The sequence below is a fragment of the Pleurodeles waltl genome, chromosome 4_2 (genome assembly GCF_031143425.1).
Source record: "Pleurodeles waltl isolate 20211129_DDA chromosome 4_2, aPleWal1.hap1.20221129, whole genome shotgun sequence".
NCBI classification, from domain to species: domain Eukaryota; kingdom Metazoa; phylum Chordata; class Amphibia; order Caudata; family Salamandridae; genus Pleurodeles; species Pleurodeles waltl.
In genome coordinates this window covers 59958942-60031030 of record NC_090443.1, presented here as the reverse complement: position 1 = coordinate 60031030, position 72089 = coordinate 59958942, and the positions used below count along the sequence as shown (strand labels likewise).

General features: G+C 43.4%; 1 protein-coding gene across 1 annotated transcript; it reads right to left on the bottom strand.

The window, feature by feature from the left end:
• Positions 1-34783: 34783 nt before the first annotated feature.
• Positions 34784-51195, bottom strand: LOC138292205 (keratin, type II cytoskeletal 4-like). The gene is made up of 9 exons (XM_069230651.1): positions 50565-51195; positions 49650-49867; positions 49035-49095; positions 48301-48396; positions 46465-46629; positions 39197-39322; positions 38174-38394; positions 36321-36355; positions 34784-36218 (listed from the first exon to the last, which is right to left on the bottom strand). Exons 1-9 carry the CDS (start codon positions 51084-51086, stop codon positions 35863-35865), a joined length of 1800 nt encoding a protein of 599 aa, XP_069086752.1. The 5' UTR covers positions 51087-51195; the 3' UTR covers positions 34784-35862.
• Between the last annotated feature and the right edge of the window lie 20894 nt (positions 51196-72089).

Genomic DNA, 72089 nt, shown 5'->3' with positions numbered 1-72089 from the left:
AGCTGGGAGTAATTTGTGTTTTAAGGGCCTTGTCTGTAATAGTATTGCAGTAGGCCTGCAAATGTGCAAGGAACTACGTTCTCTAAGGATTACATATATGGTTACAATTAATTACTTTCTGCTATTCTGTTTTCATGTTGTTATGCCCTTTAGGGGCTGACTATATGGTTGCATGACCATGTTTCTTACAAATGTTATTTTTATAGTGGTGCCCTTAAGGGGCTGTTCTGAGCATTACAGTCAAGACACTACAATATCCTCTGCACTTGCCAACTCACACCATAACGTTTTGCCATGCATTCCTTTTTACAAAACATTTTTGCCCATAACTCACTGCACAATGTGCTCTGCCTGTCTTTCTGTCATCTCTGAGTCACCACACTAGGTTGGTGGGAACCCTAAAATAATAAAATCAAAATATATAATAAATAATGGTCAAATTTTCATTTTTGCTGCAGATATAAGAAGAAGGTAAATTGAAGGACTTTAGTTATATGCAGGGCCACTGGAATTATGTGGTGGCAGAGAGGACAAAATTATGCAGCAGGGTTGACCAATTTATGTGGCAAGAAAAGTCCAGTTATGCATTTGCAGCACCAATAGCTCTATCTCAAACAAATGCAAGACCTATTGCATGGCAAATGCTTGTTGTTGTTTGGTATATATTCACTTAATAGATTTTGAGATATTAAAAGAAAAGAAATATAGATATCTAGAGGCGCAAAGGCTTTACGAGCCCTCCTGATCCCGTGCTAACATCTAATTGGGTATCAACACTTCAACTACGAAGTCTTGGCAGCCATCTTGGCACTTGGCTTCAGCCGAGTCCCTGAAAAAAAGGTAAAAAAATAAGAAAAGGGGACTGGGTACGAACATCCTGACCCATTAGCTCAGGTTCTGGGGTCCCAGAGGGAACCCCGAGGACAAAGAAAGCATTTTATAAACATTTTTTATGAAAATTCATTATGGGGATCACAAGTCTGTGGCAAAAATTAAAGAAAAAACAAACGTGGTCTTCTGCGTTTGTTATAATAAAGCCCCAGACTGGGCCAGGTCCAGGGGGCATGTAAAAAAAAAGGAGGGGCACACGACCCCGTGCTTATTGATGTCCTGGGGACCACCACCTCCTGGGGCTTCAGTCCAATGGTATGTGGGGGGGGGCGCGCAGCCCCCGCACTCTGGAGACCACCACCTCCTTGGGACAAAATGGTTTAATTATAAGGGGGTCCTGTGGATTCCCCCATGCCCTGGGGACCACCCCTCCCCAGGGCTATTTTGATTATATACGAGGCGGGCCATAAGCCTGCCCACCTACCGCAGCCGTAAGGACCACCACCTCCCAGGAGCTAACTTTCAATTAATGCGGAGGCATGATGCCTCCTCCCCTGCAGCCCCAGGCCCCGCCACTTCCCCAGGGTAAATACTGAATTGCATGTCCGGGAGCCGCACGACCTGCCTGCAGCCCGGGGGACCAACACCTCCCTGAGGTTGAAATAAAAGAATGAAGGGGGACTGTTGGGGACCTCTGGCCCCAGAGACCACCATCTCCCCGGGTCAAATACAACACTGGAGCGGGGCAGTGCGGCTCCCCTTGAGATGGCCCTGGTTACTGCCACCCTCTAAGGCCAGCTCCTGTTATGTCCCACGGTGCCGACCCCTGGAATATAGCTTTTTGTTCTGACTTGGCGGGAGCTTTGACAGAGCTAACACTCCGCTCCCAGCATGTGAGAGCTGTTGAACAGCTCCCGCTTGCTGGGAGCGGAGGTTTCCTCTGTTTCCCTGCTCGCAGGCATGCAGGCAGGAAAACAGAGGAAACAATTGCTTTTGCAGACAGAGAGCTGCATATTTAGAAGCTCCTGTCTGCAAAAAGCAATGCTAGCTCCCGCATGAGGTGGAGAGCTGGCTGAGACCGCAGGGGCCTTCAGACTCCCCCTACAGACCAATAGTTACCTTAGGTTGCGAGTTATAGCTACTTGAAATAACTGTAACTGCTGAATTTCTCTGGTTTTGTGCGAGTAAACTCAGGACCTAACTATAATGCCCTATTAACCTTTGTTTTTTTTAAAGTGAATATATATATATATCTATTGATATATATATATCTACATGTATATAATATATTTCTTCAACAAAATTTGAACATCACACTCCAGGAAATCCTTTTGTCAGCTTTTTATTTGAAAGAAAAAGTGCTTCCACCCGATGAGTTTCGACCAACAAAGGTCTTGATCACAGGTAGCCATTGGCTCTATCTATCGAATTATGAGTTAACGACAGAAAAAAAGGAAGGTATTAAATAAAGGCCTGTCCTTCTGTCCAGAGATTCATTTTGACTATGCAGAATTTGCGAATTGACATATACAAATTTGTGAGAAAACTGAAATTGAAAAAGTTTTTTGCTAATAAGGATGTGAGAAAAGACCATGAAGGACAAAAGAGAATTAAGGACACGGATTTGAATATTGAACAGATACAGGATCTAAAAACATGCTATGATCTCATACATAATTTAAATGAAGAAGAATTTTCAGAAAGTCAAATTTTGGAAATGTTGGATATCAGAACTGATCAACATCAATATAGCTCTTTCAAAGCAAAATCCAAGTTGTGTCCAATTTTAAATCATGTTAATAAAATTGATATTTTTCATGAATTAGTTGTGAAAGATCTAGACAAACTAAAAAATAAATATCAGGAGGGTAGAAAGGAAAATTTAACATTAGATGAAAGACAAGCCCGGGGACATCTGAAATCGGTCAAAACAATAGAAATAAAAACAGCGGATAAGGGAGGAAATATGGTTATTATGAATACACAAGACTACAAATGTGAGGCATATAGACAATTGAACAATAAGAGTAATTATCAAAGATTAAAAAAGAATCCTATTGATGATCTGATTAAAAAATTGGAATATATGTTAAAACATTGGCGAGATGAGAATTTTATTAATGAAAATGAATATCATTATCTATATAATGAATTTCCAGTTATTCCACCAATCTATTTCTTGCCTAAGATACACAGGACATTAAAAAATCCACCAGATAGACCCATTATTTCATGTTGCGGTGCCCTATATGAGAACATATCATCCTACATTGATTATTTTTTGGCACCCATGGTACCAACATTGAGTTCCTATGTTAAAGACACAGGTGATTTTTTAAGAATACTCACAGATATCACTTGGCAGGATTAATATTTATTGGTAACAGTGGATGTGGTATCTTTGTCTACATCCATTATACATGAAGTGTGTCTGAAGGCTATGGATTATTTTCTGAGACAGCGTAATATTCAAGAACTACAACACTCAAAGATGTTGTTGACTATGATTGAGATGTGTCTCAACAATAATATCTTCATGTTAAGTCATCAGCTATTTTTGCAAACACAAGGTACAGCTATGGGAGTTTCCTTCTCTCCAAGCTATGCCAACCTCACCATGGGTTGGTGGGAGAGGGAAGTGGCTTGGAGTGAGGATAAAAACCAATATATGGAGAAAATACTATTATGGCTAAGAGTTATTGATGATTTGTTCATTATTTGGAAGGTAACAGAGAGTGAATTTCAGGAATATTTTGAGATCTTGAATACTAATGAGATTGGCTTAAAGTTCACATACAAAACAAACAGGAAGGAGACAGCATTTTTGGATATCAAAGTTTATGTTCATAATCAAACTTTACATACAACTATGTATCGAAAACCTACCTCAACAAACAACCTCCTACATGGTACGAGCTTTTATACACAAAGTTTATTGAAAAGTATACCTTATGGTGAATTCTTAAGAGCAAGACGAAAATGCTGAGAAGATATTGTGATGTTAGTACAATGTGAGAACGTAAAAAATCTATTTATGAGAAGAGCAAATAATCAACAACATATCAGAATCGGGAAGGTGAGAGCACAAAAAACATGTATAGAACATACCTTGATGAAGAAAGTACAAAAAAAACTCTCAGATCAAAGAAGATCATGATATAAGAATGATAATGACATACAATAAAGAACATAATGAAATTTCAAAGATTTTGAAAAAACATTGGAATTTAATATGCAATGATTCAGATATTGGATCCTTGGTAGGAACAGGACCAAAGATTACTGATAAGAAAGCACCTTCTATAAAAGATCAACTTGTGAAAAGTCACTTTGTTGAAGAAGTACCTCAAACATGGTTGAATAAAGAAAAGATGTGATTTTTCAAGTGTTTGAAATGTAAGGCCTGTCAAATTGGTGAGAACAGAAAAGTAGTAAAAGATACCATGGGACACACATTGAAGATTAACCAAAAAATAACATGTGAGATAACTTATGTGATACATGTATTGAAATGTGGGAGTGGTTTAAAATATTTAGGAAGTACAATTTGCAAATTGAAAAAACGAATATTAGAGCATATCAGAGCTGTTAACAACAATGATTTGAGTTACGTAATGGTGAAACATCAAAGGCAGTGTCATGAAAAACATTGGCAGGCAATGAGTTATTTTGGAGTAGCTCATGTCCCTGACAATGAAAGAGGGGGCAATAGAATAAGAAAATTGCATCGTTTAAAATCCAGATATCTTAATAAATTAAGGACTAAGATTCCATTTGGTTGTAATGCCGATGAAGAACTTTTTGCACACTTATGAGGAAATGAATGGAGAATAAGTAGAAGGGATAAACAACTGGAAAAACTATTCAGTAATTTCTTCAAGATATATATTAATTGATAGAGAATGAAAAAGAAAAGAGATTTTTTTTTATAGATTGTATATATTGGCGCCTAGGAAAATCACAGTTTTAACAACACTGGGGATATGTGGTAACAATATTGTCGTCCATTCCCATAATTATGTATGTATGTATAGTGTATTTATAAAGCACGTTCCGGCCCGAAGGCATCGAAGCGCTGACTAAGGTGAGACTGTGCAAACTTTGCAGGAAAGAAGAATCAGGGTCTAGACTTATCGTGGAAAAAGCCAAGTCTTGACCCGTTTTCTGAAAGTGAGGTAGTTGTGCTCTCTCCTAAGTTCCAAAGGGAGTAAATTCCAATTCTTTGCAGCTGCGATGGTGAAGGCTTTATCAACCCACTTCACCTTCTTGGTGCAGGGGACTTGAATTTGATGGGTGCTGGCAGAACGCAGCAGTCTTTCGGGTCTGTACCACTGTAATTTGGACGTCAGATACTTAGGTCCGATCCCATGGGTGGCTTTATGGGTGATACAGAGAGTTTTAAAAGTGATCCGTTGGGCTACCGGGAGCCAGTATAAATGTTTAAGGCTAACCTTAGCAGAAGCTGATCCTGGAAGGTTCAGTAGCATTCTGGAAGCTGTGTTCTGCATCAGCTGCAGTTTATTAAGGGATCCTTTGTCCAGATTGAGCAAAAGGGTGTTACTGTAATCCAATCTGGACAGGACAAGGGCCAGGGTAGCTGTGATTCTCCATTGTTTTTGGAAATAGGGAAACATTTTCTTCAGTTTCTTCAAGATCCACGTACAGGTTTTAACGGTCTGGTTGACATGGGGTTTGAAAGATAAATGGCCATTAAAAAGTAGTCCTAAATTCCTTGAGGTCGAACCCGGAGTGGGGGGGTGCCACACACTTTAGGCCACCAGCTCGGAGACCACTGTTCCCTCCTAATACCAAAGCAGAGAATCTAGTTTTTTTCACAGTTCAGTTTTAGCAAGTTGGCCTTCATCCAACTATTTACAGCTAACATACAGGCTTTAAAATGTGACCCAACTTCCTCCACATTTTTATTGATAGGAATGATAAGTTGTGTGTCATCTACGTAGGAGGTAGGGATGAAGCCAAAAGAGCGTATGAATTCAGCCAAAGGGGAAACATAAACATTGAATAGAGTAGGGCTAAGAGACCAGCCCTGCAGGACCCCACATGGCAAAAGATAAGCAGGGGATCTGAAATCTCCACTGCTTACCGTAGACCACCTATTAGTTAGGAAAGATTCAAGAAGCTTAAAGGCTTGATCCCTGACACCAGTATGATATAGTCGTTCTAACAGAATATAGGATGCAATGGTATCAAATGCTGCTGATAAATCCAGCAATACCAAAAAGACACCCTGGCCCTCATCTACCAAGCTACGAATGGTATCTGATAAAGAAATGAGAACGGATTCGGTGCTGTGGGATTTCCGGAATCCATGTTGAGAGACATATAAGCCCCCCGATTCTAGCAAGAAATTGACCAATTCTTTATTATATGGAAATTTGCCTTAGAAAGATTGATTAGAATTGTTTTCAATTAAGAGCAAAGATTAAAAAGGTATTTGCTTTTGTGTATTATTGTGTATTATTCATTGTATATGAGGATATAAAGTGAGTAAGTTAGGGAAAGGTATGTATGTCAACAGGTGGTATCTTGGACATGTAAAATTGGTTTTTGAATTCCCTCTCGCTTTGACGATGAAATAATAATAATAGAAAAGTAGTCCAAAAAGAGATAAAAATACAAGAAAATATAAAGTAAAATGTAAATGAAAATAAAGTGGAAAAATAAGGCATGTAAGCAATATATGGTGAAAGATTTGACATGTTAAGGATTACAAAATGTTAGGAGAATGCTATATAAGGGATGTGATAAGTATTATGAAATGTTATAAGTATTAAGAATTATTAAAATTGGTAAAACATGAAATTAAATGCAGTAAAATAACATTGAAAAACCACATGTCCCAGAATGCAACACCTATGTTAGAAAGAGAAGAATATATAAAGTGTGGTGGATAGAGACAATGGCTACCTGTGATCAAGAGCTTTGTTGGTCGAAACACGTCAGGGTGGAAGCACTTTTTCTTTAAAATAAAAAGCTGACAAAAGTATTTCCTGGAGTGCAACGTTCAAATTTTGTTGAAGAATTCTATGGGAGTTTGGTCGCTAACTCCCACATCAGCACCGGCAGTAAGAGCGCACAGTCTGGTAGGCGGCCATTTGGTGACTATATATATATATATATATATATATAAATATATATATATATATATATATATATATGTATGTTCTTAGAAGCTGCACCGACACAGTTTAGGAATCTATATTCTGGCAGCCCTTTATTGACTTCCTACCATAACAGGTTTCAGCAGTGTTGTTCACACAATGAGCGCCAATTGGTTTGTATTATTTATATTGAGATGTATCAATGTGCTCAACATAGATAAGATAATTGGCTTTCCACAACCAATATTGTGCCACATACGTAATGTACAAAGAAATACTGTGCATAAAAATGATTAGTGCTTTAACATTAAATGAGAATTTAACTAAAAGTCAATCAGTTAATTAACTGATATGTCTTGTAATACTTAAATTCATTCAAACCATGTCTCTAAATTATAGGATACATATCATGGCATATTGAAACATAATTACTGTCCATGCACATTATTACAGAATTACAGAAAAACTACATTTGTTTTCTGCAATTTACATTGTGCCACATACGTAATTGGGCTCTGGAATACTGTGCATACAAGAGATTTGGTACATTCACAGTATATGAGGATTTAAATGAAAACTAATCAGTTCATTAAATGATACATAATGCAACACTGAAATTCATTCACACAATTATAGAATCCACATCATGGCATGATGGAGCATATGTCCATGCACATTATTGCAGGATTAACTGTTGTAATTCAAGATTATGTCCAAGTGGGCATTGTCCATCCTTCATCAATTATCAAATCATAGTGCCATTCATATTCCATAATTATCCTCTTCTCCTTTGTGTCTACAACTTAGTGTTGTAAGACAGTCTTACATTATGAGAACCATATTATCATCATTGCTTTCAAATTCTTCCAATAGGTAGCACCAAAACACAACTCTTTACTCACATCTCCATGTTTGAGCATGAATAAGTGAGATTAAAACCTAAAGTATCACCACACATGTCTCCAAGATATAGGATTCCGGGAGGTTTTTACAGATGAACAAAGAGGACCTCATTATGACTGTGGCAGTCTTTTGCCAAGACTTCCGCAGCCGTGGTCACCGGAAGACCGCCAGTGGATATCTGCACTGCTGGCAGTCATTACGGCGGTCGGCAGCACATAGATGGTTCCACTGCGGGCACCGCCACACCAGAAAAGGCCGCCCACACAATTACAACCAGTAATTCTGTGTGGCAGTCCTCTGTTGGCGTGGCGGTGCCGGCAGTGGGAGCGCTGGGTCCTGTCACCTAGCAGAGGAGCACCTTGTCGGAAAAGGTAAGTGCCGTCCACAAGGGGAGAGGGGTGTGTTGATGGGTGTGTGTGAGTGTGTGTGTGCATGTCATGAATGGGGGAGAGAGGGGAGCGTCTGTGCATGCGTGCAAGTGTGCCTGTGTGGAAATGTGGCGATGGTGATGCGTGTGTGTATGCATGTGGATGGGGTAGGGCAGCATGCGTGGGTAAATGTGTAAGGGGTGTGTGAGTGAGCGCACACAGGTGCATGTAAGTATGTATGTAGTTGAAGGGAGGGGGTGGGGTTTGTGAGTGTATGTGTACATGTTTGAAGTGTATGGGTATGAATGGGTGTCTATGGAGGTGAATGTTGTGAGTGCGTGTGTGAGCAGGGGTTTGTCTGTGTGTGATTGTGTGTGTGTGAGTGTATGCGTGCGTGTGTGCGGAGGTGTTTTGGGGGTTTCCTGGCGACAGGAATGCAAGTTCCTGTCGTCGGGATACCTTACCACCAGCATTTTGTGACAATGAGACCGCCAGGAAAATGCTGGCGGTGTCCCAAGTCGGAATAACCTCAGCAGTTATCCGACTCCTGCTAGGCTGCAGGTTGAATCCTCCTGCCGGCAGGCTGTGGTAAAGTGGCAGGACGGGCGGGGAGGCGGCGGTTTGGCAGTGGCCTAACTGCTGCGGTCATAATATGGCCGTCTGCCCCGCTGGTCCAGCGGCAATGACATCCTCACAGTCAAGAGTCATAATGAGGGCCATAATTCCTGTTCGGTGGGTTTCCGTAAGGAAGTGGTGTCAGACAGAGGTAGCAACTTCATGTCTGCATACCTCAAAGCTATGTGGAAGGAGTGTGGTGTAACTTACAAGTTCACTACTCCTTATCATCCACAAACAAATGGTCTGGTGGAGAGGTTTAATATGATTATGGGACTGTCTGAAAAACACAGAAGGAGATGGGATGTCCTGTTGCCATGCCTCCTTTTTGCTTACAGGGAGGTACCCCAAAAAAGAGTGGGCTTTAGCCCCTTTGAACTCCTCTTTGGGCAACCTGTGAGAGGTCCCCTTGCACTTGTGAAGGAGGGTTGGGAACAACCTTTGAAAGCTCCAAAGCAAGGCATTGTGGACTATGTACTTGTCCTAAGATCCAGAATGGCTGAGTACATGAAAAAGGCTAGTAAAAACCTTCAGGCCAGTCAAGAGCTCCAAAAGCAATGGCATGACTAGAAGGCTGTCCTGACCCAGTACCACCCAGGACAGAAGGTGTGGGTATTGGAGCCTGTGGCCCCAAGAGCACTCCAAGACAAATGGAGTGGACCCCATCTCATTGTTGAGAAAAAGGGTGAGGTTACCTACTTGGTAGACCTGGGCACTGCCAGGAGTCCCCTTAGGGTGCTCCATGTCAACCGCCTAAAACCCTACTATGACAGGGTTGATCTCACCCTGCTCATGGCAACTGATAAGGGACAGGAAGAAGAGAATGACCCTCTCCTTGATCTCTTCTCTACCACAGAAGCTGATGGCTTAGTGAAGGGAGTGGTGCTTGCCGATTGCCTTACTGTTGAGCAGAAGGACAACTGTGTAAATCTCCTAAGCCAATTTTCTGAACTCTTCTCACTGATACCAGGTACTACTACCTGGTGTGAGCATACAATCAATATTGGAGACAGTTTACCTGTCAAAGGTAAGATTTATATGCAGCCTGACCATGTCAGGGATTGCATAAAACAAGAGGTACAGAAAATGCTGGACTTAAGAGTGATTGAGCCTTCAGAAAGCCCATGAGCTAGCCCAGTGGTGCTTGTACCAAAACCTCACAGTAAAGATGATAAAAGAGAAATTAGGTTTTCTGTTGACTACAGAGGTCTCAATCAAGTAACGAAGACTGATGCTCACCCTATACCAAGGGCAGATGAGCTGATAGATACACTGGCTTCTGCCAAGTATCTAAGCACTTTTGATTTAACTGCAGGGTATTGGCAGAATAAACTATCAGAAGATGCAAAACCTAAAACTGCATTTTCCACCATTGGAATGCACTATCAATTCACTGTGATGCCCTTTGGTTTGAAAAATGCGCCTGCCACTTTTCAAAGGTTAGTGAACACAGTCCTGCAAGGTTTGGAAGCTTTTAGTGCAGCATATCTAGATGATATAGCTGTCTTTAGCTCCACCTGGGATGAGCACCTGGTCCACCTATGGAAAGTTTTAGAGGCCCTGCAAAAGGCAGGCCTCACTATCAAGGCTTCAAAGTGCCAGATAGGGCAGGGGAAAGTGGTTCATCTGGGACACCTGGTAGGTGGGGAACAGATTGCACCACCGCAGGGGAAGATCCAGACCATTATGGAATGGGCTCCCCCTACAACTCAAACCCAGGTGAGAGCCTTTCTAGGCCTCACAGGGTACTATAGGAGGTTCATCAAGAATTATGGCTCCATTGCAGCTCCTCTTAATGACCTCACTAGTAAGAAGATGCCTAAAAAGGTATTGTGGACAGCTAGCTGTCAAAAAGCTTTTGATGAGCTCAAACAGGCCATGTGCTCATCACCTGTCCTAAAAAGTCCTTGCTACTCCAAAACGTCCATAGTCCAGACTGATGCTTCTGAATTGGGGGTTGGGGAAGTGCTATCACAGCTTAATGCTGAGGGCCAGGATCAACCTGTTGCTTTCATCAGCAGGAGGTTGACCCCTAGAGAAAAGTGTTTGTCTGCCATAGAAAGGGAAGCCTTTGCTGTGGTCTGGGCACTGAAAAAGTTGAGACCATACCTGTTTGGTACTCACTTTCTTGTTCAGACAGACCACAAACCTCTATTATGGCTTAAACAAATGAAAGGTGAAAACCTTAAATTGTTGAGGTGGTCCATCTCCCTACAGGGAATGGACTATACAGTTGAACATAGACCTGGGAGTACCCACTCCAGTGCAGATGGACTCTCCAGATATTTCCACTAAGACAATGAAGACTCATCTGGGCAAGGTTAGCCTTATTGTCCCTCGTTTTGGGGGGGGGGGGGTGGTGTAGGAAAGTACCATCTTGCCTGGCATGTTACCCCCATTTTTACTTGTGTGTCAGTTTGTTTTTGCCTTTCTCACTGGGATCCTGCTAAACAGGACTCCAGTGCTCATAGTTTGTGGCCTAAATGTGTTCCCTGTGTGTTGCCTAACTGTGTCACTGAGACTCTGCTAACCAGAATCTCAGTGTTTATGCTCTCTCTGCTTTTAAAATTGTCACTGCAGGCTAGTGACCATTTTTACCAATTCTGATTGGTACACTGGAACACCCTTATAATTCCCTAGTATATGGTACCTAGGTACCCAGGGTATTGGGGTTCCAGGAGATCCCTATGTGCTGCAGCATTTTTTTTGCCATCCATAGGGAGCTCAGACAATTCTTACACAGGACTGCCACTGCAGCCTGAGTGAAATAACGTCCACGTTATTTCACAGCTATTTCATACTGCACTTAAGTAACTTATAAGTCACCTATATGTCTAACCATCACTTAGTGAAGGTTAGGTGCAAAGTTACTAAGTGTGAGGGCACCCTGGCCCTAGCCAAGGTGCCCCCACATTGTTCAGGGGAATTTCCCCAGACTTTGTGAGTGCGGGGACACTAATACACGCGTGCACTACATATAGGTCAATACCTATATGTAGCTTCACAATGGTAACTCCGAATATGGCCATGTAACATGTCTAAGATCATGGAATTGACCCCCCATGCCAAATCTGGTATTGGGGTGACAATCCCATGCATCCCCGGGGCTCCAGCATGGACCCCGGATACTGCCTAACTAGCTCTCTGGGGTTTTCACTGCAGCTACCACTGCTGCCAACCCACAGACAGGCTTCTGCCCTCCTGGGGTCTGGGTATCCCAGTCCCAGGAAGGCAGAACAAAGTATTTCCTCTGAGAGAGGGTGTTACACCCTCTCCCTTTGGAAATAGGTGTTAAGGGCTGGGGAGGAGTAGAACCCCCCCAGCCTCTGGAAATGCTTTGAAGGGCACAGATGATACCTCCTTGCATAAGCCAGTCTACACCGGTTCAGGGATCCCCCAGCCCCTGCTCTGGCACGAAACTGGACAAAGGAAAGGGGAGTGACCACTCCCCTGTCCATCACCAACACAGGGGTGGTGCCCAGAGCTCCTCCAGTGTGTCCCAGACCTCTCCCATCTTGAATGCAGAGGTGTGAGGGCACAGTGGATGCCTCTGAGTGGCCAGTGCCAGCAGGTGATGTCAGAGACCCCTCCTGATAGGTGCTTACCTGGTTAGGTGGCCAATCCTCCTCTGAGGGCTAATTAGGGTCTCTCCTGTGGGTTTCTCTTCAGATAACAAATAGAAGAGCTCACCAGAGTTCCTCTGCATCTCTCTCTTCGACTTCTGCCAAAGATCGACCGCTGACTGCTCCAGGACACCTGCAAAACCGCAACAAAGTAGCAAGATGACTACCAGCAACATTGTAGCGTCTAATCCTTTTCGACTGTTTCTGGTGGTGCATGCTCTGAGGGCTGTCTGCCTTCACTGTGCACTGGAAGCCAAGAATAAATCTCCCTTGGGTCGACGGAATCTTCCCCCTGCTAACGCAGGCACTAAACTTCTGCATCACTGGTCCTCTGGGTCCCCTATCATCTTAACGAGCGTGGTCCCTGGAACACAGGAGCTGGATCCAAGTGACCCCGACAGTCCACTGGTCCTACTGTCCAAATTTGGTGGCGGTAAGTCATTGCCTTCTCACGCCAGACAGTAATCCTGTCTACTGTATGATCTGCAGCTGCTAGGGCTTCTGTCCAATTTTGCAAGGAATCCTTTGTGCACAGCATAGCCCAGGTCCCCAGCACTCCATCCTGCATTGCTCAACTCGCTGAGTTGACCACCGGCTTCGTGGGACCCTCCTTTGTAGTGTTGAGAAGATTCTTGAACCCCTGTTCAAGTGCTTCTGCGGGTGCTGTCTGCTTCTGCATGAGCTCTCCGTACTGCTGAGCACCCCCTCTGTATCCTTCTCGGACCCGGCCAGCACCCATTTTCTTTAACTGCAACCTTTGCAGTTAGCAAGGCTTGTGTGGGATCTTTCTGCGTGGAAACAACTCTGTATCCTCCAGCACGCCATGGGACATCTTCTTTGCTGGCGTCTTCCGTTGTTGCAGAATCTTTAGCTTCTTCGCACCTAGAGGCAGCCCTTTTGCACCTTCATCTAGGATTTAGTGGGCTCCTGCAGCCCCTGGACACTTGTGTGACTCTTGGACTTAAGCCCCTTCCTTTTCATGTCCTCAGGTCCAGGAATCCGTCTTCAGTGCTTTGCAGTCAGTTGTTGCCTTCGCAGAATCTCCTATCATTACTTTAGTGTGTTTCTGGGGAAGTAGGGTAACTTTACTCCTACTTTTCAGGGTCTTGGGGTGGGGTATCTTGGACACCCTTAGTGTTTTCTTATACTCCCAGCAACCCTCTACACACTACACTACACTAGGCCTGGGGTCCATTTGTGGTTCGCATTCCACTTTTAGAGTATATGGTTTGTGTTGCCCCTAGGCCTATTGCATCCTATTGTATTCTACAGTGTTTGCACTACTTTTCTAACTGTTTACTTACCTGATTTTGGTTTGTGTGTATATTTTGTGTATTTTACTTACCTCCTAAGGGAGTATATCCTCTGAGATATTTCTGACACATTGTCACTAAAATAAAGTACCTTTATTTTTAGTAACTCTGAGTATTGTGTTTCTTATGATACAGTGCTATATGATATAAGTGGTATGGTAGGAGCTTTGCATGTCTTCTAGTTCAGCCTAAGCTGCTCTGCTATAGCTACCTCTATCAGCCTAAGCTGCTAGAACACTACTAATCTACTAATAAGGGATAACCGGACCCGGCACAAGGTGTAAGTACCATCTGGTACCCACTATAAGCCAGGCCAGCCTCCTACATACGGTTACAACTAAAATATTAGGACTGTGAATTAGGATGACAGAACTTCAGAATGTGGGGACTGATTCCATTCACACCATCAGAAGCTGTTGGCCCAATTGCTGGCTAGCTCACTGTGCCTCACCTTGAATCCCTAACTTTACTGAGGTGGAAAGTTATTATGGCAACCAGAACATGGCACTCTGATCCCCAAGGGAATTATAGAAACAGATCTTACCCTTCCGTTGTCTTACTCATGCATGCCCAGGTAAAACACAAGAGAGATTAAAGATATGTTTTCAATACATTTATTGAAACAATTGTAGTCTTGCATAGAGAGAATGAGATGTGATAATTAGGCTGATGAAACAAAGCAATGTTATAAGTAATATGAACATGGTGAAGAGAATTAACAATCCAACCATCGCAAATGATTTATAGAGTTTTCTACCTATCACTAACCCTATAATGAGAGCATAGTTAGTGTACCTTCTGCATTCGCCCGATCTGGGTGATAGCCTTAGCCCCAGTCCTGGGGAAGTGAATCAGGAATCAGCCTGTAGTGTAGATGGCAATCCCCATTTGGAAGATCAGTACCAGCAGAGCTGCATGTCGAATATATCATGCGTCCCAAGACGGTTGCGGCTGGAGTGTTCCTCTGACCTTTCAGGGTCAGTGCATGGTTTATATAGTCAAAGTCACACTGTGTTAGAGGCACAACTCTGATGCAATGATATGTATAGAAGTTAGGAGCTGTCTTTGATTGGGCAACGCATGCATTAGGATATTTTGTACCATTTTCCTAGCTTTGAACAGAGGTTACAGATTACATGCTGGGAAAAGCTAACGAAAATCAAGCAACATATACAATATATTCTTGGAATAATATTGTGCGAGTCTTACTGAGTAAAATACCACAGCTAAAAGCGATATCAGCTAAACATGTAAAATTATAAATTTGAAACTGAGCTAAAATGACGCTAAATATGGAGAACCTATGTGGGCACAAGAAGTCCTTGCGACAGTACCTACTAGGTAAAGGGCATGTCTTTATAATTGTTGTACTAGCAAACTTAGAAAGGTGGAGATTTTGTCAGCAACTGGTGTGGATCTTTCCTTTCAACATGTATTTGTCTCACTGATGTCAGAAGTTCAGCAATTTGGCCCTCCTAAGTCTTGGTCTCAGACCAATGAGATTGCTTGAGCTGGCAAGCAGAGTGGAGAGACAGACAGGGATCTCAGTGGTCTACGTATGGGCTATTTCATGGGGAAAGGTACGGAGAATGTTCAGACCTGGCAGAGATCCTAGCAGTGTTTTTTTGGTTAGGCTCCAATGTGAACACAATGATTGTCTAACTAAAAAAAATCGTTATCATATACTACTATAGTGAATAGAAAATGGCAAGCAATTGTTGAGACAATAATGAGAGCTTCCACAAAGCCAGAACATTTGCAACTAAATGTAAAAAGACATAGAAAGACAGTCTGATAAAATCAGTCACGACTGGGTGGATTGGGTGTGGCATCTGAGGGCTAGGGAGGTGAGGAGGTGGAGGGAGGAGTTGGGGTACATTTCAATAATAATAATTAAAAAAAGAAATACTTACCTGAATCGCTGACCCTTGCCCTCTTCTTTCTATCGTCGCTTCAGGCACAGGCTCCCAGCCTGCCCTGCGACCAATCCTGACGCTGCTCAAAGGATTGGCCTAAGTGTACTGGTCTGACACTCACTCAGGCACAGGGAGCCTGTGCCATTTCTCCAGCCTGGCTGTGCAACAGAGCCATATTGGAGAAATGTAAGTGCGCATGTCTGTTTGGCTGACCTGAGACCGCTTGTCTTGTCTTAAGACGTGGGTCCTGTGCTTACTATACCACCAGAATCAAGCCAGCCTATCTGATGAAAGGTGATTCCCTGAAACCGGTCCCAGGATGCTTGTTCCTGGTCCAGGGAACACCTGGCCTGGCAGTTTGGGCTGGACTGTTCCGATGGGAAATAGGGCCAAGACTGATTTGCATATGGATGGGCCCAAACTGGAATGGCATGGCAGGCAAAACAACTGATGGGTTAAACTCAGATCTGTAACTGGGGGTGAATGTTTGATTTGTTCTCTATTCCATACATCATCTGTTGTTTTTGTATTTGTCACCCTAAGTGGGAAGGGAATGCCCAGACGTGGGTCCCATACATACAATGCCACCAGATTCAAGCTAGCCTGGCTGATGAAGGATAGTATTCTAAAACTGGTCTGAGGAAGCTTGTTTCTGGTTCAGGGAAGACCTGGCCTGGCGGTTAAGGCTGGACTAGTCACATGAAAATAGTGTCAAGACTGATTTGCCTATGGCTGGGTTCAAACTGGAGTGGTACGGCAGGCAAAAAAACGGATGGATTAAACCTGGGTCTGTGACTGGGTGTGAATGTTAGATTTTTTTTCTATTCTATCCATCATCTGTTGTTTTTGTATTTGCCACCCTAAGTGGGAAAGTTATGCCCAGATGTGGGTCCCATGCTTACTATGCCAATAGATCCAAGCCAGCCTGGCTGATGAAGGGTGATACCCTGACACCAGTCCCAGGATGCTTGTTTCTGGTCCAGGGAAGGCCTGGCCTGATATTTTGGGCTGGACTGTTCCCATGGGATATTGGGTCAAGACTGATTTGCATATGGCTGGGTCCAATATGGAATGGCATGGCAGGCAAGATAACTAATGGAATAAACCCAGATCTGTGTCTCGAGGTGAATGTTTGATTTGGTCTCTATTCTGTCCATCATCTGTTGTTTTTGTATTTGTTGCCCTAAGTAGGAAGGGTATGCCCAGACGTTGGTCCTGTCCTTACTATGCCACCAGATTTAAGCCAGCTTGGTGGATGTAGGCTGATATCCTGAAACCAGTCCCAGGATTATTGTTTCTGTTTGAGGGAAGATCTGGCCTGCTAGTTTGGGCTGGTCTGTTCCCATGGGAAACAGGGTCAAGACTGATTTCCGTATGGCTGGGTCCAAACTGGCATGGCATGGCATGGCATGGCATAGTATACAAAAAAAACTGATGGATTAAACCTTGACCTGTGACTTAAGGTGAATGTTTGATTTGTTCTCCATTCTGTACATCATCTGTTGTTTTTATAATTGTTGTTCTAAGTGGAAAAGGCATGCCGAGGTGTGGGTCCTGTGCTTACCATGCCACTGGGTTCAAGCCAGCCTGGCTCATGAAGGGTGATACCCTCATACCGGTCCCAGGATGCTTGTGTCTGGTCCAGGGAAGACCTGGTTTGGTAGCTTGGACTGGACTGTTACCATGGGAAACAGGGTCAAGACTGATTTGCATATGGCTGGGCCCAAACCGGGAATGGCATGGCAGACAAAAAAACTGATGGATTAAACCTAGATCTGTGACTGGGGGTGAATGTTTGATTTGTTCTCCATTCTGTCCATCATCTGTTGTTTTTGTACTGCCACACAATTGGGAGCTTGTGTCTCAATGGGCCATCTCTGACTGGAGGGGAGGGAGGAGCTGCACACAGCTTTACTTATACCTGAATGGGATGTGTCCTGTCCACACACAAAGAGCTGCATAATCCACTGTAGTGATTCTGGAGCTGGGGCAGGAAGGGTAGGACATCTGTGCAGTTCAATGTTATGCCTTTGAAGTGTCCCCTACTTCAAAGGCCCAACTGGGTACACGTACTGAGCCTCTGACACTACGACTTCAGTACACTTTTGGACCTGTGAACACTCTGCTAGGAAGAATAACTACTGGGCTGCTGAAGGACTGATATTTTGCTGAACTACTTCTGTGTTGTGTTGCCCTGCTGCCTGCTGCTTTCTTGCCTGGAAGAAAAGGACTGGGCCTGCCTCACTTGGACCCAGAGTGACTCCAAGCTGGCGGGCCTCAAGATCAGAAGTCTAAGGGACATAAAAAACCTCCAACCATGCTGCACCTGGACTATGCCACCTGTGAGTCTTCCCTGCCAATTGGTGCCATCCCAGCCCTGGACCCTCGGAAGTGGGCTTGAGGTATTTCTCCAGTGGAACAAATGCATCCTCGGCTGAGCAACACATCTCAGAGCTGAACATATGCATCTCCTTGGCTGAGTGGCACAACTTCGAGCAGAACCAACGATCGCTGACGCTGTGTGGAGTGGACTTGTCACAAAAGACTTGTATTACCGCAGCATCCCACATCTTGGGACCGATTCATTGCCTTTGGAACCACTACTGTGTAATAATTGTTTCAGAGAAAACTCCTGTTGACTGTAGACTTGACAATGACAACAACATTACGCATTGCAGCTTCACCATTTTTCTGAACCGACACATTGCCTTGACTGCACAACGCATCCTGGACACCAGCCCTCGCATCACAAGCCCGGCAACATGATCTTCAACATTGACACAACAGAACCTCGCACCACAGCCTTGCTGTATCTCGAAACCAATGTGTTGCCCTTGCTGCATGATGGATCTTCAATGTGGATCCAACGCTCCCCAGCCTTGGAATAAAGTACCTTTATTCATCTGGTATAATCGGGTCCCTGGAGCCAGCCTGACTTCATCGCAGTTAGTTTGAAATCTTGACGTTGTCCTGGTTCGGCATGACCAGATATTTACAGTTAGCGCCTCATGCTTCGCAGCCCTATTTTTTTTACCTAAAAACTTTCAAATTCAGTATCTCAAGTTCTACTTATTGGATTTTTGTCATTTTGGTTATGTTCTGTTTATTAAAGTCAATTCTATGTTTCTAACTTGGTGTGGTATCTTATTGTGTGGTGCTTTCACAGATTTACTTTTTGAAGTGTTGCACAAATACTTTGCAGACAGCCTCTAAGTGAAGCCTGACTGCTTTGTACCAAGCTACCAGAGGGTGAGCAAAGATTAATTTAGGGTTTACCGTACCCTGATTAGGATTGTGGTTGCTGCTTGACTAAGGTTTACACTCCAGTCAACTAACCACTCACCCGCTCTGTCTATTTTACTTTGAAAACACTGATCCGGGATTGTGGCATTCATTCTATGCAGCCTATGTGGTATGTGTTAGAAATAGGGTCTTTGGTTGGCAGTCAGGTTACCCCCTGTCCAAGCAAGGACCCTCACTCTAGTCAGGGTAAAGGAGAATCACACTCAGTTAACCCCCGCTCATCCCCTTCGTAGTTTGGCACAAGCAAGCAGGCTTAACTTCAGAAGCAATGTGTAAAGTATTTGTACCAACACACACAGTATCTCAGTGAAACCACTACAAAATGACACAACACAGGTTTAGACAAATATGTAATATTTATCTAAACAAAACAAGACCAAAACAACAAAAATCCAGCATACACAATTCAGGCTATGAAGTTTTAAAGATTAAGCTAAAAAATAGTGCTTAGAAACATAAAATGTGAGGCAATAACATGGCATTGTGACGGAGTCATTCCCAACACTCCGAAGCCAATGGCTCCGGGTGCAGAGTCATGCAGACCCCCAGGTACAGTACCTTAGAGAAAGGTGAAAACAAGCTGGTGCGCGAAGTCGGGGATCGAGGCATCACTGGATCCGAGGTGGCGTCGGTTCCAGTGCTACGGGGCGAAGGAGCGGAAGCATCACGAAAAAGCACTGAGTCTTTGCTGCAGAGTGGTGGGGTTAAGGCGGCGGAGGTGCAAAGCGCTGGATCCGCGCACTTCAGACAGAGTTGATAACCGGCAGTCATGACGAGGTGCGGCGACTTCTATGGAGTCGCGGACTTTGGTGGGGCTGCAGCAGTGTCGTGCCTGCGAGGGTCGTCGCACTTCAGCAAGGACCACGGCTTCAGTTGCAGGTGGCGTCACGGGATTCGGCAGCGGCATCGGTCCTGAGTAGTCCAAAGTCGTTTTTCTTGGATTTTCACTAGCTTCTCCTTTCAAGGGTCCAGGGACTGGATAGGGCACCACTTGGCAGTGCAGGAGTCTCAGCAGAGAGTCCAGGTGCTGGTAGAAGAAGTCTTTGATAGACCTGAGACTTCAGAACAGGGGGCAAGCTCAGTCCAAGCCCTTGGAGATTCTTCTCAAGCAGGAATATACCACAAAGTCCAGTTTTTGTCCCCTTTCATGGGCAGAAGCAGCAACTGCAAGATAGCCCAACAAAGCACAGTCACAAGCAGGGGCAGCACTTATCCTTAGCCCTTCAGCTCTTCTCCTTGGCAGAGGTTCCTCTTGATTCCATAAGTGATCTGATTTTAAGGGGTTTTGGGTGCTCTTCTTATACCCCTTCCTGCCTTTGAAGTAGGTCTACTTCAAAGAGAATTCTCTGTTGCTTTCAAGATCCTGCTTTGCCCAGGCCAGGAACCAGATACACACCAGGGGGTTGGAAACTGCATTGTGTGAGGGCAAGCACAGCCCTTTCAGGTGTAAGTGACCACTTCTCCCCTCCGCCCAGATGGCCCATCAGGATATGCAGGCCACACCCCAGCTCCCTTTGTGTCACTGTCTAGAGGAGAGGTGCAAACAGCTCAACTCTCAAACTGACCAAGACAAGGAATCCACAAACAAGCAGAGTCACCGAATGGTTTAACCAAGAAAATGCCAACTTTCTAAAAGTGGCATTTTCAAACACACAACCTAAAAGCCAATTTCACTAAAAGATGTATTTTTAAATTGTGAGTTCATAGACCCTAAACTCCACATGTCTATCTACTCCGAAAGGGAATCTGCGCTTTAATAATATTTAAAGGCAGCACCCATTTGAACCTATAAGAGAGATAGGCGTTGCAACAGTAAAAACTGAATTTGGCTGTATTTCACTGTCAAGACATGTAAAACACATATGTACATGTCCCACCTTTAACATATACTGCACCCTACCCATGGGCCTACATAGGGCCTACCTTAGGGGTGACTTACATGTATAAAAAGGGAAGGTATAGGTTTTTCAAGTGGGTTCACTTGCCAAGTCGAATTTGCAGTTTACAAATGCACACACAGACACTGCAGTGGCAGATCTGAGCCATGTTTACAGGGCTACTAATGTAGGTGGCACAACCAGGGCTGCAGGTCCACTAGTAGCATTTGATTTATAGGCCCTAGGCACCTTTAGTGCACTTTACTAGGGACTTACTACTAAATCAAATATGCCAATCACGGAAATCCAATCAACAATACAATTTACACAAAGAGCATATGAACTTTAGCACTGTTTAGCAGTGGTAAAGTGCCCAGAGTCCTAAAGGCAAAAAAACAGCTCTGAAAAAATAGGAGGGAGGAGGTGAAAAGATTGGGGATGCCCTGCAAAAAGGGTCAAGTACAACAGTATGTAATAGGCCAATCATTTTTAAAACATCCCCATTCTTCTAAAATTGTCAGCCCGCAGGGTTTTATGCCCCAGTACTGAAATATATTTCCATTCTGACTTGATGATCGAACAGCCCATATTTCAGCTGAATTTAATCAATTGTTACTCCACCAAATTATTTGGATTATTTAGCCTTATAGCTCGATACCAATTACCCATACCGATGAGATTGCTTTTATATAATAAACGTAAGAAAGTATGTTTTTCGGAGCTTGCAGTCATGTATAAGGCCGTCAGAAAGCTGAGAATCTGTAGGCCACTAAAGGTCAAATATCATAGGATCTCATTCTTGTCAGTGTGTAACTGCAAAACATTATTTGATATCCCTTGTTGCTTTGATTCTAGACATTGATAGAGGCGACCGGCAGCATTGGTGGTGTACTAGTCAGGCCTTAGATCAATTGAGTGTCATTCATGCATGATAAGACAAGGTCCTGATCCATGCAAACAAAGGCGTCAGAGAAACATTGAAAAGAATGGAATAGAGGAAGAAGTCTTATGATATTCCACAGAAATCAATACGTAAAGGACATTGATAAACTAGCAAGGTCAGAGGCTGGGTTCACACCAACAAGAAAGGCAGGTATTGCTTGCAAAAACAATGGAGGTAATGCCGCGAGGAGGCCTACTCGTAGTGTCCATACACAGACCCTAAAGGCTTACATAATTCACATCTCACCCAACACCTGTACCAGACAACCCCGGTCCTCTTCCTAGTGTCAAAACATGTCTGAGACCTCTCTGGAAAACCAAATGCTTCCAGCCTATCAGAAAGCCGTCTTATTAACCACAACCCTATTAAATATTTTGATAGCTGGTACAAGGATGATGGGTTTGTAGTTTCCTTTGTTATAACAGTGTAATCGCACCACTAAGTAGCTGGAAACATAGCCAGATATGAACAAGGTAAGTACAGAGCTGGTAACTACTGTCACTGTGGCAGCCTCTGAAACCACTATCAATGGAACAGAAGGTGGATCTTGAGCTGGGCCGGATATAAACCACAAGTGTATGCGACTGACATGTACTTCCAATGTAATGAGACGGGACATGACTGTGGGCACAGATGTTAGAAGGCCAGGATAGGCATGAATAGGATCATAAACGTGAGAAAATGCTGCTCACGAAATGAGACTCCAAGCCATTGGATATCAAACCCTGGTATGAGAGTATCAGTGTCTGGGTGCTAGTAGATGGCATACAATCCATTGCAACTGAAAAATATTCCTAGGTTGAGCTAGAGGAAGAACTCATTTAAGCGCATGTTAAGTGATAAACTTGTCGTGGAATAAACATGACTTATAACGCTTTAGGGCAGTCATGTGAGTGGCTTTTGCCTCGACTTCGAAGGTGAACTGATGATTACATATTTTGAATTTCTTACCACACAGCTTAGTTAAAGTGGGGTTTCATAATAGTATTCAGCAAGATGGCAGTTAGGTTTATTTGAAAGAATAGCTGAATATACCAAGAGGCAATGAGATCATTGATCGCATGCAAATCATCAAGAACGATACCTAAGATGACCTTATACTAACTCACACAAGCTCCAGTGGGGTCAGAAAGAAACTGCAGAATGATTTACTGAGAAATGGATTTGGATGTTGATGACCAGAGGACTGATACAATGTGTATATTTGTAATACTCTTGGTAGAAGCTAAAATCAAGTCAAGTAAGTGACCTTCTGTACGTGCTGCCTCACTGATGCACTGAGAGGCGTATATTACATATTGTGACAATGGTGTGGGCCAGTGGGATACATGCCTAGGCCAGGGCGATTTTGAGGTGTGTACCAACAAAAGATATTTAAATTCTGCTGGGCTATAGCGCACTTTAAAGTAAAGAACGTCCACTATTTGTATTCTGCTTTCTGTATGACATTCAAAGCTTAAGCGACCTATGATTTCAGTAGGATGGACTTCAATTCTGCAACATTACACCTTCAAAGGTGTGTTTTTCTGTGATGTTTGAGGGCATGGCACTATGTATGTTTTACTTAGTGGAAAAGTTATAATAATAACATCTGCTTGAGATAAATCAATTAGTCAGTGGCAAATATGTAAATAGTAATTCGAGAGAGGGTACAAACTGATTCACCTTCCATGGACTTTGGGTCAGGAGCATTCAGAATATAGTTTCTGATTTTTCTATATACATGCCTTTAAAATTTATGACACTGAGGCCCTGATTTATACTTTTTGGTGCAAAACTGCACTAACGCAGTTTTGCACCAAAAGGTTTAGCGCCGGCTTGCACCATTTCTGTGCATCAGCCGGGACCCCATATTTATGGAATGGTGCAAGCTGGTGCAAAGGGTAGGCTAGCAGAAAAAAAATGACGTTAGTGGGGTGGGGCTGGCGGTATGGAAGAAGGGGATTTTGCACTGCAAAATGACCTTAGGCAGGTCAGTGTAAAACAAAATTACTCTAACCTTCCTAGAGTCATTTCTGATGCAAAAGCATCCATTCGACATGACTCCTGTCTTAGGAAAGACAGGAGTCATGCCCACCACCCCAATGGCCAGCACAGGGGACGAGGGTCCCCTGGGCATGGCCATTGCGCCCAGTGCCATGTAGAGGGGCCCATTTCAAGGCCCCCAATGGCACTTAAAAAAAATACTTACCTGTACTTACCTATATGTACCTGGGATGGGGTCCCCCATCCTCTGCTGTCCTCTGTGGGTGGGGGTGTCGAGGTGGCCTGGGGAGGGCACGTGTGGGCTTATTCCATGGTGGAACACCATGGAAATAGGCTCACAAGTCCCCTAACGCCTGCCCTGACCCAGGCGTTAAACAATGGTGCAAAGCAAGCTTTGCGCTATTTTTTGACCCCTCCTTCCCACCGTGCGTGATTTTTGCGTGGAAGGATAAATAAGGCGCTAGGGTCTTAGAGTCATTTTTGCACGGGAACACCTACTTTGCATCTCATTGACACAAAGTAGGTTTCCACGTCCAAAAAATGACTTTAACTCCATAAATTTGGCCCTAGACAGGTCTAGCTCCAAAGTATAAATACTTAGTTTTGCACCAAATTTGCATTTAAAAAAATGACGCAAATTCGGCGCAAAACAAGTATAAATATGCCCCTAATTCTGGGAAATGTGTCTGCTCTAATATTTTAGGGACTGAAATCATGTTTTATTCCCTTTCATATTTTGTGCTCTGGGTCCAAACTGACAACAGGATTGTATGTGTGTGTAAGAAACCGTGAGTGGCTCATTTTCTTTATTTCACACAACCCGAGTCACTTTATTTTTCTCTTATTTCTCAGTGTGAATATTTATTTGTAGCTTCTTTGGTCCAACTCTACAAAATAAGCAATGCCCTACACACTGAGTAAGCCTCTAAACACGTTTCCTATATGCTGTCTGTTGAGACACGTGTATTATTTTTTTACTCGGTCAATTTGACCATATCATACAAAAGCTAAAATCAACCATATGAAGAACTTACAAAGCAGCAAAAAAGACAAGGGATAACAGAAGGTTGGTGAGAATCCAATTGCGTTAGGTCTGGACGTACCAGAGAAGAGTGAACACGTCCAGTGAAAACATTTACATTTTGTAACATTAGGATTTAGCTAGTTTGTTTTATATGAATTTCATTAGAGTCTTTCTGTAGTTTCAACACTTAGGGTATTGGAAACATTCTTAGGGGATGTGCAGGGTTGAGATGTGCAGAAAGGGAAAGTCAAGAGTGTGGTATATAGACGAGCTTCAATCATCTTCTTTAAACGATTTTTTATTTGATACTCTGAGTCTCTGAACAAATTATATTTTGGCTTCCATCCTAGCTGCAACTGTGCCCTAGATTTGTTCGTCTGACTTTTACTACTTTTCGAGTCAAATGAGGGTATTAATGTGGCGAGAATATCTCCTTGAATTATTTGTGTAGTGATACCTTCTTTTTTCCCAATACACCCTGTGTCTGCTTCTTAAACTGAAATCTACAGTATGTTTTGTCCTACTACAAAATGTGCTACTATATTTACGTTTTGCTTATGCTTGTGTGTGTGAAGTTCTCCGCCTGGACTACGGAGTCTCCTCCACATGTAAGTGTGGATTTTAGTAGTATTTGTGGGATGGGCACAGGAGAGGTGGGAAGAGAGGCACACTTACTCCTAAGGGGAATGGGATGGGGGAGTAAGAATCATTTAGGGAAGGTGAGGGAGCAGTTTAGAAAGGGACATCAGTCACACAAGAGCAAGCCAATTGCTTTACTCTGTGGGTGGAGGCATGTATCAGACACTTTTGTTGTGGGAATAGTGAAAGTAGTAAACCTTCTACAAAGTGTATTCGTACTCAAGAACGTAATTTACCTTAATGAATCAGGCCCTCAATGTCTATGCTTCTTTGGAGAAGGAATATTTTTGATTCCTGTATCCAGTGTATACTTTATGGCTTTCTCGGTTTTTCGAACCCTAGATGTATTTAATTACTTATTTATCATATTTATAGAAATGGGCACTTGGGGTACTTAAGAGCATAACTATGTGTAATGCTTCATCTAGAACCTCTTACGTCCAACTTTCTCTCATCCTTCTTGATATTACTACTTTGGAAGAATACACCACTTTTTATTTCTTCCCTAAAGCAGTATTTTAAGATCTAATTAATCACTTTGTATTTTTTGTTTACTTTATAATCGCCTTTATATAGCTTTTAAAGACACCAATCAATGTTTTACTGGAAGCTAATTGTAGCTGTGTAGAAACACATCTTCACCAGTCCATAAAGAGGATTTACCTGTTTAGAATGGATTTTAAATTTATGGGGTTATTATACTTACTAAGGGTCTGATTTAGAGTTTGATGGACAGTTACTCCATCACAAATGTGAAAGATAGTCTGCCAGCCTTAATACAAGTACAGTATGGACTATGGCTCTTGTACTAAGGTCAGGATATTGTCACATTTGTGACAGAGTAATCTAATTGCCATGCTCTACATCAGGCCATAAGTCACTCCTTCAGCGATCTACTAGATTGTGTTCCAACCCAATATAGTGAAATGGATGAAAGCTTGAATATGAGCTACAGCTAATTGTCTTGTGTATTTTTTGATTGTTCACATGTACATTCAACAGCATCTTGGTGTTAAGAGTACCTAAAAAGATGCTATATAAATAACAATGTTATGAGATCTTTCTTGAAAAGGCAGACAGGTGGTGAAGGAAGACAGTAAGTGCATTTCACTGCTGTGTTTTTAGGATTCTAATGGATTAATTTTTTAATTATTACTGTGATCGTTTATTTTAGATATCATTCTGTCGAACCGCAAGCAATGCACTTTTAAGGTACCAGTGCTTTAAAGCCGTCCGATGGCTATGCACCTGTACTTTCGTGGAAGCATATTACCTATAGTGTTTTAGAAGAAAGACAGCTTTTGTCCTTTTTAGGAAAGTCGATGTTTTGCAACTATTATGTAATTAAATAATAAATTATGTTTAATCTGTATTGTATATTGTATGGCCTGTCTGGGAGGTTGACACAATAAATAAATAAATATAGTAACATTGAATGCCCTGTAAAATTGAAGGCTCTGACCCAATCTTCTCCTTTATCAATCAGAAGAGCAGGCAGTGGTCCAGAAAACCATTGCATGCTACCCCATATCTTCATAAATGATAAATATTATTTTTAAAAGCAGTACCTTTAATGGTCAAAGGCTACTTTTCGATAGTGGACATTTTGTTGTCCTAACCATGTGGTGCCTTAAGCCTGTATCCTGGGTCACATAACTAGGTGTAGCCAGTAGTTGGTTTTTGTGTATTGCTCCCAGGCAGTGTGACAAAGGGCAAATAAGTGTTGGCAGGATGGGTCATCTCTGACTTGATAGGGAGGCAGAGCCATCACCTACCACATTTGCACATCACAAAGACTCTGCTCTAGCACATTCACAAAGGGTTTGACACTAGCCTTTTGTGCCCCAGACAAGCTGGGGCCAGGGGAGCGAGGCAAAAACATCCAAGCACCTCTGAGGGTGTAAACCTCCAGAACCTTCTCCTACCTCAAAGCTGGCACCAGGTTTACATATTGGACTTTCAGACCCTTTTTGCAGTACACCCCTCAACCTGTGTAAGACACAGAAGGACTGCTGCTCTTCTCTGCTGTAAGAAGGACTGTAATCAGCCAGGTGGCGCTGAGCTTAGCACCACCCTGGCTAAGAACAACTCCGACCGCCGTCACCATGTTGGGAACCATGTTCCCGGCAGAGACGGTGGTTCCTTGGGGGTCTGCCCACCAGGGTTGTAATTGGGCAGTCAAATTGCCCGGAGTGCGGCAGTCCGACAGTCAACACAAGTATGGCCATCCTCGGACCGCCACACTCATAATGAGGCCCAGACTCTCTATGGGTATCACAGAAGTTATTTAATGTGGAAGAGGTTGTGATTAAGTCAAGGAAATATGTTTACCAGACAACTACACTTTCTGTCCTAGATTTGTACCAATCCCAACTCCTTCTACAATATATCATTGATTCTGTTCTACTATTTAAACTTTATATAACACATACACACTGACAGGCGAGAGCTTATGTGACCAGACCTTGCCTTCTGGCTGTGTTTGCTTACCTTCATCTTGGTTGTGGTCTCTCTACTTTTTATGGATTTGTTGTGCTTCTTTGTTCTTCTATACTCTATTCTATTTAGGAGTTGGATAGGCACTACCAGTTGTTGCCTCCTGACCAGGCACAGAATGTCACTACTTATATTATTTCATGCAAACTCCTTGACAAACCTATTAAAAAGAAAGGCCTTAAGTAAAATGATATCTAGGAAATAAGTCTAAATCTTCATCATCAGGCATGGCAGCTGTTTCCTAAAACGGTAAGCTCTACGTCACGTCTTCTATCTCGACCTGTCTGTTTTTCAGTCTCTAGAACATAATATGATTTTGATGAGGGATAATATTTTCTCCAAAATTTGGCTGAAGAGTTATATTATATGCTTTATGTGAATATGGACTTTCTGAGTATAATTGTTCACCCTTATGACCAAGGTATGACTGGTTTAGGGCGTTACTTATATTAGGAAATCGCTGTGATGTCAGATTTCAACCTTTGATAGGAACATCTTGTTTCAACCTTTGATAGGAACATCTTGTTTCAAAGTTAGCAACTGGCAACATTTAATTCGCTTTTTTTCTAGGAAACGTGAATTTCATCCTCTGCCACTAAAGACTGCTCCATGAAGTTAAATTCACGCCTGCAAGGGAATGCCTTTTCTATCTGTAGAAGCTTATATTTTTTTGGGTGGTTGGTTACCGCACTTCTTTTATCAGTAAACTCGTATCTAAGGTTTTTTGAGTTGTGAGCATTTAAAATAATGTTACTTATCGTTGCATCGATTTCACCTATGCTAACCTCCTCAATTAAGTAAACATGAGAACCGCTTGAAGGAGTTCAGAGATTTCTTCTGTTGGAAGCCACCAACTGGTCCGAAGAAATATAGGGGTTCTTGGTTTCATATTCCGATGTTTTATGAAACTGAATCAAAACTTGTGCATTATGACTTATCCTAACGCTTAAGGATCTAACCAGTTTCTGTTCATAGTGCCATTTGCTGTATTCAGTAACTAAATGAAGCACACAAACTGATTCTCTTCAGGGAATATCATTTGAAATATCTCAGCTTTTTAGTGGGAGGTCAGCATTTCATTTTGATACATTGCTCCTTCAACATAATTTCATCATCCATTCATCCTACAAAAATACATTTCAGTGGTAGCAGCTGATCCGCGCATTGAGGGAGGTCATCTATTGAATGACTATTAGCTCAGGGCTCCTTTAAACCCTCAAACCATTTGCAGTGTTCTGTTGGTTGGGAAATATTTGCCTAATTATATGCTCCCCATATATACTAAGTTCTACCTGCCGCTCTAAAAAAAGATTATCTTTTATTGGCGAGTGCTCAGTCCCTTCCAGAGCATGATCTGCTGCTGTACAGAGAGAAAACGGGCTTGGAAAGGCTAAGAATGACAATGCATCCTAATCAAGAGCCAAAACAACTGTATGATAAGAAAATATTGTTTAGGCTCAGAATTTAGACATGATCCTTAGTTCTTGCTTTTTTCCTTTTGGATCCTGTGAGTATTCCTGCCAGCTACTAATTGAACAGGAAACTGCTTCTCATATACATAAAAAATATACAGCACTTCCCCTGTGCTGTGTGTAAACATAGCCTCACAACCTTCATTCCTTTCTGCCCAGTGGTGTCATGTGTAACGTTCTTCGGTTATGCTAAGCAAGTTCCTGTAGATAAGCCTAGGTCATATCCTTGAATGCCTAGTATTTGTGCGTAGTATAGAGAAATATGATGCATGCTGCACTTAGAATTACGGTCAGTACTAGATCCCCGATGAGGTTTGTTTCTTGCATGCAGAGTAAAGATGCACCTATTCCTAAGGGTGTGCCGAGTTTTATTACCAGGAAGAGAATCAGGGGGTTAATATATGACTTTGGTCCCTGGGCACAGTATTGAGCATTCTTCCTGGCAGTGAGGTAGTCTTTCAGCCCCTTCCAGGTAGTCTCCCCAGTGGCACAACAGCACCAATGCCATCATAATCAGGTATTCAACAACTCTTGCACAACTTTGACCATAATTCCTCTTTGCTCTGAGGCTATGTCTCTGTACCAAAGTGCATTCAAATAACTTCACAATCATGTACACAGGCTTTTTTTAAGCGCAATCAGGCTGGGTTAACTTGCCCAGGAAGGGGACAGCGACACTACTTCTGACACATTCTCGGAAGAAAAAAATGGGAGAAAGTCTTTGTTCCATATTAATTCGTTAAACTAAAAACTGATTCCTTCCCTGACTTTAGCTTATGTATTGGCAGATATCTACTGCTTTGCTCCTTGGATATTCTGTATGCCTATTTCCAAGACTCCTACTGAATAAACATAGGAACTGTTTCTAATTTCTAAAGGGAAACCGGTGGCAAACGTTTAAGATGAGGCCTGCGAGGTCATTGCCAAGATCTTGAGCCTGGTGGCAGACTTCCTGTGATAACAGATAATCCAGTGCAATGCATACCTGGATGACTGTCTCATCGGGGTACCATCGAAGGAGTATGCACAGTGTGATATAGACCCTCAAACTTGAGATCCTCTAAGAGTTTTGCTTATCAGTCGTTCAAACAAAGAGGATTTAATACACTAGACTGCCAAGTATTTTCTATCTGCAGGTAAAGATAACACCATCAGTCAAGTAGTGGGTCACTTAATGACCAATGATATCAGTAAAGCCTAGTGATTCCAGAGGCTTTTGAAAATATAGGCATCCTATTTAGAAGTAGCACTCCAGTCAAATTCCCCATGCGGTCCAACCATGTCTGGCCGAACGCTGGGACCAGCTGCAGAAGCTGCTCATTTTGGTGTTTCTTTGGTCTAGACTTTGGAATAGTGAGCACATGATTTCATTCTCTTTGTGGGACCTCACTCCCTCCCATCCCATCTGCAGCTGTTAGCTAACCAAGACCTTTCAGAGTAAGAGTGGGGAGCATATTGCAATGAATTCAACAACGCTGCATTTTGGCACTTCAGGTCCATAACTGTACATAACTGCTGACAAAAGGGTTGTAATGGTCCCAGGTGAAAAGGCGGGTGGAATGCTCCACCTGTAGGCTTTGATTGTTGAAAGCAAAAAGAAAGAAGACATATTGAAAAGCACTGGGCGCACACTGTACAATATGAGACCTCATTACTGCAAAATGTAGCTGCTAGGTCTCCTTAACAGGACCCATCTTAAGAAAAAGGAAACAGTCCTTCTTCATACAAAAGCCAACTCCTCCACACAGAGCAGCCCACCTGCCTTTTCACTGACAACTCACCACTAGGATCTCCTTTGGGAAGATACCTTTTAAACCCTGGCCCATGAATACTCCTATATATGTGTTCTGCACAAGAGTTTGTAAAGCCCGAGGAAGACCTTCACTAATTAACTATCAGGGCCACAAAGAAGGTCGAAACATGTCGGCATAATAAAGTGTTTTCTGAGGAGACGCACACCCACACAGGCCAATAATAGCCAAAAGACAGAAACTGAGAAGATTCATACCTCTCAGACAACTGAATAAGGGTGAAACATTGTGCCTAAATCACGCAGGGCCTCATTTTATACTTGCAACCGCACACTAGGAGAACAATAATGTATACTCGTGTTAAAAAGTATTTATTTTGAACACTTATCTCTGCTGAAAAAAAGCACTATGTTAATATGCATGTGGGATACTTATCTTTGTTGTCATAGATATAAAAGCACTATGGGCCAGATGTATGAAAGCATTTTACATCCGCAAACGGTGCGAATAGCCGTTTGCGAATGCAAAATGCCATTTCAGAATGTATGAAATACATTCTGAATGCAATTTTAAGGAATCGCTAAAATAGCAATTCCTTAAAATTGCGACCTTGTTTAGAGAGTCGCAAATTGCGACTTGTGTGCACCTTACATGTCCCCCCAAAAAAAGTTGGGGTGCAGCAGAGAGGGCCTTAGGCCCCCAACACCCTGGAGTTTTGCATTACCAAAATTGAGATTTCTTGTTCGATTCGATTTTTAAGAAATTGCTATTACCGATTCGCAAATGTGATACATGGCACTTTGCGAGTCGGAAAAAGCGATTTCTTAAAAATCGCTATTTCCGAATTGCAAAAGGCCGTGATGATACATCTGGCCCTATGTGAATGTGTAATTGCATTTGATGGACAGTCATTTCATTCATTTGATTGTCTAGTCAGAGTGCCAGTGGTGTCATTACGTTTTGTGTATCAATGTGAATACATGTTGTGGACAGACCACATGTACACAAGAAAGAACGCTTCTTGTTTACAATACTTATGTGTGTCGATCAGGTTATCATTTACCAATATGTCTTGATTTAAATGTATGAAGTGTTAGTTTGCAGGTATAGATATGTGAGGACACATAAAACGAATTTTGAAAATAATAACTAACACTAGTTAGAGCAGGCGTGGAATAATCACACAGCCTATATAACTCTTTCACAAATCTAGGGTGCAAGGGGTCTCACTTTGTATATTGGCTCTTTACAGCCCCCGCCCCTACCTCCTCAACAGGATCACTCCCCATCAAAATAGACACATTCTAAAAGTAAGCATTAGGATGACACCATCAAACAGGTGGATACATTAAAACAGATATTCAGGGAGGCAACGCACATTATCCATCTCACATATTGAAAAGGGTAAGAGTCTTGGAGTCACTCTAGGCTCACTCCTGTTGAATGAAAATCACATGAACGCCCAAATGTCTGCAGGCGTTTCCCTCTGAAATGCATCTGTAAGGTGAAACTCTTTCTTTTCAGTACCAACATTACAGCCGTAACTCGAACTCTTGCCTACAACTAGACAATTGTAGCAGCATATTAAGAGGTTTCAGCATCGCCCTTAACGTGGAAATGCGAGTGCCAGAGTGATTTCTGATCTCCGTCCACAAAGCTGTCCGCAAAAAGAGAGTCCTAAATACTTATCTGACCTGACGGCCTTCTACTCCACCCATACATCATTTCGTTCTTCCAAAAATACTTTTATCACTTTGCTTATTTGACAGCATAGGATTTATCATCTGTGGGACAAAATTATGGAACTCTCTCCCTCAACACTTACCAGAGTGCCAAGAACTGCTGCCTTTTCTCTACAAATTTGAGAACCTAGCTATGTTAACAATTCTATTTCTAACATCATCTCTTTTGTTTGTTCTTCTTCCTGTTCTGACAAGGTAACTTGAGGGTGTTTTGATTCAAAAGATTTGCCTTCAAAATAAATAACATATTGCATAAATTTTGTAATCATTTCCATATTATGAGCTAGACCTCCTTTTGTAGAAGGCTGTCTTTCATGTTGCCAAAACATCTGCTATGTGGGTCACTGCTCGTCCAGGCTTGTCTGGCAGTGAACTATGCAGTGCATTTTAATTGGCACAACGCACTTCATGGAGTACTTTTTTTTTCCAATTTCTCTTTGCGGATTTTAGCTCAACCAGATATGTCTTTCAAATTTTTAACCAAGACCTCAAGGTTACCTTACTGTGGAGGCCTCACCTAAGTGCGTTAGGGCCTGATTTAAGGAGAGTGGTACTGCACCAACTGCTGCGCCATTTTCCTTGCACCCCCTTAGCACCTCCCTAACGCCACCATGTGTGTGCCCTATCTAAGCTACGTTGCAGCATGGCAGTAGTTAGGGAACTAGTGTCAAAAGTTTTGAACCTCTTTCGGAGCATTGCAGGATTAGCATAAAATGTTTTTACGCTAATCCTGCAAACCCCATTGAGGCCCATTGTCAACAATTGTGCACCTCCTTTTAACACCTGCTCTGAGAAGGCATTAAAAGTGCTGGAAAAATGTCACAAAGAGATCTCTTAGATTTCTTTGCACTATTTTTTCGGCCCCCTAATTTGAGAATGTCCCCTTTACAGACATTTGGCTGGCACAGGCACGATGTAGCGCAAAGGTTTATAAAGTGGCGCAATGCATGATTTAAACCACTTTGTAAATTTGGCGTGGTGATTGTGGCCTCACTGGGCCACATTACTGTGAAAAGAATGACGCTAGTGTGGTGCAAGGAGGTGCTAGCGGATCTTAAATCTGCCCCTTAATTCTGTGGCTGGGCATCACCAAATTAGTTAGGAGCTTTGTTCATCATGTAAGGAATGGGACACTTCGAGGAAAAGATCTGCTGATGCTCCTCCTTTCACGCAACTGGGTCCTAGATTATGCATCACATTTTACAAGACCTAACACTTATGTCCATTAACCAGGGTACAAAGTGTCAATAAACAAAATGGTTCAGTGGAAATCTTTTCTGATGCAATCAATGTAACTTTCTCTCTTGGTACAAGAAACATTTTACTCCATTTGTTCTCCAAAATAGGTGTAGTTCATCACATACAAAAAGTAAAATTAGGTGCAGATGGCATAGTGCTAAAAGGTGCAGGAGTGTGCAAAATTTACAATGATAGATATGTACAGGCGGGATGTCTTCAAAACTTCATAAACACAAAAAAGTCTGAAATGTATTTAATAGTTCCTATTTACACTTTAAGACTAGTCGATGTTAGTAGGTATCTGAATCAACACTAGAATGAATCGATCAATCAAACTGAGGATTCAGACATATGGGTACTAATGCCTGCATCCCATATCTAACATAAACCTCCATGTAGGGAAGGTCAATGCGTAACTATGTGACCAACTAAATGTTATGTTATACTGTAACGGTCCACATGCTGCAATAACTGATACCCTTAATCAAGCCCATAGTATTTCAGTCCCTATTTCTTCATGACATAAACTTTCAGTTGAATCCCTTTAATCCATTCGAATAATCAGTTTTGTGTAATATACAACATAAGACTTTAGAAAACAACTTGACAACACAAGTGGATTTTGTGACATATATAGTTTAATAGCTGTATGCCAGGTAGAGAAAACGACCCAAGAAAGAATGCAAACCACAGGCAGGAGTTTAGCGTACGTAACAGTTATAATAATACAAGAATGTCGAGTAGGTGGTAGTGTACAGTCCAGGTGATAAAATGGCTTTGGTATACACTCAGCACAGGTTACACAATCTACTCAAAAGATTACTGCTTGTAGCGCCTGATAAGAAGTGCAGCATATGCATGATAGTTAACATACACGAGGCCCCAACATTGTTGAAGATAAGTCTCCGTGGAAAATACTGCTACACACAGTTACTAGAAGTACATTGGCCAACAACAGAGCTATGATTTCAGAGAGGGACTAGTTTCTGTGGTATGGTGGGTCAAGAAAATATTGTCACCCATTGCATATGTTTTCTTTTCTATATAAAAGAGGTTCTTGTCTGTACTAAGGCTATGATTGTCTCCGATGTGAATGGAAGGATCTCAACCTAAGACCATGCAAAAGGGTGGGATTTTGTTTTGCTTTCTCTAATCAGTTTGCATCTGATTTGTAACTGTGGTTCATTTGTGCATAGCTAATACTGTGTCGAAGTTGGGCCTATCATTTCACCTTACTCCAACCTGCAGAGCTTTCACAAAAAGCTGTCATGGTAACTGACCGTAAAACACCCTGGGTAACAAGATATTGTACAGAAAGAGTGAAGATTACCGTCCTAAAGCCGACACCTATAGTGACCCGGGAAAGAGATTCAGTGAAGGAGACCAAGACTTAGCAACAAAACAGCATGTGTGTAAAAAATTGTTTGTTTCCAGGAGCTGAGTTCCTTTCCTCTCCCAAGTGGGATTTCATGGGTGGAATTTACAATTATCAATAGTACCATTCAATCTTATAAGCATGGCTTGAGGATCTAAACAATTTATCACTTTTCTGGTGAAGCTGGTGTAAAATATGACTCCAGAGGCATATTTTGTGAGTTTTCAGTAGGGAGAGACAGACAAAAAGGATTGCATGTGTTGACGTCATAAGACAGTGAGCTTATTGTTAACAGTTGGTGAGAAACCATTCAGCACTCTACATTTAATACATCTTTTGCCTTGAAGAACTATGCGAGGTTGTTTGGACTATTGCCACCCCAGAGCTGCCTCTGCCTCCTCCGCCTGATCCACCAATACTTCCCCCACCCCCAGAGCCATATCCTCCACCACTCACAGAGCCATATCCTCCACCACTCACAGAGCCATATCCACTGCCACCACCAACGCTGAATCCACCACTGCTGCCTCCCACACCATATCCGCTGCCACCACCAGCGCTGAATCCACCACTGCCGCCTCCCACACCAATTCCGCTGCCACCACTAAATCCACTGCCTCCAGCGCCATATCCTCCGCCTCCTCCTCCAGAGCTGTAACTTCCACCACTGCTGACCACAGCTGCAAGAATAAGCACATCAGAATTACACTTGAGCTTTTCTGGAAACCTACAACAGAATGTACAAAACGCAGCATTGCTCCAGAAACAATTGAGATACTTACAGATGCTCACTGCATTTTGAATCTCTCCAGACATTCTGTAGGAGAAAGAAAATGAACATTGGTGAGAACAAGAGGATGAGCACACAGACCTTTGAGGATCATCTTTTTGGTTGTGTGTTTTTTGTTATATAATATCCCAGAGGTCACATCATAACAGCTATCCACACTGTACTAAAAACACAGTAAAATGATAATAATTCGGATGAAGTGTCATTAAATTATTGGTTTGGTACAGGGATTATCATAGAGTTCAGAGAGATATGGTGCATAGGGCGCAGCTACATATGAACTAGAGATTCATGACAGCGTCAATATACAAGGTGCATTGTTTAGCCTTTAAGTACACCGAGTTGTATGAGGTGTATGTTATTGAAAGTAAATTTACTAATTTAGATCCAAACTTCATTCAGAGTCCTTTGTGCAACTCCCTTACACATTGGTTCTTCATACTCTTTCAAATTTGATAAAGGATGGATATTTAATTTCATTGACCCAGAAATTGTTTCCTCTGAAAGTTCAGCCACTCCCTTTTAAAAGGGTCGAGCATAGCATTGCGTAAGCGCTGCTTTTCAACCTGTTTTAATCTATTCTGTGGGCTTTAACCACCCGGCCTGTCTTTCAAAAATCCCTTGATGTCGTTGAAAAACCTTTTATGTGTGTCCCGTCTTGAGGCTGTTTTGTTTCACCTGCAGACTGACCCTGTTGCATGTATTATTGCACGATCACCCATAAACTTTTGTGTGTGCTCACCTCTTTTTTCTTTCTCTCTCCCCTTCGCGCTCCATGGCGGCCAATGCCGCTTTGAAGTTCTAACAAGTGGTTTATGTCCTTGCCGCTTTTAAAGCGCCAATGACAATGTTAAGATGTGTCATGTTTAATAATTTCTTAAAACTCTTCATATAAGTATAGAATGTGTTTTGTTTCTCCTAAAGACTGGAATGTATCTTTTCCAAAACATTTAAAAGCGTTACCTCTGAATGAAATAAATAGTGGATCAACTAATATATTTACATGTTTGTTACATTTGAAGTATTCATGACTGGACTAGAATATTATCAGGCTAATGAAAACATAGTTTGATTAGAGGGATTTTTTTAGTGTATAAGTACTTCCAGTATCGTCTAACCTCTTCTGAGTCCTCTGCAAGCACTAAAACGGACCCTCTTTCCTCAAGTGATGCTCAGCTGTCTGCTAAAGCACAGCACCAAGCTTGCTGCCCTCCTCTCCGTTTATAGCCCCACCTAGACTAAGCTCCCAAGATACGACCTTTTATAGTCTAGAGTCAGAATATATTAAATAATGGCAATATTTTCATTTTTTGCTGCAGATAGAGGAAGAAGGTAAAGGGAAATGTTTTAGTTATATGCAGGGCTACTGGAATTATGTGGCAGAGAGGATCACATTATGTTGCAGGGGTGACCAATTTATGTGGCAAGAAATGTCCAGTTATGCATTTACAACACCAATAACTCTAACTCAAGCAAATGTGAGTCCTATTGCATTGCAAATGCTTGTTTCTTTTGTAGTTATCAGACGTTTGCTTGAAGTTTACCAGTAGGAGGAATCCTTTCACCTCTTATTCAGGAAGTAATAGTGACTTATCTACATGGATGTTCATGTATTCTTCTTGATGATACCTTGCTATTAATCATGTGCTAGCTTGAAAAACTCAGGTCAAATTACTATTAATAACATTTTAAATGAACGCTACTACCAGCACAAGGCCGTTCTGGGGCACATGTGTGGTCTTCTAATGTCACCTGACTTTTAACATAATTTTCAGAAGCAGACCACAAGGAAAATCTTAAAATACAATTTAATTGATCACTTCCACGTTGTCACAGTTCACTCACCTGTGTTCTTCTCCCTCCAGCAGGGTCTTATAAGTTGCAATTTCAATGTCCAGGGCTAGCTTAGCGCTCATTAGCGCCTGGTGATCCTTCTGCTGGCGAGCCATCTCCTCCTTGGCCTTCTGTAGTGCTTTTTCCAGCTCCGCCAACTTTGCCCTGGCATCCTTCAGGGCAAGTTCACCGCGCTCCTCAGCCTCAGCAATACTAGTCTGCAGTTTGGCAATCTGGACAAAAGTAGAACACATCAGTTAGAGTGTTTCTGCTTTTAACGTTATCAGGTTGCTACCACCTTTACAACTAATATCTGGTAGGTGTAATTCCTGAATACGTAAGTTTCATAGTACAATGTAGCCAATGTCTTATCTGGAGACTTCCTCTCACTGTTATGAGTTCCATGTATGATCGGCTAGGGTTGCACAAGCCTGATATCCTCATCCTTCTGCCGCTGGGTGAAGTTTAGTGAATCATAGTTCTAAACACGTGCCCAAGGATGGACAGTATTACTGTGATTCCCTTTTTATCAGAGGTAGAGGTAACTAGAAAGGCCTGCACTTGCTATTGACATCTTGGTGCATCTTTATTACCCCCAGTCAGGGGCGCTTCCTATAAATGATCAATATTAACTTTTTTCTAGTTGCTTATTGAGCTCCATCATTTGACTGTTTCTTCTTCTGTTGGCATTCCAAGGGTGTGAATAAACCGTTAATCTAGAACTAGTAGGAAGTTTTATCCTAAAGAAATGGACCTTTAGATCTCTGAAGACGTGCAGCCACTTGACAAGGCTTTTAAGGACGGAGTTAGACTGCCCCAGCGTATTCTTTAAAGTTATTTCCACCGGAGTCTACGTATGCATTTGAGGAGAGCACCTTTCTCTGCCTGAGCAGTGATTTAATTAGTGCACAGGAAAAAACTCACATACTTGAACATGTAGCATAATATGTGCAGAGTGAAGTCTTCTTCATCAAAGACTGTAAAGACTGCTATGAAAATGGTGCATGTGATAATAGCTAGGCAAGACATATATACCTGTTTTTTCACGCTGTCAATTTCTGCTTTCAGTCTTTGGATTGCCCGGTTCAGCTCAGAAATCTCAGTTTTACTGCTCTTCAGATGGTCCCCGTGCTGACCAGCGGCTGCCTGAAGCTGCTGAAACTGTGGAACACAACAACAGACAAGCATTGGCATGCTAATAGCTCTGGCTCCAAAGAAATGTTGAATGGTCATGTGAAACATTACAAGTAAATGGGATGTGGAAGAAATTTGAATTTGTGTGTAATGAAAGAACTGTAGAATACATATTGGTGTAGGTTAAAAGGGCAGGTGAGAGTTGCTCTGTCAAGCCAGACCTAAACATCCATATATGTTAATGACTGTCCTGCTCCTATCTATGCTGCTGCCAGAGAAAAACACCATACAATATCTAGTCACCTAAGACACTTTAATGGCATAACAGTGTTGAATGTGTGCCACTGGAAGTTTGAATTCAGGCAGCTGAATAAATAAACAAAATTATCACAGCTGTGTGGAGAGCAGGCACATTTTTGTGTGGAGGACAAGTACATTTTTGTAGAAGCATCCAACTTCTGCCCAATCAAAACAAGTACTTGTGCCTTCCAATATGTGGGTGGAGTCAAAGGCTATCTCTAGTGATGCTCACATAATTGTCTGGCGATAGTTGCACTGCCGTACCATACCACAAAAAAATGAATAGAACAAAAGCTTATACTTACAACTTTCAAACAAAGATGAAAAGAACAAACGTTTATATTTAGCATGGGCATTCACTTTTATCCATCACCATCTTCACGACTATGATTTGCTCCAACTTACAACTTATTCTGTAGCCTTGGTGTGCTTATGAAATAATATGTGGTTCCAAAATACCCCTGATGCTCCTCAGGGCTGAAAATCTGGCATTTGCTGTCATCCTGAACTTTGTGACTCAAATGCATGGGAAGAGTTTCCGGGGTGTCGATGTTGTGTTGTTCAAAGGTATTTTTCTAATGAAGCCATCAAATGATTTGGAAACATATAAAAATTAATTTAATGGCTGACACAGGTGTATTTCATAAATGATGCAGGCTTATCTATCAACCAAGAAGGCAACGCTTTGAAATATGCATGGCAATTTTGATTTGTCAGGCATGGCATTGCACTGGAGTTAGCAATTCAGGGTGGGATAAGCAGGGTTTGTAGGGTTAATTATTGATCCCCCTGCATAAGCATCATAGTGCAGGACTAGCTTTTTAGAGCAGTATCCATCTGCACAATAAATGCCCTGTGTGTTTAGGGGGTCAATAAATGTATGATGTTAATTTGCAGTTTCAAAGTCAGTAGGTTCCCAGAAAAAAGGTTTGAAATGCACGTATTTCTGAATAAAAGGTGGCAGGAGGGCAGATGACCTTTGAAGCACTTTATGTCTGATTGAAAAGATCTGTGGTGATCAAGGTAAGTGGATAGCCGATAAAAAGATGTGCAGTGTTTTCTGGGGTAATATGAGTATGATCAGAGACCTAGGTTAAAGAGTGATCATTTTAAATATTCTACACATCCGAGGTCCCATGTTGTTATGGACTTTGAAGGTTATAACCATATTTGTGAAAGTCCCTCTGTGGTAGGTTCAGAAGATGATCTAGGACACCCTCCACTGGAGATAGTATCCTCCGAACTCATGAGCAAGCACTCTATTATTCTCTAATACAGACTACTGTTTTTGCAAAAAAATGAGATCTTCTACCTTCACGTTCCTGGACCAAAACTCCATTTTGTGCTATTTACTGAAAACAATTGTGTGCTACTTTATCAAGCATGCTCACCACTCAGCATGCTCAATCCATCCCTATGCCCCACATTATTTGGGTAGTTCCCTTCATTCACTTGGATGTGGACTGGAAACTGTAATATGTCAGAAAATGGACAATGAAAATATCATCAGACATAAATAATTTTCCCAAATACCTAGTACAAAAATATCACTCCTTTGTCTGTAGATTGTCTGTTATTAACTTTGTAAGGTAATATTTTTGTGAGCAATATTTATGACACAATAGATAGGTCTCTACAATCTGGTACCATTCCCTGTGCCTGAACCTTTCACTAGCGGGCACCTCCTTGCCTCACGTAGGGCCTCATTTACAACAAAATGATGCAGCCTGGTGCTGCAAACCAGCGCCACACTGAGCTATTAAGAAAGTGCAGGGATGCGCTCTATTTACAACAATATGATGCGTCCTTGTACTTTCCTTAGTACTGTAGCACAATTGGCAGCCTAGCGCCAACGCATGCACCCTTGCAGCATGGTGCAAGAGTGCCTGCATTGCAGGAATGTTTGTTTATGTGCAGGAGGCGGCTCCTTCCTGCACATAAACAATCATTAATGGAGTTTTCCTCTATGTGTGCTGCAGAATGCAGCACACATAGAAAGAGGAAAACAATGAGAGAAATAATATTATTTCTCCCCGTTGCACCATTTTTACCTTGCCCCTGAAGAGCCATAGGAATTTGACACATTCCTGGACTTGTAAATCTGGGAATGCATTAGATTCCTCCCAGTTCTATGAGTGTTGTGTGGGACAGCAACACCCATGGAACATCCCTTTCATGCAGTGTTATGCTTGAAAGTGGTCCCCATTTACAAGGCAATGAAAAGCCACACAAGGTGGCTTTGTGTGGCATTGTAAATATGGCTGGTACACTGCGCCACCGGAGCATAAACAAATGACGCTCTGGTAGCGCTGTATGCCACTAGGTCCTTGTAAATGAGGCCTGAGGCTGGAGTTCTTTCTGGTTTTCAAATGTAGAGGTTCTTAGTTTACATACCTGGGACATGTACTTGGTACACTGTTTCAGTGTATAAATAGCTTACAGGAGGTGATGATTGTTATCTGATCTTCATTTGGCCTGCACCACATGCCTAGGTGTCCAGTGCGCCATATATTTCCTAAAGATGTGCAACAGTACTCTGTTGCATACACTTTTATAGAATGTCCAATAAACCTGTGAGTGAGCCTTCAGCTACATCGTGTTGCTGTCCACCTTGCCTGCACAGAAAACGTCCAAACATCCTCAACACAAATGTGCAATTACTCATATCAGTCTGTTTGCTACCATAGTCAACTTCATCTGTCATCTGGTCACTTCCTGAAATTGCAATCTCGGAAATCCCAGTGGATTCTTTCCTGGACAGTTCGTTTACAAACACCTTTTCCTGTTATCTTTCCAGTGATTTACACACCCATTTACCCAATTTAAAAGGGAATGCATCGTTTAAGTCAAATACGCATGTAGTGCCTTTAAAAATGAAAATCCCATTGAATTTTGCGATTTAGCGGATAGAAAACAAAACATACATTTTTGATATTTGCCTTCCTGCAATTGGAAAGTTATTCAGAAGTTTCATAGTGGTTATTTAAATTTAAAAGCCCGAATTGGACATGAATGCTTTGGTGTTTTCAACCTTTGGATCTCATGGAGACAGGGATCTTTGATTTCTCACTGTAATAAGATCTATTGTCACAACAACGAAGAATCTAACTCCTAAATTTTCTCCCTCTCTGAGCTTCATATTTTGTTTTTTAAAAAATAGATTTTCCCTGTCTACACTCTTTGCAGTTGAGCTTGGACGTTATTTGTGCCGGCACTGAGAATCCTGCCAGAGTCACATATAAGCAGAAGTGTCTCATGTTATGGATATGGGTTTTGGAGAACAGCAATGACACTATTTACATTTTTGGTTAACAGTATTCTGTCAATTTTTCTGTATTGTGTGAAAGCTAGTATTCACCTATACCTCTACAAGCAAAGCCTGCTTCAAAGAACTACCCGGACAAGTTTTTTTGTTCAATTAGAGCTAAAATACTACTTTTATAGACTTTTATACATATTCCCTCCTGTCAGGGAACTTTCCCAACAGTGGCATTTTAAATTCCTTTTAACTGCAATGATCAATAAAGCCTTCCCGTTAATTGCTATTCGTTAATTTAAACGCACCCCTTAAAAAGTGGCCTTGTATGTGGTCATAGCATCAGATTGGAGTGGCAGTGAAAGCCAAGTTTTTTTTTTTTCAATCAAAGTCACATCCTTTCTTTCACGAGATGGACCTGTGCATAAACCCTTCATTTATTCCATATGTGCACTTGGAGTTCCACCAGAATCAAGAATGTATAATATATGTGTCATTAGGTGTGTCATTTAATGAAAACTAAGGGCCAAATGTACGCAGGGACAGGTTTTTGATTACCAAATACCACATTTTTGCAATTTTCTGTTTGGTAATCGCAAATGCCCATGTTCTAATGTGTGTTTCCCACACTGTACGAGTCCCAGTGGGTCGCAAATAGACCTACATAATTAATATTCATGAAGTAGGTCTCGCTTTGCAACTCATTAGAAATCACTAAAATCACAGGGATGATGGCCTACTGGGGTCAGCCGACCACAATGTTTGTGACTGCTTTTAAATAGACCAATCTTTTTTTTTTTATAAGGAGCCCATTTTCCTTAAAGGGAAATGGGATCTGTTTCAAAAAGAAATATGAAAGGTTTTCTTTACAAACTACATTTCAGTCACAAAACCTTCACACATACCACTGCAATTTGGTATTAGGAAGGGATGCCGAAAACACACCGCTTCCTAATACTGAATCTCAAACCCACTTTGCGAGTCGGTAATAGATTACTGAATCACAAATAGAGCCTGGAACATAAAAAAAAAATGTTTGCAGTCGCAAACGGCCCAATTATGAAAACGCTTTGTACATCTGGCCCTAAATCCAGTAGAGCAGAGCAATCCACATACCCAAACAAATAAAATGAACATCTTTCTGCATTGCTTCCCTGTGGATTTTCTAACATCTGACTGACATATTTAGTAGTTTGGAAATAGGGAGCCATTCACCAACCAATGAAGCCACCAACCGAGGAAATAAAATTCTGAAATCCAAGAAGCAAATCGATCATAAAGTAATTGAACTGACCCATCTAAGCTATTGCAGAGTGATAAAGTCCGAAATGAACTAGGTTCATTATGTATGTCTAATAACAATATGTTCTGACCCTTACAAGTTTTAACAATTATGTTAAAAGACAGCTGCTGACCAGGTAAATTATACATTTCTAATGATGGCCACTTCAGAGTAAGTGACAGTGCTGAGATATGAGCTTCCATAAATTTGAAAACACACACGTTTCTGAAATCAGTTTCCTGGGACTTTGTTTTAAAGAATATCTCATTTTAGATAGTAAGATAAAAACGGTAACATACAGCGCTCAAACCATTTGTAACAAAAGACTAAACTGAGTTGTAAGGTAAACTATCATTGCCTGGGTGATAGGTCCCCCTTTTTGCACAGGGCTATTAGATCTGAGAAAAACAATTTTAAGTAAAAATGAGATATTGCCCTTCGAAGTAGTTTAGCTATGAAATGTTCACATAAACACTGAAGAAACCGGCTATGCTGTGACCCCCTGCCTGGCTCTAGGATGCCCAGCCATGCCCTGCAAGCCCCCATCATGCCCTACATAATATCGAGGTTCTGCAGTCTGACAGCTATAGTGCACATATACCCAACCGCTTCCTGCCACAGTCTACAAACCCCTGGTCATGCACAGCCTTCCTACGGCCACGCTGTGCACCTCCCTAACTACTCCCTGCGACCCCCTGCAAGAACCTGTCAAACTTAACATAATACCAGCCACTTTCTGCACACTCACAGCAATGCTTTACATAACCCCATCCAGGCTCACCCTTGCATCTAGTGGCTAGAAGAGAGGACCTTTTCTGCCCGAGGCATTAGGAAACCTGCAGTGGGAGGAGAGCTGTGCCCATACGACAAGGCTGGATGTTGTGGGTGGGGCGGTGGAGGGTGTGTGGGGGGGGAGGTTACAGTAGTGGAGGGGGGGTGGAATGAGTTTAGGGATGCTGTACTACTGTTCATTTTGAGCCCGGTCATTATTACAATAAGTGTAAGATTAATGCAGCTGGACTTTGTTTAGTTTATGGCATCATTATCACCTCAGCTAGTTTGTTTCTGGCATAAAGGTGTCTACATCTGTGCAGTTGCAAGTTTGTCAGGATGGCTTGGTGAGTTATAGGCTTGATGTTGACATATATTATGATATGCAGGTCACCCCAGCAGGTCTGACTTAGTCTTCTATTCTTTCATGGCCAGTAAATGGAATGCTACTGCATTTGGTAATAGTAACATCTGAATGTACCATCCTACCATCCTTATAAACAAGTTGCTGTGCACACTTACATGTATGAGTTTAAAAATGTTTAACGTATTCATACTCAAACTAGTGATCGCGTTAATTATTTTACCTCATCTTTTGGGGCTCTGGTTCCCATTTCACCATCTACATACATACATATGTAATTGTTGTAGCTGATTGTTCTGTGAGGAACACAATGTTGTTTACACTTTAAGTAAAGTACTTAAAGTCTGACTTAGACCCAGCCAGATGTACACTGTTTAGCCACTGCAGAAGAGGGATGACATCTGCTCCCCTACTGGGCCAGAGCCTGCCATATTCAGAAGTCACCTCCTACCTGTTGGAGAACCCTGGGCTTATAGAGGAGCTGCTGCTATGGCACCTGCTCTGAAGGCACTGAAATACTTCGCCTTGCTGGTGCAATGATCAGTAAGCCTACACAGCAAAGATTTTTGTTTTACAAACAAACTCTGTCAAAGTGGAAGTGTGTTTTAAAAAAAACATATATAAAGGAAACGTCTTTGGGACACTGGGAGTTTTCTCCCAGCATGTATGGTCATTTCCGTGTTTTCCTGTCAGGCTTTACTTTTCTGTCTCAAACAAGAAAAAATTATGTCAGAAGGTCTTCCCTAAATAGGGTGGGTTTTCTGAGGCATTTAGGCTGACAGCATGTTGTATGTTGACTGTCTGTGAAAGTTTCCCTGACACTAAATAGAGCGGGCAAACCAAGAGTTTAGCAAAAAGGGTACTCTGCCACGTTTGTAGCAAAATACTGTCTACACCAAATTCAAAATCTTACCCTAGGTTCTAGGGTAACAAACATATTTATCTTCAGCCCCCATTCTAAAGAATATCTCATGTTGCTGATTGTTTTACAATTGTGAATTCTGAAATATCTCATTCTTGCTTTTAACAAAAATGAAATAAGTTAGTATTGCCTTGGTATGTGTGATATGTTGGTTGCCAATGAAGCAAATGATGGCATTTAAATTATGTTATCATGTGCCAAGCAGAAGATGATATCTTTCTCTAGTTTCATTGATGCACCTTATCCCGCTAGTGCCAGATCACGTGTCACATACCTTGCTTGCATAGGCAGCCTCGGCTTCAGCTTGACTCCTCCTGGCGATTTCTTCATACTGAGCTTTGGCACCAGCGATGAGACTTTCCAGATTCAGGACTCGGTTATTGTCCATGGAGAGAATGACAGAGGTGTCCGACATCTGTCCTTGGATTTCTGCAAGTTCCTGCAGTAAAAGTAGCACAACATTGAGCAAATGTTACGCTAAACCTTGGTTCTCCCCCATTTTGCTGTCCTTGCTGCTGTTCATCATGTGCTCTCTATTTTTCTTCTGTCAAAAGCACAGATACTGCACCTTTTATGTTGTTTCATTTTTGGACTTCACAGTGGTTCATTGCATGGACCCCTCATATTGTACAGGCATTATTGCCCGTTAGTTTTATGGATTCTGGATTTTAGTCAGGCACTTTGGGTGATATTACACGTATACATAGACTTGATACATTACAAACTTTAGGGCTACAAAGCGGCACCTGAACGAAAAGGCGACGTGCCACGGCTTGTTTAAATATATAGGTACCCAAGGATTCAACAGTGGGCAATGCAATTGTGCTGAAGATTATATGACCGATTATATGACCATGTCTCTTTCATGGATCACCACTGGTAGGTGGATCCATCTGCCCGCTTTAATTAGGGACGATCCGTTCTATGGGTACGGGAAATCCCTCTGCTATTTATGCTTATTGAGTATAACTTCTATAGGTGTTAAATGTTGCCCTGCCTTCTTTCATTAGGGGTTCTCAGCTCTTCGGAAGCTGGAGGTTCCTCTATACTCAATAATAATGTGTGATCCGTTCTTTAACAGGTGGAAAAACCTTTGCCCTTGATAATCAAGGTGATAAACAGAAAACAATGGCTCACTGTAGCATTATTCATAAAACATTGTTTAAATGGTCACAGTCGTACCTGCCTTGTATTCTAACGTGGCCAAGCGTCCCAGTAGTCTAATGCAAAACAAGCCATTTGAACTCTACAAATGAATTTACTGTTTAAAGTGGTTGTTATTGGTTCTATTGGGTCTGTCTTGTTTTCCTTTTTATGTGCACATTTATCTCATATTCGCTTATACGGCACACTAGCCACAATTCTTGCTTATATATTACATTGTTGTCCACAATTAAACACATTTATGTGTGCTTTATTCCCTGCCCTCTGTTTATTCAGATATTAATTTTTTCAGAAGAGCTGACTTATCAGTGACACGAAGGATGGCTCACCATGATTGTATGCCTATGAATAATGCACGGGTAATACTCCACTGAACAATTGTTGCCTATTCCCGTAGATTATATAGTATAGGTCCTGTTGGGATAAGGGATCCTCAGTTCTGAATTAGAGGTGCCTCTGCCGTCTTTGATTCTGAGTTCTCCGTTTTAACAAAACATACGTTCTCATCATATCTGGTTAAAAGCCCCTACTTATATAGAAAATAAAGTTTCCCTATCCTTCTTGAATTGAGGGTAATCAGTTCTGTAGGAGGTGGTTGCTTTTCTGAACACTTTCTAGATGGGTTTTCTGTTCTGAAGCAGCTGTCACTTTGCTCATTGGATAGGCATGCCACCCTTTTGAATCCAGAAGTGCCTCTAACGCGATTGATCAGGTTTCTCTCATTTCTATCAGAACTGCAAGTTCATAGTCCCTCTTGGGCTAGGGGCTCTCAGTTGCTGAACAACAGGATGCTGCCCTGCCCTTTGTCATTTGGGGTTCTTAGTACTAGAAGAGGTGCATACCTTCTCCCTGTGTACCTGTGCTTCACAGCATCATAGGAGCTGGATGCTGCCCTAACTTCTTTGGTGAAGAGTGCTCAATATGAGTGGAACTACAGGTTACTCACCAGGTCAAATAGTCTCTTGAGGAACGCAATCTCATCAGTTAGACTATCCACTTTAGCCTCCAGTTCCACTTTCTTCATGTAGGCGGCGTCAACATCCTGAGAAAGAATCACAATACGTTATTAGTGCATTGGATGATAGATCTAATTAGATTGCTCCTTGGTGGCCTTTTCAGGGCAACTAAACACTGGCTCCTACTTCAGAAACATCGAGAGGATTTCCCCTTTATGGACTTGCAGGAAATCAGGTCGAACCTCCCTGCTCACATGCATTATAATATGTTCAACATACTCAGGTGCTGTCTCATGCAATGGTGCTGACCACGTTGTCCCCCGGCATGACACCTGCTGTCATATTTCTCTATCACTGCAGTCATTCGTAGGCTTAACCTTCCTCTTTCTGTGAATTTGCACATCTGTTTTTGATCCCTGAGCCCCAGCTGTTGCATGTTGAGGGCTTCCATTGTCCTGAGCACTGTTTTTCCCTTCTCTGGTACCTATTCTCCTCTCTACTGTTCTTCATCCTGGACACTGCCAAGATACTGTCCTCACAGGAGGATAGGGGCACAGAGCACTCCTAGTCAGAAGACTCAGACTCATGGACACGGTGCAAGAAGACCTAACATTCCAGATAAGGAGAGCAGACCTTGTGCCCCTTTGGACCCCTGAACATCACAACACAGCCTCGGGGCATGCACACAGCGTCCCCTGTCGCTATTGCCTCTCAGACCACTGACCTTCTTCAGCACCACAAACTCGTTCTCTGCGGCTGTGCGCTTGTTGATCTCATCTTCGTATCTGTTGGAGTAAGATACAGATTGGGGGGGTTAAGTCATGACAGATTCGCACCACGAGCTTTTTTTGTAATGTAGGTATCAGCCAAAACGCAAGACATCCTTGTGTTCGCCTTTAGTGCAGCACTTCATTGTCAAGACCCCGATTCTGTGCACGATCCCAAACCTGACACATGCACTGAACACAATTACCCTTCCATATTTACTGTATGAATCTGATAGCAAATCAACTACACCCTGTCTGCATTACACGGAACACTTTACTTCTTTGTTACAATATAAAATATGCCATTAAAATTCCAACCCATTTGAGCACCTGATTCTGAATAAGAAAAGGGTCAAACTGTACAATCCATTTCCTGTTTGCTATCTTTCCAGTTCACACCGACCAGAACCTCTTTTGTGTGCATTTCTGCTGTCAGCGCTGCACTTGCTGCTTGACAATGAATTGAGCTAGCGGCCTGTCCTGATTTCCAAGGAGAGTTCCCCATCTCCACACTCGGCCTATCGCGCAGGCGCGCAGCACCCCCGCCCCCCTCCAGACAGCCCCTCACATACTTCTTCTTGTAGTCCTCGACAAGATCCTGCATGCCCCGCAGCTCGTTATCCAGGCGGGACCTCTCATTAACCGTCCGATCTAGGTGCCTTCTCAGGTTACTAATGTACGTCTCGAAGAGGGGCTCAAGGTTGCTCCTTTTGGTCCCTTTTTGGCCATGTTCCTGCAAAAAATTCCACTTGGTCTCGAGCACCTGGTTCTGCTGTTCCAGGAATCGGACCTAAAATTCACAGGAGAAACGCTAGCTAAGTCTCTGTGCAATAGATGCTTCACTTGACCACGACGATCTCTCATTTCATCACTTTCGCTACCTGTTTCCATTTACAGTGGGAGCACTTGGGATGGGGAGAGTTTCTATCACACTAACCACAAACATTTGCTTGTTCATGTGTGACTTTTTCACCTAGCGACATATATCAGCCATGAAGACCTTTCAACATCTTCGAACAACATAATGGAGCCAGCTGCCTTCCCAGTTCGGGCAGGGTCTGTGAGTTTATGAGTGACAAAGTTTCAGGAACTACTGTGAGTGAGCACAGTTTATTAAAACCTTCATTGCATACACACATACAAATTAGGACATTTATGAAGAACTTACATCCCAGAATCGAGGCACAAGAACATGTTCACTAAGCAACAACCATCAGCATCTTTTCAAACTGAAGTATTTACAAATCTAAGAAGAGTTTTCAAAATCAACAGTTCCTACTGTTTAAACCTGTTGTATTGCTGATAGTAATGTCAGTCCTTTTGACTGCTAATGCATTTGTATTTTCAACGTTATAAGTAAAAAATACATCTTTGAAAAAACAGACTCTACCAACTAAAAAGAGCCTATTTCATTACTTAACATTATAGTGAACCACAAATTAAAAGATGTGTCTATAAGAACTAAAGAAATTAGGTTCTTGGCTTACCTTGTCTATAAATGAAGCAAATTTGTTGTTGAGCGTCTTGATTTGCTCCCTTTCCTCGCTTCGCAACTTGGAGAGGGCAGGGTCAATGTCCACATTGATTGGTGTCAGGAGGCTCGGGTTAATGGTCACTTGTTGGATTCCACCAGGAGGACAAACTGGGAAGGCAGGAGCAACACCTCCAAAACCTCCTCCGCTGCCGAAACCTCCACCACCAAGACTACCACCTCCACTGCCATAGCCCCCTGCTCCTCCACCTAAACCACCCCCACCCCGAACACTGCCTATGCCGAAGGAAATTCGTTTAGTTCCCCCTAAGCTAACGAGGCTTCTGCTGCCAAAACCACTTGCACCACCAGCTCCACCGCCGCCACCAACACTGGTACGCCCATAACCACCACCGCCTCCACCGTGAGACACAGAAGTGGAGCTAAAGCTGACTCTTCCACCTCCTCCCAGAGAGGCAGCGCTGAAACCCTTGCCTCTTCTTTCAGACTGAGAGTATGAATGTTGAGAGTAACTCATGGTGAGCTCCTGAAAGAGTAGCCGAAGCAAGGAATGTTCAGTAAAGGTAAGGTGCACAAAGGAGCCGAAAGGAAAGGAGACAGTTCCCCTTTGATTATTAAAGCAGGCATCTGCTTTTATATGTTTTGGCAGGTAGGCTGGGTCACAGGCAGCTAACCAAGCCAATTTACTCATCAACAGGGGCTTGGCACATTTGGCGGGCCTGGGAGGAACCATTCCTTCACAACCTGTTTAATGGAGTGCTAAAGGAACACGCCTATCGCAGAGTACACGAATTAATAAAAAGCATTTGATTGCAGGTTTCGGCATTATGAAATACTTTCATGCACTATTCCCGCAGGGAGCAGGGTTCAGTTAAGGTATGCAGGAAAATGTAGGTCTCTGTGCGACTCTTTATCTTATCGTTTTTGTCTGCTGTGTCTCACACAAGATGCATCTCCTACACCTGTGGGGGCAGTTTTGTCGTGTTTTATTTTGTAACAACATGGATATTGAGATCTGTCTGCTTCAGAGATTCACACTCGGCATCTGTTTCACCAGGGGTTAGTAAGTAGCTGGCAAAGATGCCCTTGACTGATGTTTCAGAGAAATCGCCAGGAACGACAAGCATCAATTTTCAAATCAGCAGAATGATTGGCAAAGGACCATGACTTTCTCATAATGTGGTGTGGGAATGACATTGTTCTCCTTCAGGCTAAGTTCCTAATTCGATGAGGATGGGCTGTCACTGTACACCGATCAGGTTCTTTTATTACCTGTTTTGCTATTACTGCTGTGTACCTGAGAAGAAGCTACCTTGGGATCTGAATGACTTGTACCTGAGGAATGTGACTCCTTGGATAGGCTCTTGATTGTTCTAAAAATCCCTGCATCTCTAGAAAGAGTGCTTTGGGAGCTTAAAAAGCTGTTCTTTTAAGTATTTGTACAATCAATCAATCAATTGATCAGTGATTTGTACAGCGCAACTGACTACCCATAGGGTCTCAATGCGCTGTTTGTGGGCATGCTGCTCAGTCGAAGAGCCAGGTCTTGAGGTCCTTCCGGAACTGTAAAGTTCTTGACATTGAGGCGTGGCTCTCTTAATCCATAATATGCAACATGTATTTCAAGCATCTGCGCTGTGTTTGACTTACGAAGAGCAGGAGAATTTGGGTACTGTCTGGAAGTATACCTGAGTGCAACACATTCATTGATGTCCTGGTTTCATTGCCTTTAACCAGATCCTAATATAGAGACCTTCTCTTTTTTTTTCATTGGGTGCACAAACATTGCTATGTAAATAATGGAGGTGCTAGCTGTTGCGCAGATCCTTGTGCATCAAGCCTAGATAGCTTCTATGGTCTCACTTTAAGACTCCTGTTTTAAACAAAGCAATTTACACATTCTCTCAAATTCCAGTGGAAGTATCATGTCGAATGGCTTATGATTAAGAAGCACGCCCGAAACCTAGGGCTTTTAAGCCATCACCCTCCTTTTGACATATTGGCCCTCATTACAACCCTGGCGGTCGGTATTAAAGCGGCGTTAATACCGCCAACAGGCCGGCGGTAAAAAAAATGGGATTATGTCCCTGGCGGTAACCACCATCCAATACTGCCACTTTAACACACCGACCACCAGGGTGGTAACGGCCGCTGGGCTAGAGACTTTGGTCTCCAGCCCGGCGGCCCTCACAACCCCACCCTCTGGATTACGACACGGCATACCGCCATGGTTTTCGTGCCAAACTTACCGCCACGAAAACCATGGCGGTAGGCACTATCAGTGCCAGGGAATCCCTTCCCTGGCTCTGGTAGGGGCCTCCCTCACCCCCCTCCCCCTCCTCAGAGTGCTCCCCCACCCTCCCCCTCCCTCTCCTGCCCCCGCACATATACACACCTGCACGTGCACCTATATACACACATGCACACACGCATACCCACCACCACCCACGCATGCACACACCCATACCCACACACCGCAACACACACCAACATACCTTGTCGCACACATGCATTCACAACACACATCACTCACAATGACTCATTCACGCATGCATCCAACGTGACTCACACCTGCATGCACGCATTCCAAAACATACACACACCCCCCCCACATACACACAACAACCCCCACCCCCCCTCTCCGGTTAGAGAACCCGATTTACCTGCTTGCAGGGGGTCCTTCGGCTGGAGACTGTCTGCAGCGCTGCTGCCAGCAGCAGCGTCCACTAGCAAAACACGCCAGGCCATATCATTGGACATGATACGGTCAGTGGTGTTTTGCTGCCGCCTTATCACCGTCCGCCGCTATGACCGTCTGCAGTGTTCCACCAGCATTCTGGCGGTATACCGTTGGCGGTCATGATACGCCTAGACGGCTGGTAGCCACGGCAGCTGTATGTTGGTGGCCATCGCTGTGGCGGTAGTTACCGCCAATGTTGTAATGAGGGCCACTGTGTATGCCTAAGATTGCTTGTTTGCAGCTTCACCCAGGCTCCACTCCAGAAGTAGGGATAAACACTTAGGCCCATAGTTACACTTTTTTAGCACAGCATTTGGCCGCTTTTTGACACAAAAACGACGCAAACTTACAAAATACAATTGTATTTTTCAAGTTTGCGCCGGTTTTGCATAAAAAAATTACGCAAATGGCGAGCAAAAAAAGTATAAATATGGGCCTTACTTGGTAAATATTTGGGAAGACTGATACAGTGGCAGGCAGTAATTCCAGCAGGGGGAAAGGGGGGTAGTCACACACGCACACTCACTCACACCCATGCATTCATACGTGTGCACACTTACATCCACCATTCACAAGCACATAACACACACACATGCACATTCACAGCACACACTCACAAAAACACATACATTCACACATACAAACATGCACGCACCAAAATATTTTTTTAAAAATACAGCAACGATTTTGGGGATTAGGAAGGGCTGAACCTTGAGGGCTTCTGACTATTGGGATTGTTGCCTCCTCGCACAGGCTGCCTTGTTTTGGGTCAGTCGGTGAGCAGAGATGGCAGTCCCTTACTGGCCACAGAGTAGGATGGAGTTAATGAGACTGCTGACCCCAACCTCACTGTGACGAGCGTCAGTGATGGACACTTGGCCCTGGGAAGTTCAGGGCTTAAAACTGAAGCACCCAAGTCTGAGGCTAGCAGTTACACTCCTCCTCTAAGTGCTTTGTTGGGCTGAGCAAGTCATGCCCACAAGGCTGTATCATCTTCAGCCCACCAAAATTCAGCTCTGCCAGCCAGGCCCCTGCACATTTAACACAAGTACAATACTTGACTGCCTGGCCTAAATATGAAGAGCATCTGTCAAAGTGACCTTTGCTCAACCTGACAGACATCTTTCACCTTTCCATCCTTCATGATGGGCCACAGCTAGTTTGTAATTTCACTGTAGACATAGAAGTCATGGAAATAACAATGTAGACTGTGACAGTACATGATCCTTGACCACACAGGCAGCCACTTTATGTTTTGTTAAACAATCTTTATTGTAATCTTAAGCCTAATTGATAACAGACATGCACAACTTGCTAATACATCTGCAAATAACTGGAGCACATTTATTTTTAATGATCAGGGGCTTGATGCACAAAAGAGGTGTGTCCTATTACTATACAGCCGAGTGTGGAATGTTTCTAGTGCTATCCTAGTGCTGTATGTAGGGATAAATACACAAATCTTTCACTGACCAACAGAAATGTGCTCAACAAGGCACTGCAATGTATCAGAGGTGATGTTTCAAAGAGAAGGAGGTCTTCCGGGGCCAGCTGTTTTCTGTGCCTGCTTTCAGTAACATAATGCACTAGCTCTGCCCCTGCTGTGTCAGAAAGCTACTGTAAAAGGGGCACTGGGGAGGCTGCTGTGGGAGTTGTCAAGAATTTAAGATGGCGGCCGGCTGTTCCAGCTGATTCGCCTCAGCCCTCCAGCCTAGCCAGTGTGAGCGCAATGGTTACGGCGGCTCTCCCATCTCTGCCGTGTATGCCGTGCGCCCGGGCTGCGGACAGTCTCTGCCGAGCTGCCGCATTCCTGGGGCGGTGTGCTGCGCGATCCACAGCCTCTGGACGAGTGGCAGACTGCGCCGCTCGAAGAACGGGGCGCCGCACTGCTTGGCTCGGAGCAGCACGAATATTCCGGGGGTGGCTACTCCCCTGCTTTGTGTTTGCGGACGCCTCCAACTGCCTTGGAGGCGCAGCTCTAGGCGCCTGAGTTTTACCAATGGGGCCGAAAGCCACAAAGACGCCCTGGACATTGTGAGGGAAACTCAACCTTGACCCCATCGGGGGAAGGAGGGAAAAGAAGCAACTGGTGCCCTGCTGAAGAGAACAAGCAAGCGCTCGCGGCAGAGGAGGACAGAAAAGTGCGCTTGGGATGGAAAAACCAGCGAGGAATGCTGTCCCCGTCCCGGCAATGTTTACCAATGCGATTAAATTTAAACAGATAACTCCGCAGAAGGAAGCTTTGGATGCACAATCCTGCACCACGGGAGCCGATGGAGAGCAGGCATCTGTGGTATCTGTGGCAAGAGCCGGGCCAGAGGAGCAGTCAGTCCTGAGACAGCAGGTACATTTAAAAAAAAAAGTGAAAAAGAGGGGGGCTCCCCTCGTTCCGAGGGCAAAATGACTTATGAGCAAAGGTCAATTGTGGGGCCCAATGAAGTGAATCAGGGAGAAACTAACTGCAATGTAGACCCCTGCAGCTTAACTTAGGACATTGGCTCACAGGAAACTGAGGACATGGTTAAGTCTCTGTCAATATCTGAAGTTAAAAACCTGAGTCTAAGTCTGAGGGAGAAGAAGGAGAAGCCAACAGGGATCAAAGGTGATCACGGACTGTTAGATACGGTAGAAAGTTTTTTTTCCCTGTCCGATCAATCTAAGGGCTCAGACTCAGATGAAGAAATCTCACTAACAGACTCTGATTTAGAATGTAGCTCCTCAGCTAGCATCTGGGCATCAAATCATTTGACATGCTGAAGGAAATCTTTGGAGCAGCCCAGCTCTAGGGCAACTTGGGGACAAAGTTTAGGTGGGAGCCACCTAATGCTCAAGATGAAGTTTGTGAGTTGCAGTGGGACTATACTGCCACCCAGCAGGCTTTCTTGAAGGTAGATAGGACTAACAACATTTCAATGGGCGCCGGTGTGGAAGGTCCGGCTGAGACCCCTTCGCTGGAACTTATCTACTGTACTATGGTACACAATCACGAGCAGGCTCAGAAGGAAAGCAGGAAGGCGAAAGTGGCAAATAGACAACTTCAATTATCTATCAAAAAGGAGGTTAAATCTAGCCAGTACATAGGCACATGCATTGCTTCAATGGAGACTCACACTGAGGAGTTGGAGACAGAAGTTAAAGCTGCAGCCGCGCAGACGGTGACACAGGGGCAACAGATTTTGGACATCCAATAGAAACTTAAGGATGCAGAAAACTGCCAGCGGCGGAACAATTTGCAGATCTTGGGCATCGCAGAGGGCCTCGAGGGGCAGGATACCAGGGCCTAAATAGTATCACTCTTTAGGAAAGCCTTCCCAGACCTTCTTGAGTGGAACTGGGAAACAGAGATTCAGAGAGCACATTGATTTCCGCTGATGAGAAAGAAACAAGCGTTGGACGCCAGTAAAGAACAGAGCTATCCAAGGGCCATTATTATCTACTTTGGCAACTTTTTATTGCAGCAGGCGGTGTTTGAGGAGACTCATCCCAATTCAAAAATAACTGTGGAGGGGGTGTCTTTTTTACCAGACCAGACTTTGCTCATGCTACAGTAGAGAGACAGTGGCGACTCAGGCAGTTGATTGCACCGTTTCAGGAGTTGGGGGCAGAAGCATACCTGTTGAGCCCTGCACGTATGAAAGTCATTTATAAATCAACTATGCAATTTTTAAAATCAGAAATCAAAGCAGGGTAAAATGTGCAGCAATTGAAAAATAGTAAAACTTAGAAATGGTGCTGTGAGGCTGGGGGACATGGTCGATTAGGGGGTTTGCAGGTGTCTCGCCCCTCTGAATGAGGTTTCTTTTATTCCCCTAACTTGCAGTGCTGGCCTGGTAGTTGGTGGGGGTATTGTCCCTTTTTCAATATTGATAAGGCAGGGGCGGGGTGGGAGCGGCCATGAGGCTATGAGTATGTTTGAGTGGGCGTTTTTTTCTGTTAATCCATGGACGGGCTGATGGGGTGGACGAACTCCATCTTACAGGCTTAGCGGCCTGGCAATTCCATTTGCAGGGTTGTGGGTAGAAGGGTGGGTTAGGGAAGGGAGGGTTGGCCCCAAGGGGAGGGGATGGGGGGTCTCCAGGGGTGGTGGTGGTAAAGGGTGTAAAAGGACACACAGCAGGAAGATTGGTGATGCTTGTAATCAGCTGCAGGGCGTCTTGAATGTGGAATCAAGAAGATTGATTGGTCCCAGGGAAGCCATGAGGGTTGAAACGCAACATAATGGGCCAGGAATGTGAACTACGCATAGCTACAGTAAATGTCTGTGGACTTAATAATGGTAAAAAAAGTCAGCTGGCAGGGGAAGTTTTTAAGTCTTGGAAGGCGGATATTATTTGTATGCAGGAGACGCACATTGCAGGTACACAGAAGCATTTGATCGAATTTTATGAATGGAAGCTAGTGGCATACACACGTCAGAATACCACTACTAGAGGGGTGGCTATACTTAGGTCTCTGGTTGTCCACAAGCAATTTACGGACAAGTCAGGTAGGCTGATTTTGCTGGAATGTTCTGTTAGAGGGTCAAAGTTCACTATATGCTCAATCTATGGATCGAATGTAGACGATCCGGAAATCTTGGAGTTACTTAATCTGGAACTTGCATCATGGGCAACCCCGATCATAATATGTGGAGACTTGAACATACATCTGGATAACGTAAATCCCATCCAGGAACAGACGATTTATCAGGGTAGAAAAAACAAAGTTTTCATGGCACTTCAGACATTAGTTGTTAATCATGGTTTGATCGATGCTTGGCAGAGGTGCTTGCCGCAGGATCCAGGGTTTACCTTCTTTTCCTTCCCACACAACAAGTTAGTTAGGCTAGACTATTTTTTTGTATCAGCATCTTTGCAAAAGGGAATACGGGTTGATAGATACCCCAGAATTATATCAGATCATAATCCACTGGTCTTGGCAATGGAGGTAGGGAAAGAGGGGCTTCAAGTTAGGTCCTGGACGTTTGACAGGGCATTATTAGCGGACCCAGTCTATGTACAAAAAATTAAAGAGTGGAAACCGGAATTCTTTGAGATAAATCAAGGTTCAGCCCCCCCGGCATGTAGTATGGGATACCTTCAAAGCAGCTGCTAGAGGAGAAACATTGAGGTATGCAGTAAGGAAAGAGAAAATACGAATGGATCAATTAAAATGAATACAGACAAAACTGAGTATTGTCGAGCAACAACTAGGGGAGGTGATCCGGTGTAAAGCGGAGACCTCACACATTTTGTGTGAATTAAATGTTATCAAAGCGGAGGCCGTTAAGATTTTTATGGAAAAGGTGGCTGCAAAATTTTTGGTACATCGGCAGGAATGCTTTGAATATAGCGGGAAAGTTGGGCAACAACTAGCCTTAAAAATAAGACAGAAGCAGGCCTATGGTAGTATTAACAGCTTGGAAAATGATGAGGGGCAGATAGTCCATAGCGGTCCAGAGATTATAGAAATATTCAGACGATTTTTATCAAAAACTATATATGCACGAAGGGCAATCTCAGGAGGAGGAAGGGTTCTGTATTATGGGCAACGTGCCACTAGGTCAATTACAGGAAGAAGATAAGGAGGCACTGGAAACTCCTTTGACACTTAAAGAACTGGGCACATCAATCCATGCTTTGGCAAGCGGTAAGGCGACTGGGGGAGATCAAATTCCACTGGAGTTCTATAAGGTTTTCTTCTTGGAACTACATAAGGAGCTATTTAGCTTATTTAGTGAAATACAGTCAGGGTCCCCCCAACCGACCTCTTGAGAAGAGGCCAAGATTATAGTTTTCTTAAAAAAGGACAAGGAACCACATCTTCCTGGCTCATATCACCCGATCTCGCTGATCAATAGTGATGCCAAAATGCTAAAATATTGGCCAGTCGATTAAGTTTAGTGATTTCTAGTTTAGTATCTCCATGGCAGCATTGTTTTATCCCAGGGAAAAGTACGTCTGATCACATAAGACGGGCCATTACATTGCTCGATCCTAGACCCGTGAGTAAGCTTCCAATGGCAATCATACTGCTTGATGCAGAAAAAGCGTTTGATTGGGTCCATTGGCCCTTTTTATGGACAGTTTTGCATAAGAACAATATTGGCCCTGGGTTCGTTAAGGCGATTCAGCAGCTCTATCATAAGCCGGTTGCCACGTTGCAAATAGCTGGGCTAAAATCAGCTCCAATTATTATACAGAGAGGTGCACGGCAGGGCTGTCCGTGTTCACCATTGTTGTTTGCCCTATATATTGATTCTTTGATAAGGAAATTGATTAACAATAACCAGATTAGCCCAGTGATATTGAGAGGGGGCAGCACAAAGATTCTAGCATATGCAGACAATATTGCTGTGGTTACAACTGATCCCATGACTGCTGTACCTGAAATAGAGCAGGAGGCTGTGCAGTTCGGGAAAATGTCTGGCTATCTATTGCTTAAAACTAAATGTCAAATATTAGTTAATGACTGGGCAGTCTTTAAGGACGAGCATATAAAGACCCAGGTTCAGTATCTAGGAGTTAAGTTGACGGCAAACCTCGATGAGTTAGTAGAAATAAATCTGGCCTAGAAAAGACCTCTACCGTATTAATAATTTGCATTTATCGCTCCTGGGATGGAGCAATGTGATCAAAATGACCTTTTTACCTAAGCTGCTTTATTTTTTTAAACTATAGCATTAGAAATCGGACAGGAATGGTTTAAATTAATGGAAGGGCTGACTAGCAGTTTTATGTGTTCCTACACGAAACCACGTTGGGCCTTTCGTTTTATGACGCTTCCAAGAGAGAAAGAGAAAGGGGGGTGGGCACTCCCCAATTTCAAGCTATATTTTCTGGCAGCGGTATTGCATTATGCACAGACACTTTATGCCATGGATAGACTTACACAAGACACCCTCCCCTCAATCTACACATGAATCTTGGGTAAAGAGGCAGATGCAATTTTTTTACAGATCTTGGAACCAAGCTATTACAAAAAGGTCAAACTCAAAATGATCAACTCCGCCTTTAAGGTTTGGATGCAGGTCAAGCGCAAGATAGGGATGGGGCGGGTTTGCTATTATACACCTCTTTGGAATACCCCAATGTTTCCTTCAATATTTAAAGATCATTATTGTATGAGATGGGTCAGCCGCGGTATTCAGAAAGTTGGGGATCTTTTCCCTCCCGGCGGTTACCTTAAGTCATTTGAAGATTTAAGTGCAGAATTTGCTCTAGATAAAAGAGATTTTTTCAAATTTTTACAGATTAGGAATTCTTTATCAACTTTTCTGAAACAAGGCTCTTGTGTTGGCAACATTAAGCTGATGGAGGTTGGCGGTCAACCTACCAGCTGTGGTATTAAGAACATGTACCCGCTTCTTTTAAATTCAGTACAGGACAACATGGCTTTGCTTGTTAAGAAATGGGAAGTGCGGGTAGGCGGTAAAGAGCTTGAAGTCTGTGACTCTATAGAAATGGTGCAGAATGTTTTATTGTCGGATGGCCCACAAGCTCAGCATTACATGGTTTTGTATAATTTATACTACACACCGGCTAAGATTGCAAGTTGGGGGAAGACTCTTGGTACCACCTGCCTGCGATGTGGAAGCTTGAAGGCAGACCTTTGCCATATGTTTTTTGATTGTGTGAAATTATCAAGATTGACCTATGAAATATCCGAATTTTTGAAGAAAATTATGAAACAGGCTGTCAACTTAACACCTCAATTGGTTTTGCTGGGGGTTGACCACTCAGTTTGTAAGAATCGAGGCAGATACTTTTTGTCTGTTGCAATGTCTGTATTACGCGGATGTGTACCATCTGACTGGCGGGAATCAGATCCCCCATTGTACAATCAATGGCTTTCGCGGCTCTTATCGATATACCATTTGGAATACAGCTTATATGAATTAAAAGGTGCTGCAGCGAGGAAAAAAGGCTTTAAAATCTGGGCACATCTGGCCCTATGGCTTCAGGGCTCCGAGAATGACCCAGTCAAAAAATGAATCCTACACTTTTCTCTGTGCATGTTATAGATGGCAATATTTGATTGTGGAGATTCTTGTATGAACTATGACGCCTATTTATTATGGTGAAACTTTGTGTACTGGTGTGTGACCATAAAATAAAAAATGGAAAAAAAAATGAAAAAAAGGGGGAGGCTACTGTGGTGTTGGGGCCTACTATTGATGTTAATTCAGCAAGATGGTGGGAGTAGTGGATTTGACATTAAACCTCTTTGCCTATCTCTAGCTTCATAGAGTTGAACCATTGTTCTACACAAATAATTCCTGAGGCTGGCATTAATAAGAGCAGTGCCATAGGGGCTATTGTGTGGTCTCATGAATTATACAAATTCAGTGATTGCCAGTGGTTTAGACCAGCTGTTCATAATCTGTGATCTGCAGACCACTGGGGCTTTCGTGGCACCTATTCAGGGGCTCTGCAGACACATGTGGGCTCTAATATTTTCTGTGAGTAGACTAAAACAATTTGTCATAACAGTTAACTGTATTGCCTACTTTATGTATCTGATATATGCATTATTAGAATTAATAAACATATGTTTAAAAAAATAAAAAAAATAAAAATTTAAAAAATGTTTTTAGTCAGAAACTAGGAGCATGAGTTACACGGTTACTGTTCACATTCAAACACAATCCAAACTGAACTTGCAATCAACTTCTGGCTAAAAACACTTTTGATTTGCTTATTATTTTTCATAAAATCCTATGTGTGCCCACTTAGAAAACTAGTGTTCTAATCACTCTATGCATCTACACCCACGTAGACTGGCCAAAGAGCCCTGCCAGGCTGCAGTGCTGCTTTACGTGGGCAGGCAGATATAGACTCCATGCACCTACACTTCATTAGAAAGGTGGCATGCTTGTACTTTTCACTAGAGCTTGAATACTTCCACAGGCAGAGTACCACTTACCAGCAGGCAGCATGTACTCTAGCATATTAGTATTTATATAAAGTTGGTCTTTATTACCTTTTACACATAAACATCCTGCATGATCTCAAACACTGTCCATATGAAGGCCTATTGCTGCACTGTGTCCTAAGGCGATGTCAATAAAGTTATTACTTCTGTCTCATCACTTCTGCTGAGAGCTGTGATTTCATTTGATTACCTTTTGGTTTGTGAATATGACCTGGGTCTTATACAAGTATACAGTCACTCTCATAGTGAAACATGCATTTGTGCAGTAAAATGGGTGCTTTGGTTTGTTATTTTTGTGTATTGTTGAAGTGAAAATTGTGGAAGTGGCTTGTGAACTCCTGTCTTGCAGTTGTGATTCAATGGATGAAGTCTAAAGGTTAGGCTCCCGGTTTAGGCTATTGGAAAGCATTCTTCCCATTATCTTTGTGCATTCCTTATAACATTTATCTGATAGACACCTCTAGCTGCAGATTACTTAAATTTGAATTTCCCCAGGCATCGGACCTGATCTGGAAGATTTTTCATGAGCAGTACCCCTCTGAGCCGGTAGGTTGCATCGGTCGGCTCTGCGTGGTGTCCGTGCCAGGAGTGACATCTGCATCACCTATATAGGTGCCAAGTTGGCACGCTGACGTCAGTTCTTTTCTTTCTGCACCAGTGAACTCTGATTCAAAGACAGCAACACTCTGTCACTTTTTGACAGGCTTTTTGAAAATGTTTTGTTGACCCCTTTTTGTAGGCTTTTTTCAGCGTGTCGAGGGAATGTCTTAGAGGAAGAAAAGTTTTAAACAGTGTGGTGCCTGTCCCTGCTCCATGTTGATTACAGACCCACACCTCATGTGTCTGTGGTGTCTGAAGTGCAACCATCCTTGGTCTGCCAAGCCATGGCACCCAATGCTTTGAGGGAGCGGTCCCATGAGCTTCTAACGTCCCAGCAGGTGACTCCACATCACATGACTCCAAGGAGGTCTCGGTCCCAGTCAGGAGAAGGAAACAGGGCTGCTCCATGAGCCCCAAGTCCTCTTCATCCAACTCAAAGTCATTGGGACATTTGGGTAAGAGGCACAAAAAGCACAAGAAGTTGAAGCATGCTTTGACATCTCCTCATCCTTCGGCAAACGCGATCAAGGAACTTCGGCGATTCAAGGCATGGCTCGTCAGAGCTTGCTCCAGGGCTGACTCCACACCTCCCCACTTTCCTGGGAGCCAGAGTGACCCCTGCCAAACTCAAGGAGTTTTATGAAGCCATGTGCCTCGTCTTTGAGAGGGGAGACTCCTCTGGAGCACCGTCGGGCCCCACAGGGTTGGGGGGCCCATCTGGTTCTGCGATGGCGACTTTGGCCTTGGCTCTGATGGGCCCACATGGATCCGATCATAGATCGTCCTCTGATGCCAGTGCCGATGCTGATGCTTCCGGTACCACGGGTGCCCACTGGCGGCATCAGTCCCATCGGATATCTGAATCCGACAAGGGGCTAGGGCGGAGTTGACTGGCTCCTAGCCTGGTGCCAACAGGGCCCATGTGTCCTAGGTCAAAGCCTCAGCATTATTCTGAAGGCCTAGACTTCAGGACAGAATGGGTGGGGTCACTGGATCCTGAATAGCAGTCAGAAGATCAGGAAAACATGACTGGGTGATGCTAGCGAATGGGACATGTCTCCAGATACTGGCATGCTCTCTCCTCTTAACGTGGCTATGGAGGAGGGAGTTGCATTTGCTATGGTGGTGAAGAGGTTGGCTGGGGTCCAGGACCTTCAGTTGCCTTGAGTCGCAGTCAAAACGAACATCTTAACAGAGTATTGCAACCAGGAGCTTTTTCCTCTGAACCCCTGCTCCCCATTGAAGCTCTCCCAATGTATTTCTGGGTATCTGGTTTAAACAGGATGATTTCCTGCTGCCATTACCCCACACTGAAGGACCCACATGTCCTCTCCCACACCCTACCCTAGACAGATTGGTCGGGCAAGCTTCTACATCCCATAGCACATTCCCTACTGCTCCCCTGGACAGAGTATCAAAGAGACTGGATAGCTGTGGCAAGAAGATGTTTTCTTCCACCAGTCTTGCATTGTGGTCAGTGAACAATGCATGCCTATTGGGCCGCTAATCCCACACACTGTGGAACACAGTTGCACAGGTGCTGCCACGAGTTCTGAAGGATCATTTGTCCTTGCTTTACTAGAAAGCCATGGCTCTCTTGGTCAAGGGAGACATAGAGAGGGTTCCCAAAAAGTACAAGGTTCGTCGTCATATTCTAGCTCTCCAAACCCTCAAACTCTTCTTCAAAAAGGAGAAATTCAAGATGCTCACATTGGCTCAGGTCTTGTCTGCCCTTGACCCAGGAGACTGGATGGTAGTACTGGAGTTGCAGCACACTTATTTTCACATCTCCGTCCTGCCAGCCCATGCGTGTTGGCGTTACCTGCGGTTTAAGATAGGCCACAAACATTTTCAATTCCTTATGCTCCTCTTTGGCCTTACCAGCTAACTCGGTGTTCACCAAGGTCATGGCAGTGGTCACAGAATATCTGTGGAGATCAGGGATACCAGTCTTTCTCTGTCTCGACGATTGGCTGTTGAAGGCGGGCTCACCCTAGGCTAATGTCTCCCACCTCCACATTATACCAAACTGCCTGCATTCACTGGGGTTCACTATCAATGTGCCAAAGTCACACCTGACTCCCTCTCAGACGCTCTCTTTCATCAGAGCTGTTCTGGACACAGTGCAGTCTTGGGCTTATCTGCCCAAGCAGTGAGTCCAGGATATTCAGGCTATGATACGGAGGTTTCAGCCTCTATCCTGGATTTCGGTAAGAATGACTCTGTGACGGTTGGGCCTCACAGCCTCCTGCATCCTGCTAGTGACACACACCAGATGTCATATGTGGGCTCTGTAGTGGGACCTGAAGTTCCAGTGGGTGCAGCATCAGGGAAGTCTCTCCAACATAGTCCAGTCTTGGAGGGAACTATAAAAGGCCTGCAGTGCTGGCTATCGAACTGCAATTGGGTCAGAGGCAGACCCTCTCCCTTTCCTAACAAAATCTCACAATAGTGACAGATGTGTAACTTCTGGGATGGGGAGGCCACCTGGGGGAGGTGGGGATCAGAGGACTCTATTCTCTGGCAGAATATGGACTCCACATAAACATGTTGGCGCTTTGTGCGATCAAACTGGCATTGAAAAGCTTTCTACTCTCCATCAAAGGAAGGCTACTGCAAATGTTCACAGACAACACCACTGCCATGCAATATTGAAAAAAACAGGGCAGGGTGGGCTGTGGACTCTTTGTCAAGAGGCTCTGCATCTCTGAACATGGCTGGAACAGCTCGGCATATCCGTGGTGGTTCCACATCTGGCAGGTTCCTTGAACGCCAGGGAGGACAAACTCAGACGTCAATGCCTAGCAGATTACGAATGATGTCTCCATCCAGAAGTGGCACAAGGTCTCTTTGAGCAGTGGGGAGAGCGTTGGTTAGATCTGTTCACCTCTACCGAAAATGCGCAATGTCGGGAGTTTTGCACGCTGAGGTTTCCAACGTGCTCTCACTCAGAGACGCTTTTTGTCTTAAGTGGAGCTCAGGGTTCCTATACACCTTTACTCCCATACCATTGCTGCCCAGTGTTCTCAAAAAGATCAGGAACGACCAGGCCCAAGTCATCCTTGTGGCTCCAGACTGGACACAGAGAGTCTGGTATCTCGAGCTTCTGAACATAAGTGTCAATCCTCTGATCAAGTTGCCCCTTTGGGAGGATCTTCTGCTGCAGCAGCAGGGGAGGGAACTCCACCAAAACCTGTCAAATCTCTGCGTTCTTGTGTGGAGATTGAGCAGCGACAGTTGACGGCTTTCAAACTTCCTCTCAAAGTCTGCAATGTTATTCTGGCAGCCAGGCATCTCTCTACCAAGACTGTAAATGCCTGTGTATGGAAGAAATTTGTATTATGTTGTACAGAAAAGTTCATCGACCCTCTTTCTGCTTCCCTTTCTGATTTTCTTCTTTTTATTCTTTCCCTTGCCCAGCAGGGCTCTGTTCTGGGCACTTAGAAGGGTTACCTGCTCTGTCAGCCTTCTTGCGTCTGCCTGACCAACACTCTTTATTTAAGCCCCTATTGTAAATAGTTTTCATAATGGTCTTGTACATATGTTTCCCCATCTAATTTTACTATGCGTCAATGAAACCTTAATTTGTTTCTCACGTTCCTGGTGTGTGCTACTTTTGAGCCTCTGAATAATTGTCTCATTCGGCTGCTCACGATCGAAACAGCATTTCTTGTGGCAATCACATCTGCCTGAAGGATGCATGAGCTGCAGGCTATATCATCCAGTCCTCCATTATTGTCCATTTTTCCAGACAAAATGGTGCTTCGCAGTAGGACCTCTTTCCTACTGATAGTGGTAACACCATTGCATGTGGGCCAAATTGTCACCCTGCCCATTTTCTGTGCTACTCCACATCCCTCAAAAGAAGAGGAGCGACTCCACCATCTGGACCAAACAAGAGCATTGTCTTTCTACCTTGACCAAACACAAGAGTTCCGGTTGGATGACCAACTCTTCATGGAGTATGTTGGGACAAAGAAGGTTGGGCGGTGCAGAAACGGATCATCTCTTGAACGGTTATTCTCTGCATCAAACTCTGCTACACACTGGTCAAGAAACAATTCCCTGAGGGCTTGTGTGCTTATTCGACCAGAGCCAAAGCTGCAACCACTGTATTACTACATTGAATCCCAGTCTACTACTTCCTGGACAATCAGGTCTGCAGGGATGGCCATTTTGCAGATGCAGTTCTGCAGGAATTCCTAGTTTAAATTTGTCTGCAGACCCACCTCCGGGGACCGTATTGCTTGGGTAGCTACACAAAGGCAAGGAAGCTGCAGCTAGAAATCTCTGTCAGATGAACAAGTTACTTACCTTTGGCAACGCATTATCTGGTATAGAAAATATCTAGCTGCAGATTCCTGACTGACCCACCCATCCTCCCCGCTCTGCAGACAGATTTCTAGAGTTAGGGATGAACCCTTTCAGGGCCCTAGTTTGGACACACCAGTGTCAGTGTACTTCATGGCTCAGCGCTTTTGGAGTAGAAAGTAGTGAAAAGTAACTGACGTTAGCGCGTCGAGGTGGCGCCTATATAGGAGACACAGATGTCACTTCTGGCGCTGACAATGGTGTCTCGCAGAGTCGACCAACACCACCTACCAGCGCGCAGGGGTACTGCTCACGAAAAAATCTTCCTGATCCGTCCTGACGCCTGGGAAAATTTAAAGGTAAGCACTCTGCGGCTAGACATTCTCTCAACCAGATAATGCGCTACCAGAGGTGAGTAACTTGTTCTCTCTGTCCAAGAGTATGCCCATGTATGGTTCCCTTCCTCGCTGTGCCAGAGGATACAAAATAAAGCTGAACAAGCCTGAAATCTGCTTGGGGATTCTTGTTTTCCCTTTTGGAGAGGTCTCTCCTGGCCGTTCAGGATGGCCTGTTCCCATGAGAAGAAGTGTCAAAATGTCAAGAAGAAGGGTCACAAGGGTCAAAGTGTACTACAAAATGTATGTTGTGCCTATATGTATGTGTGCAGATTTTTCCACCTCAACTGTGGAGCCTATGCACAAGTAATTATGGATTTAGTAGTAATTGTTGGAGGACACAAGGGAGAGGGTGGGAAAGACAGTCCTACTCCTACTAAAGGAGATGGGATTAGGGATTGGTTGAAGGGGTTTAGTGAAGTTCAAGGGATGGTTAAGGAAGGGACATCACACTCGCAAACAACAGTAAGCCAACTGCAATTCTCTGAGGTGGGAACATGTGACTTTCACCTTTGTAGTAAGTGTACATTCAAAGTTTATGAAGATCAAAAGTAGTAAACTTACTCACCTTTGAGAATCAGGCCCTTTGTGTGGGAATGCTACCTAGAGTGATTATCAGTAGTTTAGACTATTTGCATTACTATCACAAATGGTGCTTGCACATTAACCTACACTAAGGTTTGTTGTGTGTTGTCTGTATGTGTCTCCGGAAGGGATCCTTAAGAGATCCAAAAGCTAACATATCATGGCTAGCTTCATCATTGCAACCTCTTCACAGCAGAATAAGTAAATACAGTCCAGCAATCTCAACCATTTCAGGAGTTCTTATATAATCTTAACGTGGACTAAAAGAGGGATCCACACCGAAAGAAAAAATGCCTTAGTGTATACCCTAGGAGTCCCCCTTATCAGGGGGTACCCTTGACATGGTCAAAAATTATTTCAAGAGATATCTGATGAAATGCAACGATTCATCTATCCATTTTGTATTGTAAACAAAAGCAAACAAACACAAATGGTGGATGGAATGCGGAAGAAATAAAATATTTATCCCCAGTCACAGATCTGGGCTTAATCCATCAATTCTTTTGCTCACCACACCACCCCAGTTTGGACCCAACCATATGCAAATCAGTTTCTACCCTGTTCCCCATGGGAAGAGTCAAACTTGAACTGCCAGGCCAGGTCCTCTCTGGACTGGAAACAAGCACCCTAGGTCCAATTTCAGAGTATCACCCTTCATCAACCAGGCTAGTTTGGATCCACTGTCATAGTGAACCTCGGACCCATATCTGGGCAAACCCGGCGCACTTAGTACAACTGAAGAAAACAAACACAAATGATGGATGGAATGCAGAACCAATCAAACATTCACCCCCTGTCACAGATCTGGGTTTAATCCATACATTTTTTTGCTCACAACACAACCCCAGCTTTGACCTAGCCATATGCAAATCAGTCTTGACCCTGTTCCCCATGGAAACAGTCCAGCCTGAACATCCAGGCTAGGTCCTCCCTGTACCAGAAAAAAGCATTCTGGGACCGGTTTCATGGTATCACCCTTCATCAGCCAGGCCAGCTTAAATCCAGTGGCATAGTGAGCCTGGGACCCACGTCTGGGCATACCTGGTGCACTCACAGCAACAAAAGCAAACAAACACAAATGATGGACGGAATGTGGAACCAATCAAACATTTACCCCCAGGAACAGATCTGGGTTTAATCCATCAACTCCTTTTCTCACCTTGCCACCCCAGCTTGGCCCCAGCCATATGCAAATCAGTCTCCACCCTGTTTCCCATGGGAACAGTGCACCCCAAATTGTGAGGCCAGCTCCTCCCTCAACCTGAAACAAGCATCATAGGACTGATTTCAGGGTATCACCCTTCATCAGCCAGGTTAGCTTGAATCCAGGAGCATAGTGAGCCTGAGACCCATATCTAGGCATACCCAGCACACTTAGAGCAACAAAAAGCAAACACACACAAATGATGGACAGAATGCGGAAGCAATCAAACATTCACCCTAGCCACAGATCTCGGTTTAATCCATCAATTCTTTTGCTCACCATGCCACCCCAGCTTGGACTCAGCCATGTGCAAATCATTCATGACCCTGTTCCTCATGGGAACAGCCCAGCCCGAACTGCCAGACCAGGTCCTCCCTGGTCTGGAAACAAGTAACCTGGGCCCTGTTTCAGGGTATCACCTTCCATCAGTCAGACTAGCTTGAATTCAGTGGCGTATTGAGCCTGGGACCGACAAATGGTCATACCCAGTGCACTTAGGGCAACAAAAGCAAACAAACACAAATGATGGCTGGAAAGCGGAACCAATGAAACATTAATCTCCAGTCACAGATCTCAGTTAAATCCATCAATTCTTTTGTTCACCTTGGACCCAGCCGTATGCGAATCAGTCTTGACCCTGTTCTCCATTGGAACTGTCCAGCCCAAACTAACAGGCCAGATCTTATCTGGACCGGCAACAAGCATCCTGGGAACACTTTCAGTGTTATCACCCTTCATCAACCAGGCTAGCTTGAATCCAGTGGGATAGTGAGCCCAGTTCCCAAGTCTGGGCATATGTGGCGCACTGTGGACAACAAAAGCAAACAAACTCAAATGATAAATGGAATGTGGAACAAATCAAACATTCACCCCCAGCCACAGATTTTGGCTTAATCCATCCATTCTTTTGCTCACCACGCTACCCCAGCTTGGACCCAGACATATACAAACCAGTCTTGACCCAGTTCCACATGGGTAGAATCCAGCCCAAACTGGCAGCCTAGGTCCTCCCTGGAGCAGAAACAAGCATACTGGGACTGGTTTCAGGGTATTACCCTTCATCATCCAAGCCTGCTTGAATCCAGTAAAATAGTGAGCCTGGAACCCACGTCTGGGCGTACTTGGAGCACTTAGGTCAACAAAAGCGAACAAGCAAAAATGATGGACGGAATGTAGAATCAATCAAAAATTCATCCGTAGTCACAGATCTGGGTTTAATCTATCAATTATTTTGCTCACCATGCCTCCCCAGCTTGGACCCAGCAATATGCACATCAGTCTTGACCCTGTACCCCATGGGAACATTCCAGCCCAAAATGCCAGGTCATGTCCTCCCTGGACTGGAAACAAGCATCTTGGGACCAGTTTCCGGTCATCATCAGCCAGACTAGCCTGATCCCAATGACATAGTGAGCCCGGACCCACGTCTGGGCATACCTGGGTCACTTAGGACAACAAAAAGCAAACAAACACAAATCATAGACAGAATGCAGAACCGATCAAACATTCATCCCCAGTCACAGATGGGCAGGTGGTGTCTCAGATCACACTCCAAAACACACAAAAAACATGCATGTGCATTAAAGGGAAAAATTCATAACTTGCCTAATCATCTCTTACCCTGTTCTGGGGTATTTTCGGGCATCATGGTTATGATCAAGGGGACATTCTCTGCTGTCACACACTACTTGTTTGAAATTATTATTATTATTTTTTTATAAAGAAAGGAATGTAAAAAAGTTTTGCTGAAAGTACATATCTGACGGTTGTAGGATCCCAATCCTTACTCTATGCCTTCCATGCTTCATGTTTATGCTACATGTATAATAAAAGGTTCAAAACGATGTAAAATGGTAAACATGGGGGCCCCCAGCACCCTCTCAAGGTACTGCTGATGTGTAGGGAGGAAGGAAAAGAAACAAAGGACAACAGGGAGCTTGGGGGCCAGACGACCGCCAGGTAGGTCTGTCCCCAGGGGGCATTTGGGCAAAGGTGGCACAGTCTGCTTTTGGGCTACATCCGGTATCATGCTGGACACTAAAGAAAATATTTGGATGGAGAAAAACATAGAAATGTTCAAGCTGCTGCATAGGGACATGAGGGCTAAGGAAGGGTCGAAGGAAGAAGAGTATGAGTTAGCGAAGCGTCTATGCCTGCCAATGACAATAGAAAACTCGACAGCAGCCTTTTTGATTTATGCAGGCGTTTATTGCAAACAGCATCCTGAAAGAAGCATTGCCCTTTTTAAATGTATGGATGTCATTCGCAAGGCACAGATTTTGTTCAGGGGCAACGCACAGGCTCAATATGACTTGTGGCAGCATGCTATGGGCATGCTATGGGTCCAGCAAAATGTGGCAAGACCAAATTTACAGCAAGTTTTCTTCCAGTTGCTTGCTGCCCTTTTCAGTCTTGTCCCACCCATGTGGGGTTGAGTGCAATCAATAAAAGCCAAGGGAGATCAGTCGGGACATGGTGGGATTTCAACAAGGGTTTGTGCACCAGAGAGTATTGTACATTTAAACATGAATGCTCCAAGTGCTCAGGGAAACATGCCTTGGTCCACTGCAATGGGGTCACAGGGACAGGACAAGGGGGAACGCGACAAACCAATGGCATCAGTCAGCAAGGGGCAACAACTTCAGGGGAAATGAAGGTGCACAAGGGGCTGCAGAAAAAGGCTCTTAATCAAGTTAAAGTAGAAATGTTAGCTTACTGGCTACAATTTTATCCAAACAAGGAGGCAGCTAGTCAGATTTTAAAGTGTTTCCA

Coding starts and splice junctions, on each gene's coding strand:
- LOC138292205 (XM_069230651.1), bottom strand. CDS start 51,086: ATGAGTTACTCTCAACATTCATACTCTCAGTCTGAAAGAAGAGGCAAG. Junction 49,868..50,564: donor TTGCTTCATTTATAGACAAG/GTAAGCCAAGAA, acceptor TGTGAATTTTAG/GTCCGATTCCTGGAACAGCA. Junction 36,356..38,173: donor CTGGAGGGAGAAGAACACAG/GTGAGTGAACTG, acceptor TTTCTCCTACAG/AATGTCTGGAGAGATTCAAA.